At 43.7% G+C, this 72,089-nt stretch overlaps 2 long non-coding RNA genes across 2 annotated transcripts; both read left to right on the forward strand.

Moving 5' to 3' along the window:
• Window positions 1-16,756: 16,756 nt before the first annotated feature.
• Window positions 16,757-54,227, forward strand: LOC127622304 (uncharacterized). The gene is made up of 4 exons (XR_007967961.1): window positions 16,757-16,980; window positions 29,049-29,179; window positions 30,118-30,293; window positions 53,935-54,227. It is a non-coding gene; the product is annotated as an uncharacterized LOC127622304 (long non-coding RNA).
• A 10,199-nt stretch (window positions 54,228-64,426) lies between these two features.
• Window positions 64,427-67,112, forward strand: LOC127622517 (uncharacterized). Its single transcript, XR_007967977.1, has 9 exons — window positions 64,427-64,624; window positions 64,720-64,875; window positions 65,194-65,286; window positions 65,500-65,613; window positions 65,702-65,799; window positions 65,946-66,038; window positions 66,274-66,332; window positions 66,537-66,645; window positions 66,833-67,112. It is a non-coding gene; the product is annotated as an uncharacterized LOC127622517 (long non-coding RNA).
• Window positions 67,113-72,089: the final 4,977 nt, after the last annotated feature.

Raw genomic sequence — 72,089 nt, forward strand, 5'->3', positions numbered from 1 at the left:
ATTAAATATACCACAACGCAAAGTTCTATTGAAACAATAAAATTGCCATATCACTAGGTGGCGACAGTGTGGAGAAACGTGATGAAAATGAAGAGTAGAAGAAGATGCTAAGTTAAAAGGCTGATCAGTTAGCTTGTGAGCTATCTGATGAAAACATAACTGAGAAATGTTCAATTTCACCATTTATATATTTGGTTTAATAATATGATGTGTGACATTTAATTTAAAAGCTATTCTTCATCATATTTCATAGTTATAGGAATAGTTCACCCAAAAATAAAAATTCTCTCATCATTTACCCACCCTCATGCCATCCCAGATATGTAACTTTCTTTCTTCTGCAGAACACAAACAACAATTTTTAGAAGAACATTTCAGCTCTGTAGGTCCACACAATGCAAGTGAATGGGGTCCAAAACTTTGAAGCTCCCAAAAGTACATCAATTCAGCACCATAAAACTCCATTGGTTTAATCCATGTCTTCTGAAGTAATCTAATCGGTTTTGAGTGAGAACAGACCAAAATGTAAATCAATATTTACTATAAATCTTGACATTTTCAGCCTCCTTGGTGATCATGATTTTAAGCTTGATTAATCTTCAAAGCGCCATCTAGCCCTCTGTGCATGCATCAAGCACTAGGAAGTGTAATCGAGCTTGAAATCATGATTGTGCCTAGAGTTTTACATTTTGGTCTGTTCTCACCCAAAATTGATTGGATCGCTATAAAAGTACGTAAATATATAAGTATAATAAACTTGCATAATTCCATTGGTAAAATGGATGCTACGGTAAATCAAAGCAGACAGCGCATGCAAATAAACTACAACACTTAAGCAAACACGATTACTCCCTTGTTTCTCATGGAACCAAAACCTGTCTCAGGTTTGCTTATCAATAATTCGGCAGTACGAAGTTGATTTCAGGCTATTTTCTGAAGCAAACTGTCATTTTCCTGTGTAATCATGTTTGTTTCAGTATCTATTTTGTTGGTCAAACTTTGCCAGAACAGTAGAAGCAGGGAATTACAATTTAGAATCATGTATGAAAGCTAACATGATCGGAATTAAATTGTTACAATAAAGCAAAAACAAATAATATAAACTAATAATTATAGGAGTGTTGGTGGGTGAGAGCAGATTTGATTGAGCCGTCTGATTTTAAAGCCTGCAGCACGTTGGCACGGTAGAGTACAGGGTCTCCCAGGGAGAGGGGCGGAATCAGAGTAAATACTTGGCATACTGCATGTATTTTGTGTGTGTTGAAAAACATTCGACACTCGATTGACTCAATGAATGGGTGAATGAAGATGTTTTTGTTTTTTACATTTGTGGTCACCACATTTCATTGTTCTCATCTCAGATACTCTTGACTTTGTGTTGCAACAATAAGCAAATCATGTTCGCAATATTATTATTTCAATCTTTTATTATTAAAGGAATAGTTCACCTAAAAATGAACATTCTGTCATCATTTATTCACCCTTATGTGATTCCAAACCCACGAGACTTTCTTGACTCTTTCAGAGAGACAAGCTAATTTTGCCTTACAGATTGTCTTCTCCAGCCAGTATCAATCCAATGGGAAGAGATGAGGGAATCGTTATGCAATCAATATAGAATTTCTTGGATATCATGTGATCCCAGCTACCTGTGGGCTCACATAGAGAGTGACACTGAGGGATTTGGGTTTAAGATGAGGCCTCCTATTCCTGATGGATAACTCGATTTGTTCTACCTCAGACATGGCACACCGTCATTAAATACAGCACTACTAACCTGAACCAGATGCATGCTTTTGTCTTAAGTCTTAAACCTCTAAATCTGAGCCTCGACCTGGGGTAAGTTCACTTGCCCTGTAGTCTTGAAACAGCCTGTTTTTAATTGGGTTCATATCTCACCAATCACTTATGTCTAGGGGGAGTGGCGTTTGTAGCCACGCACATGTTTCTTGTTGTGTTCTCCAACAATAAATGTGATGTGTAAGAGCAGTGAACACATGAAGCTTGACCTGGGGAGGGGGTTCAAACTGCATATGCACTGCAGGACACAGATTAAGGAGGTTGCCACTGTGACATTATAATAGAGAGGCTCACCCCGAAGAACCGACTAAGGCTACCTTTGTTATGAGAACTGAAATATAAGGGACATATTTCTGGACTGTTTTTCAATGATGTGGGCGGCCCTATCCTTAAAAAAAAGCCCTTAGAGCTGTATCAGAGCTGGCTGAAAACCCTAAGCAGGCCCCATGCAGAGTGAAATTTAAAACAGGAAAACATTTTCTGCTTGTACTGAAGACAAAATTTCAAGAAGGAAATAGTATTATCAGATGGATCTCGAGACATAGTCTTCCTGTGCTGTTTTGACTTACTGTTTTGGAATATTTCTTTACAATATCTTAAATACATTTGTTGAGCTTAAGTGACCACAAAAATCAAATAAATAAATGTAAAAATATTACATTACAACTTTACCCACTGCATAAGAAACATGGTAGAAAATGACCCTTCTAGAGTTTTTTTACCTTTAACCCTTAAACGCATACCTCAGGTCTTTAGTGATCCGTGACCTCACCCCCAGTACTTCATCCATTTTTTGGAGTTGTGCCCACAACTCTTTAGTATTCCTCAGTCTCTTTCTCTGATAAATAGTGTAGCACAAAAAACTAATAAAAATAAAAAATACAAATAATTAAGGTTAAATTAGAGACCAAACTGTATGTAAGAGTGTAGTTTTTTCACTTCCATAAATTATATATTTAAGATAATTTATTGTAATATAAGTTTACTATCACAGGAAATCAATTTATTTATTTAATACAATAATTTTTTTGTAACTTTATTTATACAAATAAATAATATATCACTTTGATTTTCTGTGCAACATTGAATTATCTATAGTGAATTACCAGTACTCCATATGTGTGTACACATACATAATATACATACTATTTCTTACTTAAGGTGATACATTTGTTTCAGTGATTGACTTGATTAACATTTGACATCAATATTTAATAAAGAAACAACATGGAAATAAACTATAACAAGTGTAACACATGAACAGTATGTGACTATTACCATTTGGGTTTACTAAGATATTTACTAATATCTATTTAGACTCAAAAAGTGCCTGAGTAAATATGTATGTGTATCTTATGTGTAGCTCAATATGTGTTTGACAGCCAGTTGCGTATCATGAAATGTAAGTGTTTAAGTAATGAATCCTCTTTGATATGTGAAAAATATAAAAATATATATATAAAAACAGCAAAAATCCTGTTGTTTTTACAAAAACAAACAAAAAACTAAAACCACTGGCAGCTGTGTTTGCCAGAAATTATGTGGAAACATACAGTAAAAATGTAAACAACTTTACAGGACAGATTTTACAATTTACAGTTTAAAACTGTTGTAATTTACATGACAACAATAGAACTGTAAAAAAATTAAAATAATTACATTTACAGTACAAAAATGTAACAAACTTGATATTGACCTCCCAATACTGTAAAAATCTGTTAATCACTGTAAAATGACAGAAGAGTACATGATGACATGAAGTTCATCAATTGTGGCTTTTCAGGAGCAATAACCAATAAACATGTGTTCAATGTCTCTCACAATAACACTAAACACCATCAGGGTAAAAAAACTGAAATTTAAATAATGCACTAAACATTATCTAAACTACATCATATGATGGGTAATGCAGGGAATAGTGGGAACACCCGATTATTGTTCCCCTTCTGTCGGAATTTGCATGTCCCGCCCCCGGACATACGTGTATATAGGGAAGCGGGCGTGCATCTGTCAGTCAGATTTTTTCTTAAGAGCCGAGCGGTTGTGCAACAGCAAGCTGAGTTCACCACTGGCAAGGAGCACTGCTTTTGGATCTTACGCCACATTTCCAGCTGGTGTTCTCTCTCTCTGCACACTGTGCAGTCCATGCCCCTGGGTGCTTCGACAGTGCTTTCACTGCCTAAAAGAGTGTTCTCCCCTCCTAAAAGAGTTTGAGTTTTCTCTCATAAAAGAGCAATACACAGCAGGCGTTGAACGTCCTTTTCAGGACGCGTCTTTTTAAAGATGTCATTCCGCCTCTGTGTAGTTCCTGGATGCGGTCGAATTCTCTCCACTTCTGACGGTCATAAAAGCTGCCTCGCGTGCCTGGGCCGCGATCACACGCAGGCAGCATTTTATGAATGGTTCATGTTCTCAGTGCGAGAACATAGCCATGACAACATTGCTTAAGACAGAAACCCCGGGCATCAGAGGTCATCACAGCGACGTCTGACGCTGATGACTCGTCTGGGCTGCCAACTTTGGGTCTGCTCGCCCAGTCTGAGGCTGGCGAGCGGATGTCCGCTATGCTTTCCCGGCTGCCGTGTCCCCCCCCCCTCACGGCTACTCGATTGGTTCCTCGGGTCACAGTTCCAGTTCCTTTCTCTCCGGAAGTGCATGATGAGCTGACGCGGTCGTGGAGGGCACCTTTTACTGCCCGGAACAAGCCTTCTGGCCTGTGAATTCAGCGGAGCAATTTGCGTCCAGACCCACTACAAGCCACAGGTGCTCTGTACTGGGGTAGGGCTCCGCTGGCTTAGTTCCCTCTTCAGGCAACTCACCTTGATGTATTTTCCACGGTACGGGCCCCCTGTCGGCGGACCCGCATCTCCCTTGGGCAGTCCCACTGCCCCCGGTCGCCGTGCTTATAGAGCTCCTCCCTCATTATGTAGGACTTACCACCCCGCCGCTCCAACGTACGGCTTCACAATCCTCCTGGTGTATTTGCCAGATGTTACCTCCCCCTAGTCTGGGCAGGATGTGGCCTCCGCAGGGTCTTTTCCCCCTGAAAGAATAGGACCGGGAAAGACCGCCTAGTCCGTCGCATTTCATAGTACTAAGATTCACACTCTATACGTGAGACATAGAGAGAGAAAAGGCCGCGGCTGCTGGGCCCCCGTTTGGGGACTCTGTTTGCACAGAAAGTATACACTTTAAAACTTGTTTGCAAATATTCACTTTATATCACAGGTGTAGAGTCTGTTTTTCCAATTACTGTAAACATACAAATATACAGATTTACAATGGCATAGCACATTTTGGAAATAGCTGTTAAGGTTTAGGGAAATGTTGGACATTGCTTTCGCAACATAAGCTGTGGTATTGCTACATTGCTTTGCTTAACACCACCGACACTTGTACTACAAGACTCAAACATGCAAAAGTAAACAGTGAATTTCTAAAGTTTACATCTCATCTTCAATGCACCACAATGTTGATGTAGATTTTCAGAAAATGTAATCTTTTTAAGTTGCAATGTTCTCATCAAACTTAAAATTCTCTGAAATACTAACAAGTCCCCAGGGAAACATGTAGCAGGGTACTACATTTAAATTACATCCAATTAAATTGTAACTATCTGTGGTTTAAATGTTTGCAGAATTTGAGCAAAGGTCATGCTATATCTGGATGAATTTGGAGTCTTTCCATAACTATTTAAGCAAAAGCAATGTGCAAAACAATTTAAACACCTTAGGGAAGACATTTCAACATACCACACTTTTTTCAAACTGAGATATAAAATGAAACCCTTGGCATGGAAATCAAAGGGATGACTGTATCAAATACCAGCTTAAGGGCACATAGTGTAACTGATAGTTGATTAAGGGTGGACTGCTGACGGATGCTTACTGTGTGTTATAATGAGCTAATATTAATACATAATGCACGCACAGCAAAAACACAGTCCATAATTTCAAAATATGTCTCAATATTCTCAGAAAGGAACATGTGCTAAGGGAACATTCTTATTTTCTCTGAAACATTTAGAATTTTAGACACAATTTAAACATTTTAAACAAACGTTTTAATGCACATACAGTAGAATGGAATGTTCTCCGTGTAAACTGACACCATCATTAGTCACTCTATAAAGTAGCAACGATGAAAAACATTTGTGCATGTTCAGCTGTACTTGTTCATGTACCATTTTATGACCTGATGGCATGGAAAGGTTAAACAAGTCATAAATTATGGCCTGATTGATTTCCTATGTTATAATGGACTTCTGGAGTTATGGATTGAACATCAAACTCTGTACTGAGATCATGGTTGATAGCGTAGACCAGGGCTACTTACTGTAAATCAATCAACATGAACACAACGGCATTCAAAGCTTGTGTTATCTAACCTACACCCGTATGATCGTTTGCGTAGATGTATTTTCCAAGATATTGTTGTGTGATTTTTTTTTAATTAGTCTATAAAAGGAACCAAATCTAGTCAAATACTCTTAAGTGCCCATTCACTTTGTTGTTTGATATGCTGATTCATACAGTACATGTGCCATCTGCAGCCGAAAGCCGTTTTGACATTCACATTAGAGATACAGTATGTCTTTAAACATCATTTATTTGTTTGTATTCTGCTCATTTACACCTGTCAGGCACCCTATTATTCACCCATCTTTGCAGTAGTATCAAAGTTATCATATAATACAATTACAGAGTGTAACCGGTGCATATAATGGTAATGTAAAGCATCTTTGTTCATTAGCATAATAAATACAGAACGTAAACATGACAAATTACGAATTATCTACTGCATCATACTTTAAATCATCATCAAGTGATGTGAATTCTACTCATACAATGAGTCATGCAGTCATTGACTCATTTTAATGCCATATTAATTGATGTTTTACATGTACATCTGTCTCAACACTGTTATTGCAGGATATTCACCATGCCTATTTGCCAGACCAATGCAAAACAGTTGAATATTTATAAATGGCATTTCTCAATTCTGTCAGAAAGTTTCTTGATTAGATGAAGCAGCACTTCTCGGGGATAAAGTGAAGAAAATTAATCAGTCGTTTAACATTTGAATGGACCACTCCCATGTTATTAAATTATATTTAGCAATATCTCAGAGCCCAACGAACAGCAGTGAGGCATTGCGCTGGCACTACGTCATTGAGAACGATCTGTTTGTGTAGGTCCATGCTTTTGTTATGACTGTTCTTCCTGGTGGTTGAAGAACCTGCTCCAAACACTAAACAGACGTCATTGGCTGCTCGACTCAGGGGCTTTCTGGAGTCCATAGAGGAGAGGAGTGAGAAAACAGCTGATAATTTTGAGACATGGTATAGACCTGCTTGGGTTTAAAGCTGCACTCTACATATTTGAGCCATAGTTTAGATAAGATTACGTGAAAGAGGCTGACACACAAGTTGTGTGTAGAATATTGTATTACACAATGTTGTATCCTTTCAGAGAAAGCTGGTCAAAAAAAAATCACAGCATCTGAAACAGAGAAACGTCTAGGTTACGTATGTAACCTCCATTCCCCGATGGAGGGAACGAGACGTTGTGTCAGAGAAGCGACACTAGGGGTCTCTCTTGAGCGCTGATATTCACCTCTGGACTATGAAAAAAGGCCAATGAGAGTTGGCAACCAGTATTTGCATGTCCCGCCCCCGGACATATGGGTATTTAAGCGGCGCAAATACGGGAGTTCATTCAGGATTTTTCTGAGGAGCCGGAAATGGTCCGGCCACAACAGTGGCTAGGCTCAGTGACGTGGCAGGGGAGACACAACGCCTCGCTCCTCCATCGGGGAACGGAGGTTACATACGTAACCTAGACGTTCACCTTCTGTCGCCTCTCCACGCTGTGTCAGAGAAGCGACACTAGGGGTCCACTTATAAAAGCGCCACGCTGAGCCGCGTACGTGAACTGCTGATACAGGAGCGAGCAGGTATTCTTACGTGCAGGACGACCAACTGTATCAGGCTGCACGCACTCTTCCCCAATGCCCCATTTAAGCCATCAGGATTCCTTATCGCTACCCCGAAGGGGAACAAGGTGCTGGCTGCCAACCTGGGAACGGGCCAAGCCTGGCCAGGCCTCTTTCTCTCTATGTGTCTCGCAATAGAGCAACTTAGGCCGGGGCCCTTACACGCATTGAGGGAAGGGGGTCTTAGCCCTTATTCAGGGTGGAGAAGACCCTGCGGAGGCCATGCCTACCCGAGAGGGGAGGCAAGTTTAAGTGGCAAAACCATCAGAGGCCTGACTTAGGGCCTATGTGGAAAAGTCGGTGCGGTGGATCCAGCCTATAGAGGGGGGAACATACAGCACGGCAACCGAGGCAGCCGTGACTGCCTAAGGGAAGCACGGGAGTCCGCTCGCCAGAGGGGACAGAACCATGGCGTTACACACAGGGGGAGTCCGAAGGAGGCCTTAACTGTGGAGCACCTACACCAGTGCAGGGTAGCTTGCGGTACCGCGAGTGGCTTGGGTCAGCGAAGTTCCTCCGCTGAACTGCGACCCACGAGGGCTAGGGAGGTATCAACCAGTGTCCCAAACCTGAGATCTCCTGGGAATGAAGGCGCACTCTTTCCCTGGTTAGGGAAGGGCGCTAGGTGCAAGCGATTCACCCGGTCAGATCGCGAGCGTGCCACCGAGTTCTCACGGGCTCGGTACCTGAGAGAACACGGGACGATACTGACCCAACTCGGAGATTGTAGAATCTCGTGAAAGTGTTAGGTGTTTCCCAGCCCACTGCTCTACAAATGTCTGCTAGGGCAGTGCCCCTAGCCAGTGCCCATGAGGACGCTAACACTCCTGGTGGAGTGGGCTCGACCCGCAAAGGGGGCACGGCCTGGGTGTGATAAGCCAGGGAAATGGCGCCGACAACCCAGTGGGCTGAGTCTCTGCTTGGAGACAGCATTCCCTTTCTGCTGTCCCCAAAGCAGACGAAGAGCTGCTCAGAGCGCCTAGTGCTCTGTGTGCGGTCCAGGTAGATACGTAAGGCACGTACTGGACACAGCAGTGAAAGGGATGGATCTGCCTCCTCCCGGGGCAGCGCTTGCAGGTTCACTACCTGATCCCTGAAGGGTGTGTTAGGAACCTTGGGCACATAGCCCGGTCGCGGTCTTAGGATCACGAAAGTGTCTGCCGGACTGAACTCCAGGCAAGCGTCGCTAAAAGAGAACGCATGCAGGTCCCCGACCCTCTTGATGGAAGTGAGCATGATCAGCAGGGAGGTCTTGAGAGAGAGGGCCCTGAGTCCAACTGAGTCAAGCGGCTCGAAGGGGGGTCTCTGGAGTCCCGTAAGGACGACTCAAGAGATCCCAGGAGGGGAACAGGTTAGGCCGGGAGGAGCTATCCTCGGGCACCTTTTAGGAACCTGATGATTAAGTCGTGCTTACCAAGAGACTTTCCGCCTACCAGTAGTCATGGTGGGCCATGATAAGCGGCGACATACACCTTGAGGGTGGAGGGGACAGCCTCCTCTCCAGCCTCTCCTGAAGAAACACGAGCACTGACCTAACTGCGCACTTCTGCGGGTCTTCGGCTCGGAAGAACACCAGTCCGCGAACAGATGCCACTTTAGGGCGTAAAGATGCCTGGTAGAGGGGGCTCTGGCTTGGCTGATTGTATCTACGACGGTAGATGGTAGACCGGCTAGATTTTCCGCATCCCGTCCAGGGGCCAGACATGGAGGTTCCAGAGGTCTGGGTGCGGGTGCCAGAGCATGCCCCGTCCCTGAGAAAGAAGGTCCTTCCTCAGGGGAATTCACCAGGGAGGGGCTGTCGTGAGGAGTGTGAGGTCCGAAAACCAAGTCCAGGTAGGCCTAGTAGGGGGCTACCAGAGTGACTTGCTCCTCGTCCTCCCTGACCTTGCATAGCACCTGTGCAAGAAGTCTCACTGGGGGAAATGCGTACTTGCGCAGTCCCATGGGCCAGCTGTGTGCCAGCGCATCTGCCCCGAGGGGAGCCTCTGTCCGGGCATACCAGAGCGGGCAGTGGGAGGTTTCTTGGGAGGCAAACAGGTCTACCTGAGCCTTGTCGAACCGGTCCCAAATCAGCTGGACCGACTGGGGGTGGAGCCTCCACTCCCCGCCAGGCAAGCTTTGTCTTGACAGAGCGTCCGCTATCACATTGAGGTTGCCGGGGATGTGAGTGGCGCCCAGTGACTCCAGTCGCTGCTGACTCCAAAGGAGGAGACGACGGGCGAGCTGTGACTTGTGGGGAGCGTACTCGCCTTGGCGGTTTATGTAGGCTACGACCGTGGTGCTGTCTGTCCTGACTAGGACCTGTTTGTTCCGAAGTTAACGGGAGAAATTCTGCAGGGCCAGACAAACAGCCAGCAGCTCTAGGCAGTTGATGTGCCAGCGCAGCGGCCTCGGTTCCACCGCCTGCGGCTGCGCGCCCGCTGCACACGGCACCCCAACAATTTGGAAGCGCCGGTTGTGACCAGAACGCGTCGGACACCTGCTGCAAGGGTACACCTGCCCTTAGAAAGCAGAGGTCTGTCCAGGGTTTGAAGGTTTAGCGGCAGGCAGAAGTAACTTTACGCTAGTGCGTGCCGTGGCGCCATGCTTGTCTCGGACTCGAGTCCGAGCCAGTGCTGACGTGGTCTCATATGCATCAACCCCAGCGTGCGGCCGCCGGAGGATGCCATATGCCCCAGGAGCTGTTGGAAACGCTTTAGCGGGACCACGGCGCCTGGCTTGAAGGAAGCGAGGCATTTCAGCACTGACTGAGCACGCTTGTTGGAGAGACGTGCTGTCATTGAGACTGAGTCTAACTCCAGACCGAGAAAAGAGATGCTCTGGACCGGGAGAGCTTGCTCTTTCCCGGTTGACCTGAAGCCCCAAACGGCTGAGGTGCCTGAGCACCTGGTCTCTGTGTGCGCATAGTAACTCTCGAGAGTGAGCCAGTATGAGCCAGTCGTCGAGGTAATTGAGTATGCGTATGCCGGCTACTCGGAGCGGGCAAGAGCTGCCTCTGCGACTTTCGTGAAGACGCCGAGGGACAGAGACAGGCCGAGGGGAGGACTATTTACTGATATGCCTGGCCGTCGAACGTAAACCGTAGGGAAGGGTCGATGTCAAGGGCAAATTGAGACGCGGAAGTACGCGCCCTTCAGGTCTACCGCCGTAACCAATCTAGATGCCGGATGCCAGATAGAATTTGTTTCTGGGTGAGCATTTTGAACGGGAGTTTGGACAAGGTCCGATTGAAAACTCGCAGGTCCAAGATCGGTCGTAAGCCGCGCTTTCTTGGGTACAACAAAGTAAGGGCTGTAGACACCCTTCTTCGCTTCGGTTGGAGGGACAGGCTCTATCGCGTCCTTTAATAGAAGGGAGGCGATTTCTTCGTGCAGGGAATGGGCATGTTGGCCGTGTACTGCGGAAAAATGTACACCTACGGAGGGGGCGGAGACCTGGCAAACTGAACTGCGTGAATCGAAGTCAAATGGTCCGTGCAGCCAGCGTGACGGGTTGGTCAGTGAAAGCCACGCCTCTAAGCTCCGTGCTAGGGGCACCAAGGGACGAAGTTTTTGGACGTATCCGGCGGGCTTCGCGAGCGGTGTGGAACAGGTAACGCGGCATCGGGAGGCAACGTGGCGCCCCGAGGCTCCGTGCTGAGAATAAACTCAAAGCACTTAACTTGCTCACGCGCACCCTGCAGGGGCGGTTCGTGACTGAGGAGGAGGTTCTGATGCTGGCGTCCTCTGGACTCGCCTGAACCGCCGGCCGGGAACAGTCGTGCGCTCAACGCCGCTGTGTTTTGCTCTTTAGAGCGAAATTACTCTTTAGAATAAGTCTTTCGAAGTTGTCTGCGCTGTCGGCGCCAGGGCAAGAATGCACAGCCGCGCGCTGAAGGAGAAAGCCGCTGTTATGCGCCGCCAGATACAACAGCATGCAGGGTGTCAGAGGATTAACCAGGAACTTGGTGTGTAACTCGCAGCAGAGTTCATGCACCACCATCGGCTCGAAGAAATTTTCTGAATGTACTCCCGTATTTGCGCCGCTTAAATACCCGTATGTCCGGGGCGGACATGCAAATACTGGTTGCCAACTCTCATTGGCCTTTTTTCATAGTCCAGAGGTGAATATCGGCGCTCAAGGGAGACCCCTAGTGTCGCTTCTCTGACACAACGTGGAGAGAGCGACAGAAGGGGAACTGTTTATTTTCTTTAATGTAACACACTTAAAAGTTAATTTCTGCATCAGTACCATCAAAAAAGACCTGCAAATTGCTAACTTCTGCCATTAGTTAAAAACAGATAGTCCTGCCCCAAACTCACACCAGTGATTATGGTTATATTTGTTAGATGCTATTATACAGCTGCAAGAATGTAGACATTTCTTTAGGTTCTAAGCAGATGAATGACTTTTACAAAGTTTATTTGGTTAACCTATGCTATCATTCAAGAGAATTACAGTAAAACATACACAAACACACACATTTGTGCTTACATAAGCTCCATGCAGGGCCCATAAAGCTGCAAGGTCTGATTCCACTCAACTCTGGAGCTTTTGGAAGTTGTTAAATAGAGAGGGCATGGTCTAAGTCACCACTGATGTAATACGAGGTAGTAGCTGATGTAATTTTATAAGAAATGCATATAAATCTGAAGGCTAACTTAATAAGAATGTGTGTAAGAACTAACCACTTCATTGAAGGAAACTCATAAAAGATTTAATCTTAAAAAAATGGACCTAACATCATAATTTGGTGGGCTAAAACTGTGAAAGTTACTAATTCAATCATCAAACATATGCCATGATGTCAAATCTGTTTACACACCTGACTTTAAAAGCATAGAAGAAGATGTGTGTCTATTAATGAGTGTAGACTTTCATTTTAACAACGGTAATTTTACTAGGTTAGATCACTTTTGGTCTAAGAGAATTAAAAAGTTTGCAAGCGGAAGGTGTGTACAGAAAACATGGAGACATATTTTTGTACTTAAAGAAGAAAAAGTCCTGACAACTGATTTGATACATTCATTGCAGAAAGTAGAATAAGAGGACTTATTCATCCTAAGGTCTTCAGATGTTTTGGGTCAATTTAAATTAGTTCTGAACTGAAGAATTGAGTTCTCTAGATGTTCTTAAGCAATGGGTAAATATTTATGAATAAAAAGATATTGACAGTTTTTAAAAAATGTTCTGGTTGAATGGTACTCTAAAAGACATGATTATTGAGGATATTTTTTATTTTTGTGAAAATCACTATGTTCGAGTTAGACCTGTCATTACAAAGACAGGTCCAACCCTAAAAGTGTAGGTTGGAAACCCCCATGTGAACCCCAAACATAATTTACATTTACACATTTGGCAGACGCTTTTATCCAAAGCGACTTACAGTGCAATTATTACAGGGACAATCCCCCCGGAACAACCTGGAGTTAAGTGCCTTGCTCAAGGACACAATGGTGGCAGCCGTGGGGTTAGAACCTGTGACCTTCTGATTAACAGCCCTGTGCTTTAGCCACTACGCCACCACCACTCCTAATGATGTCAAAATTGTCTATAAATGGAGACAATTTAGTACTGTGGCTACTCTTACAAGAAGTGGAAGTCCAGCCAAGATGACTCAAAAGGCAGAATGCTCAGTGAGGTAAAAAAGAACCCTAGAATTACAGCTAAGACCTTTGAAACTGGCTAATCTCTCTGTTCATAAGTCTACTACATGGAAAACATAAAACAGGGATGGTGTCCATGGCAGGAAACCATGAAGAAACCCTCTGCTTTTGAACTCAAACATTGCTATAAGCCTGAAGTTTGCCAAAGACTACCTTGACACTCCACAACACTACTGGGAAAATATTTTGTGGACTGACGAAACTAAGGTTGAATTGATTGGGGGTGAACACACAGCAATACCCAATGGATTAGAAAGGGCACTGCATACCAACATGAACATATCATCCCAACTGTGAATTACAGTGGATGGATAATCTTGGTTTGGTGCTGCTTTGGAGCCTGTACGCTTGCCATCATCAAGGGAAAAATTAATTCTTCAATTTATCAAAATATAGGATTATGTCAGCGTGGCTGTGCGCCAGCTGATGCTCAGTAGAAGTTGGGTGATGCAGCAGGACAATGACCCTAAACATTGAAGTAAATTTACTACAGAATGGCTTCAAAAAAATTTAATCCATCGTTTGGAGTGGCAAAATCAGAGCCTATATCTTAACCCAGTAGAGATGCTGTGGCATGACCCCTAAGAGAGCTGTTCACACCAGACATTCTAAGAATATGTCTGAGCTGAAGCATTCTGTAAAGAAGAATGGTCCAAAACTCCTTCTTAATGTTGCACAGGTCTAATCCAGAGCTATACTTGGTTGAGGTTATTGCTGCCAAAGCTGGATCGAACAGTTATTAAATCCAAGAGTTCACTTAATTTTTCCACAGCACTGTGAATATTTAATGGAATGTTTTAAATAAAGTCATGAAAGATTATAATTGTTTGTATGTTGTTAGGTTGTCACATTGTCTTTGTGTATACTTGTGACTGAGATCAAGATGAGATCACATTTTATGACCAATTAATGCAGAAAATCAGCTAATTTAAAGGGTTCAGATACTTTTTCTTGCTACTGTATGTTCTAACATTAAAATGCATACAAAACATTGTACTTATTGTGTAACTATATGTTGTTCTGCAAAATTCTCACAAATTCCCATTCTCTTTAACCCAAAGGGCCCAGAGCTCTAAATCAATTATTGACTTATTTTGAGATACCTATTATAAATCCACGTAAATGTCAGCCTTATGAGAAATACCATTTGTTTGGTCGAATACATGCTGGATAACAAACTAGAGTACGTGCTCAGGGAATCTGCATCTCACCGGTGCAGCGCATTTATTTGAAGGACTACAAAGATCAGCGTCTGATTTACAAAACGCTTCCAAACACAAAGAGAAGGTGCAGTTTCCCATGGCTTTGTACAAAGCTGATGGTTTAAATTCATATAAGCGACAGAATTTGTGCAACTGTATAGAGGACTTTAAAAAGTTTAAGTCCTGCTTGCATTTAATGTTTAATGATGATATAGTGAAAGGTGCCTTAATTCCCTAACAAAGATTAATAAATGTTGTAAAAAGATATTGTTCATGGTTAGTTAATTTTACCTAATGCATTACCTATTGTTATGGAACCTCATTGTAAAGGGTTAACAAACAATTATAAGGCATTTCTCTTTTTGTTGGTTCAGACTCTTTCTTTCCAGAGGTGGCTGGCAAGATTTGAGTTGTAAAAAGGTGGAGTAGTTGTTTTTGGTCACAGGAAACATTAATCAGCATAGCAACTTCTTTCCAAGGCCTATGTGCCATACAAGTTCGATGTGTGATCGACATGTTTCTTCAAGTTCAAGACAGGAAGTCACAAGTACAAACTGAACTTTCTCCAATAAAATTTGATCAATAATAACACATCTCGACATCATGTCAGTTTTGTTGTGGAAAACAAACAATAATGAAATTATGTCATTTTAATGTAAACACTACACTACCAGATCAGGGTGTACAAAAGCAAAGAAAAGGAAAGATAGAGATCTTTGACCCCACTAGACCTGAGGTTAAGTGTAGTCAGTCATGGCAAAGCTGGTACATCCCGTCATCAAATTCTTCTGAAAAGTAAGCAACTTGAGGTCTCTCTGTCTCTCTCTTTCAAACACACAATCACGCACGCACACACACACAAGAAAGAAATGAAAATTCTGTCATCCTTTAGTCATCCTCATGTCTTTTGAAATTAAAGTGAAGTGAAGACTATGGCTGTCAAGCAAGCTTTTCAGTGAATAACGACTAATAAATAACAGAAATGTTAGTCTGTTTGTCACACAAAGGTATCAATCGGCTTCAGAAGACTTGGTATATAGCACACAAGTCATATAGACAAATTTTATGATGCTTTTTTGGTCATTTTTTGTGCTATTTAGAGATTTACAGTCCCTAGTCCCCTTCGACTTTCATTGCTTGGAAAGGATCAGCTCGGACATTTCTCCTTTAGTGAAAGGAGAATCCAACTTTATCATACAACTTATCCTTTGTTGTTCCAAGGATGAAAAAAAGACAAATGGGTTTGGAATGACATAAATGTGAGTAAATAATAACTTTTTTTAATACAAATTTTTTGTGAATTTTAACTTTTTTAATATGTCACATATTAGTGTATGCAAGTTGGTTTCTGAAACATCTCACTTTTTAAGACGGAGGCAAAGTCAAATACACAGCTGCAAGACATGTCTATATATATAGACATTAAGACCAACACATTTCATTCATAAACACACTCAGTCAGCTATGTTCCCAGGATAAGAGACTAGCACAATGTCATGAATGCACTCCGTGCCCTTGCAGACAGTTTTTCAGGGCCATGTACTGTATGTATATACAAATAGAGAGAGGACAAGAAACTGAGGGTGTGTCGTTGCCTTGAGCTGACCCTGTCTATCCCCAGTGTGACGTTCTCTGTTTTCCTGCCATTGTCTGTTGGATAAGGAGTAACGTTCTAAAATTGGCATTTGTTTGAGAGTTTACTCAACAGCGCAGCATCCTTTCATTGCCCCTGCCTTTCCATAATTATAGATTTGTCTTTAAAATTAGTAAACAAAACAGGAACCTGTGCGGATGAAAATTGGAATTCTCAGAGGGTCGACCGACATCTTCCTCTGTTTTATTTATGGAAGATCCAGTTTCATAACATCTCATATTCCAGTTGTTATCTGTGTGTGTGTGGAAATCACGGAGGTCGTATCCACCGTGTAATATAACCTTTTCACGTAATACCCTTTAAATGCTCTTGTGGGAATGGCTGAAGGTTAGAGCTCGTCATAAACGACATGATGTAATGTTTGCATAGGCTGGTTGCAATACGTAATGAACTTGCTGCAGTTTTTGATTTCTTAATAAATAACTGGTTTATAGTCTCTCTAGTCTGGCTGAGACCTGATGCCAGATGGATTTCAGTTTAGCAGCAAGGATGTTAGTGCTTTCAAAGTGAATTAGACGTTTTCAGAAAGTAAAAGCAGAACAATACAATGGCGGCAAAGTGACCCTCAGAATTTGGAACAGCTCTGACGTCCGGAGCACTACATGGATTTGTTTCTGGCTGGACCTGATCCAGACTTCCTCACCCTGAGAGCGAAGGTCTTTGAAGAAAGGGGTGGTGAAAAAATGTAAGATGCAAATAATACATTCACACATCTTTCCTTATGTCTTGTTCTGTAAAACCTTCCCATCAACAGGTGGAAAAACGAAAATTCTCTTATCATTTATTCACTCTCATGTTGGTCCAAACTCGTAGTACTGACTTTGTTCAATGGGACACAAAAAGTGACATTTTTATTAATATCCTAGTCACTCTTTTCTATGACAATAAATGAAAACTGGAGCTGTTAAGACCCAAAACAAAAAGCACTATAAAATATCATAAAAGGATTTCTATTGGGAAGACACGCATGCTTGAGTGAGGTTTAAGATGCCATTTATTTGATGAATGTAAAACAGAAAATTAATGTCTCTCTTTGGTGTAAGCCCCGTCTGTTGGTCCGAGGGAGTTGTACTCAGAACCATCATATCCTGCCGGAGATAGAAGGCAGGGGCGAGGAGCCTACCTCCATGCGGGATGGGGCTCAACTGGTGGTGGTGGGGTGGTGGAGGTTGCTAGAACTACGCTGCGCTTCCATTCCATTCAGAATGACTCATGCATTATATTCCAAGTATCTGCCCTGCATTCAATTATTTGTAAGCTTTTTAAAATTGATTTGAAGTGACAGTTTTTGCAGTTAATGCCATAATGCTTGTCATCAAACGTTTGGTTACGTATGTAACCTCCATTCCCCGAGGGAGGGAACGACACGTTGTGTCGGAGAAGCGACACTAGGGGTCTCTCTTGAGCGCCGATATCCACCTCTGATCTATGAAAAAAGGCCAATGAGAGTTGGCAGCCAGTATTTGCATGTCCCGCCCGGACATACGGGTATTTAAGCGGCGCAAATACGGGAGTTCATTCAGGATTTTTCTGAGGAGCCGAAATGGTCCGCCACAACAGTGGCTCGGTTCAGCGACATGGCGGAGGAAAGACACAACGCGTCGTTCCCTCCCTCGGGAACGGAGGTTACATACGTAACCAAACGTTCTCTTCTGTCGCTCTCTCCACGTTGTGTCGGAGAAGCGACACTAGGGGACCCATTCCAATCTTGCCATGCGCTGAACCGTGTAGCGTGAACCGCCGATACAGAGGCGGGCAGGGATTTCATCCAGTGCCGCGCGATCGCCTGTACCTGGCTGCATCGTACCCTTCCCCAATGCCCCATAAGAACATCGGGATCCTTCTAGTTACCCTGGGAGGGAACAAGGCAATGTTTGCCAACATGGGAACGGGCCAGCCTGGCTGGGCCTCTTTCCTCTCTATGTTTCTCGCGATAGAGCAATCACGGCCGGGCCCTTACACGCATATAGGGAAGGGGTCTTACCCAGACCCTCGCGGAGACCACACCTGCCCTTTTTCTTGGGGAGGAAAAGTGGTAGACACGCCACACGGCCGCCTTAGGGCTCATGTGGAAAGTATGGTGAGGTGGTAGATCCAGCCTCGAAGGGGGAGTTGCTACAGCACGGCGACCGGGCAGCTGTAACTGCCTAAGGGAGACACGGGGTCCGCTCAGTAAGGGACAGAACCGTGAAATTACACAAGGGGAGTCCGAACAGGAGGCCTTCTTATTTTACCTGTGGAGCCCCTATACCAGTACGGGGTGGCCATCAGGGTACCCGCAGTGGCTTGGGCCGGCGAGTTCCTCCGCTGAACCGCGGACCCGGAGGGCTGGGGAGGAATCGACCAGGGTCCCGACTCGGAGTGAGGCGCCCTGGGAAGAAGGCGCACTACTTTACCCTGACGTCAGGAAAAGGGCGGTGGGCGCAAGCGATCCACCCGGCCGGTCGGTCTACGTGTTACCAAGTTCTATGGGCTCGGACCTGAGAAAACACGAGACGCAACCGACACAACGTGGAGGTTGTAAAACTTCGCGAAGGTGTTGGGTGTTGCACAACCCGCAGCTCTACAGATGTCTGCTAGGGAGGTGCCCTTGGCCAGTGCCCACGAGGACGCAACACCCCTTGTTGAGTGAGCTCGGACCCGCAAGGGTAGGGGCACGGCCTGGGTGTGATAAGCCAGTGTGATGGCATCGACAACCCAGTGGGCGAGCCTCTGTTTGGAGACGGCATTCCCTTTCTGCCGTCCCCCAAAGCAGACAAAGAGCTGCTCAGAGCATCTGGTGCTCTGTGTGCGGTCCAGGTAAATGCGCAGGGCGCGCACTGGACACAGCAACGAAAGGGCTGGGTCTGCCTCCTCCCGGGGCAGTGCTTGCAGGTTCACTACCTGATCTTGGAATGGTGTGGTAGGAACCTTGGGCACATAGCCCGGTCGCGGTCTTAGGATCACAGACGTATCCGCCGGACCGAACTCCAGGCAAGTGTCGCTGACAGAGAACGCTTGCAGGTCCCCGACCCTCTTGATAGAGGTGAGCGCGATCAGCAGGGCCGTCTTAAGAGAGAGGGCCCTGAGTCCAATTGATTCAAGCGGCTCGAAGGGAGGTCTCTGGAGTCCTGCCAAGACTACCGAGAGATCCCAGGAGGGAACTAGGCCTGGCCGGGAGGGATTCAACCTCCGGACATGTATTCACAACGGTCGCCGGTAAGCCAGCTAGCTCTTCTGCATCCCGTCCAGGGACCAGACGTGGAGGTTTCAGAGGTCTGGGCGTGGGTGCCAGAGCGTGCCCCGTCCCTGAGAGAGGAGGTCCTTCCTCAGGGGAATTCGCCAGGGAGGAGCTGTCACGAGAAGCCTGAGTTCCGAGAACCAAGTCCGAGTGGGCCAGTAGGGGGCCACTAGCGTGACTTGCTCCTCGTCCTCCCTGACCTTGCACAGCACCGGTGCAAGAAGGCTCACTGGGGGAAATGCGTACTTGCGCAGCCCCGAGGGCCAGCTGTGTGCCAACGTGTATGTCCCGAGGGGAGCCTCTGTTAGGGCATACCAGAGCAGGCAGTGGGAGGTTTCCTGGGAGGCGAACAGGTCTACCTGGGCCTTGCCAAACCGTTCCCAAATCAGCTGGACCGACTGGGGGTGAAGCCTCCACTCCCCGCCGGGCAGGCGTTGTCGTGATAGCGACTTGAGTCGCTGCTGGCTCCATAGGAGGAGACGGCGGGCGAGTTGTGACATGTGGCGGGAGCGTATGCCGCCTTGGCGATTTATGTACGCCACCACCGTGGTGCTGTCCGATCTCACGAGGACGCGTTTGTCCCGAACTAACGGGAGGAACTTCCTGAGGGCAAGAAGGACGGTCAGCAACTCCAGGCAGTTGATGTGCCAACGCAGCGGGGCCCGTTTCCAACGGCCCGCTGCTGCGCGTCTCGCTGCACACGGCACCCCACCCAGACCGGAGGCGCCGGTTGTGACCAGAACGCGTCGGGACACCTGCTGCAGGGGCACTCCTGCCCGTAAAAAGCAGAGGTCTGTCCAGGGTCGGAGTGTTTTGAGGCAGGCGGGGGTGATCCTTACCCGATGCGTGCCGTGGTGCCATGCTTGTCTCGGGACTCGAGTCTGGAGCCAGTGCTGGAGTGGTCTCATATGCATCAACCCCAGTGGCGCGACCACCACGGAGGACGCCATATGCCCCAGGAGCCTCTGGAAAAGTTTTAGAGGGACCACTGTGCCTGGCTTGAGGGAAGTGAGGCAGTCCAGCACCGACTGAGCACGCTCGCTCGTGAGACGTGCTGTCATTGAGACTGAGTCTAACTCCAACCCGAGAAAAGAGATGCTCTGAACCGGAGTGAGCTTGCTCTTTTCCCAGTTGACCTGAAGCCCCAAGCGTCTGAGGTGCCGGAGCACCTGGTCTCTGTGTGTGCATAGTAACTCTCGAGAGTGTGCTAGGATGAGCCAGTCGTCGAGGTAGTTGAGAATGCGGATGCCGGCTACTCGTAGCGGGGCAAGGGCCGCCTCTGCGACCTTCGTGAAGACGCGAGGGGACAGAGACAGGCCGAAGGGGAGGACTTTGTACTGAAACGCCTGGCCGTCGAACGCGAACCGTAAGAAGGGTCGGTGTCGTGGCAGAATTGAGACGTGGAAGTATGCGTCCTTCAGGTCTACCGCTGCGAACCAATCTAGATGCTGAACGCCAGCCAGAATATTTCTCTGCGTGAGCATTTTGAATGGGAGTTTTAACAAGGCCCGATTGAAAACTCGCAGGTCCAGGATTGGTCGTAAGCCACCGCCTTTCTTGGGTACAATGAAGTAAGGGCTGTAGAAACCCTTCCTCATTTCGGTTGGAGGGACGGGCTCTACCACGCCCTTGGCTAAGAGGGTCGCGATTTCCGTGCGCAGGGAACTGGCATGCTCGCCGCTGTGAAGGGGGGCGGGAGCCGGGCAAACTGAATTGCGTAACCGAGTCGAATGGTCCGGTGCAGCCAGCGTGACGCGTTGGGAAGCAAAGCCACGCTTCCCAGCTCTGCGCTAGGGGCACCAAAGGGACAAGTATTTTGGACGTACCCGGCGGGCCTCGCGAGCGGGCGAACAGGTAATGCAGCGTCGGGCGGCTTCGTTGCGGCCTGAGGCTGAGGTGCTGAGAATAGACTCAAAGCACTTTGCTCCGTGCGTCCGGCAGGGGGCGGGTTCGTGACTGAGGAGGAGGTCCGACGTCGGCGTCCTCTGGACTCGTCTGAACCGGCCGGCCAGGGGACAGTCGTGGGCAGGCGGAAGGCGGGATCGCCACGTCCGGTGTACCGGGACTGTCGTAATCTGAAAGCACATTGCCATGAGAACGGCATTTGCAGGCCAGGTGACCCAGAGGCAAAGGAAATAGCTCTTTTATTGAGAATGTGGGTACCACAGCCCCCGTCAGGAGGTGTGGCAAATGAAAAAACAAAGGATTCTCCACCCGGCCCTCCACCGGGGGACGGAGCGGTCTTACCACCTCCGGAGCTAACGTCTTCGGCTCTGGGTCGACTGTCTCAGGAACGCTTGGGAGCCTTCCGGGTCCTAGAGGGGGTTCGTGAGACAGGGGGCGCACGCCGCCTGCGGGGTGCTCGACACTGGGGCTGAGAGCTGGGCCCAGGTTGAGGCGGAGCAGGAGCTGGTTTCCTTGCCGCAGGGGGACGGGGCAGGGCCCGTAGCGGCAGGTGTGCGGCGGGGCATGATGTGAGAGATGGCCTCCGTCTGCTTCTTCACCGCGGAGAACTGTTGGGCGAAGTCCTCGACGGTGTCGCCGAAAAGGCCAATCTGGGAGCCAGGTGCGTCCAGGAAGCGGTTCTTGTCAGCCTCACGCATCTCGACCCGATTGAGCCAGAGATGGCGTTCCTGGAAAACTAGGGTGGCCATCGCCTGTCCGAGTGCCTGCGCTGTGGCCTTCGTCGCTCTCAGGGCGAGGTTGGTCACTGAGCGCAGTTCCTGCAGCACATCAGGATCAGGTCCACCCCCATGCATGAGTGCTTTGGCCTGGTGGACTTGCAGGAGGGCCATCGCATGCAGGGCAGAGGCAGCACGTCCAGCCGCACTGTAGGCCTTCGCGTTGAGTGAGGATGTTGTCCTATAGTGCTTGGATGGGAGTATGGGCGGCCACGCCAGGAGGTAGGGCTACCGGGGCATAGATGGTACGCAACTGCCCTATCGACCTGGGGAATCGCCCCGTATCCGTGGCGCTCTCCGCCGTCGAGGGTGGTGAGAGTGGAGCGGGTGGCACCTAGACGAGCGGAGAGTGGGGCTCTCCAAGTAGACGTCAGCTCGTCATGCACCTCCGGGAAAAACGGGACAGGGTGATGTGTGGCCGCGAACGGCGCGCTGCCCCCAGGAACCAGTGATCCAACCGTGAAGGCTGTGGGGAGGAGTGAGGGTTCCAATCCAACCCCACGCTCACGGCGGCCCGGGAAAGCATGTCAGACATCTGAGCGTCGGCCTCAGCCTGGGCCTGCTGGCCCGAAGGCGGCAGTCCAGGGGAGTCCTCGGCATCAGACATCACACTCTCCGATGCGGCGGCGAGCTCATCTGCTTCGGGCTCGGGAGGATAGACAGCCAGGCCGTGAGGCGAGCCGCTATCGCCGCGAGCGTGGACGGGGACCAGCGAGCGTGTCGGGGAACGGGAGGTTCGCGAGGGAGGTTCAATTTATAAATCCCGTGGGAAGAAGGAACAATGCGGGGTGCGGCTGGGGTGGCTTGCTTTCTGTTGAAAGCAAGCCGCGACCGCAAAGTGGTCAACGCTGCCTCGGTGTGATCGTGGCCCAAACACACGAGGCAGCGCCTGTGGCAGTCTGAAGCAGAGAGGCTTCTACCGCATCCAGGAACAACACAGGGGCAGAAGGGCATCTTAAAAAAGATGCGTCCTGAAAAGGACGTTCAACGCCGCTGTGTTTTGCTCTTTTAGAGAAATTCACTCTTTTAAGGGAAATAACTCTTTTAATACACAGTATGTGTGTGTGTGTGTCTGCGCTGTCGAAGCGCTCAGGGGCAACAATGCACGCCGTGCAAAGTAGGAGAAAGCCGCTGTTGTGCGCCGTCAAATCCAACAGCATGCAGATCATCAGAGGAAACAGGAACGTAGTGGTGTGTAAACTCACAGCAAACTGCAGACAGACCATCGGCTCCGAAGAAATTTTCTGAATGAACTCCCGTATTTGCGCCGCTTAAATACCCGTATGTCCGGGGGCGGGACATGCAAATACTGCCTGCCAACTCTCATTGGCCTTTTTTCATAGATCAGAGGTGGATATCGGCGCTCAAGAGAGACCCCTAGTGTCGCTTCTCCGACACAACGTGGAGAGAGCGACAGAAGGGGAACCTGACCATGGTGTTACAAAGAGAAGATGCAGAAAAGCATTTTTCTACTATTAATTTATTTCAAATATAAAAATGTAATAACTAAATGTAAATGCATAATAATGTCAAGAAAAAGAAATTAACAAAATTCAGAAAATTCAATTAAAATATAAAAACAGAAGAATCAGAGTAAACATATTGCAATTTAAACTTTCTATAGTAAAAAAATATTTTACAAAAATGTGTATGTGTATGCGTGTTAGTGTGTCAGATTTCTGTCATCAGTAAGAAAACAACAGATGACTTGTAATGCTAACAGTGACCAAAAGATGGCTGTAGAGCTCCATTTATTGATGCCCTGGTTCTGTGTGTATGCGTGTTATGCATTGTGATTGTCTTATCATATCAACCCTTCATTTCTGAGTGTGTATGTTTAGCATTGTGGCTGATTTATTGGTTTTATTTGACATATGTAAAAAACAAACAAAAAAAAAAAAACGTTGTGTTAAAGTCTCACCAGTTCATTTGTGTGTGTGTAAGTGGGTGTTTTGCACTGAGGATGTTTTAGAGTCTCACCCTGTAATTTCTGTCTATTTTTTTGCCTGCTTTGTGGCTGATTTATTGATTATAATTGCTCTGTTTTTTGGTCTTTCCCATTCATTTTCAATGATAGGTCAATTTTGAATGTGAATACCAAAGGTGTCTTTTTTTCTCTTTTACGTTCACTTAGACTTATCGAATCAAGCCAATTTTTTCTGTATGTTCAGATTCCATAAGAGGGTTAACAGCTATCTGGAAGAGAAGTTTATCACTAAATAACGAATAAAAGTTTGAACAGTTCAATAAGCCCCTCCTCAAAATGTATAAGACAGTGCTCCCCATACTCCATATTGTGTACATAGGCTGTATTAACAATAGCCAAGCAAAGAATAAATAGGATTTATAAATCACTTCTACAGCATGGATACACTACAGCAGAACACTTCACTCTGGCCATTTATTTGAAGTTTTTTTAGGTATTGGCGTAGTGTTATATAATCAAAATTCATTACATTTGAGGTATAGGAGCACTTTACCAATGATCAAAAGCCTTCAATTCAGTCTGGCAGACTCATTTGGACTCATGTTTAGCTTATGTTTGTTTAAACCCACAGCATCAGAAAAACAAGATGACACATTGTGATTTATCATGACATATTTTCAGATTTTACACATATATATATGTTGGCACATGGAGTTTGGGAAAAACCTTTATTCATCCTGGATCTATTTGTGTAGGTATATTTTCCATTGAGGTAAAATTTGTACAAATACATGAGTCGCAACAGAAGTTTTGACTGATAATGCCGTTTGATTTGTTACATCTCTTGAAGTGTCAGCAAGAATAATCAGATTATCATTCTAACAAAACAAATTAAACCATGTCTTATGCTGAAGTTCCTCAGCCAAATGGCAAGTAACTCTAATTGATTCCCGTAACTCCAGTACGTTTTCTCTTTCACTGAACCATGTGTACAGAGGAAAATAATTAACAATTTCAGCAGCAGGAATCCTATTCCTAATTCTAGGAATATTATATTTGTATGAATAGCAGAGCTATGGCCTTTTAAGATGAAAAATATTTGCTACTATTACTAATTTTCATTTATCTTTACAATACACACTATTGTATTAATGTATGTCTTTTATTTTCAATGTATGATTTTATTATAATTTTATGAGGATGAAATATGAAATAATAACAATTTGTTATAGTACTATTAAAGACCTCACATCTGGTGAGATATAGAAGTGTCAATTTTATGTAAAAAAAAGAAAGGCCACAGACATAGTTACTACAGTACAAAGTTACTTTTTATTAGAGATGTCTCCTAGCAACCCAACTGATAAACAATTCTGCAGCACTAGCATGTATGATTATCAAAAGAGATTATAATGTTTTTTACCCCTGTTTCTACAGGTGTTTGTTAAACAAGCTTTAATATAATGTAATGTACAAACAAACTCATTTATCAATATTAATTAATAAAGTGAATGTTTATTAGTTACTTTGTATCTCCCTGAGTGTCGACATGTTTGTGTGACATCATGCCCCTGAAATCAGAGTTGAGAATTTCTGACTTCAAGATGCATTCCATTGTAAAAATCCGACTTTCCGAGTTGAATGGAACGCAGCACTTCTTTTCAAAACTTGATCTGACACTGAATGCTCAAGCAGCCTAATGTACTCTTAGATAACTCCTGATGTTGCTATAACAATGCTCTTACCAATTTACTTGAAGTGAAAATCAGTCCTCTTTTCATGATTAATAAATTAAGCAATCACATGGTCATGCAGAACATCTCGTGTTTTTAAATCCACAAGGATCTCTTTCTCAACGACGATAGCGGCAGTGATGACAGTCGACTTCTCAGCAAGATCTCGTGCTTTTCGCTTTAAAATTATGTCACTTAAAGTGTGATTGACTCAAGGCCAGCTAGAAGGCCTCCACTGGGACATATGCTAAAGATCACACCCACCAAGAACAAATAAATCATTCTGGTTGGCTGATGAATCTGACAATCTGACTTTAGTTGCTCATTCAGTTGCACTGTTGAGGGATTCTTTAGAAATTCTGAAAGCCTGACAGGGTGGATCTCAGACTCAAGCACTGGGTCGGGCATGTGATTTGTTAAACAGTTGTCACGCTTTGCTTGTAAGCATCAAGGAATAAATTCTGACTGGATAATTCTTTCATTTTTCTCTATTTGATTGTAGATTAATTAAGAGTGGAAAGTGATTAAAAATACATAGGCAAAAAGGTGATTAAGAATGAAAGGATGAAAAATATAAATGTATTTGTTAGACGAACAAGAGAAGACTTTGCTGGCCCTGAGAATTTGCCACGAGTAACTGTAATAAGTGTTCTGTTTTCCATAAGTACTTAGACATTTATGAGTAAACCCAGCAGGGAGAGGTACAGGTAGGATAACCAACCGCAGCGACTTCAAAGATGAATAGGAAAAACAGTTTGGCAAAACTGTAAAACAAATTCCATTTTTCCTGATTCCTGCTCAGGAGTGGTCCCCATATCGTCATTCCATCTGACCCCCTTGCTTCAAGAGATTTCCTGCCTACTCCTGGCCCATCCGCTCCCTGGCATGATCCAAATGTTGATCTCGCAGATCCGGACAGGGAGAAAGCGGAAAACAGCAGGAAATTCAATTTCTAGACAGCCAGAGCCCCACACCGCTCCCAAAGTAATTGGCATCAGCGTCTGTCACACGCTATTTAAAGATGACCCAAAGTGCTCAAGCGTGTGTCTGAATGTGCGTGAGAGATGCTGGTAATTTCCACTGACATTGCAGTGCTGGAAAGAGCTAGCAGTCAGTATGGCACCACAGTGGCACTCACACTTCCTTGGAAACACCTTCCTTTGAGATTAAACAGTTTTTGTGGGCAATACAAAGTCTATGAATAAAAAAAGATGTTTCAAAACCGGAAGACACTACTTTATACGTAAATATATTTATCTGAGGATATGATGACATCTTGTTTTTAGGAACTTCTTATTTTTACACTCTTCTCTATGCTAATATTTGTTGAACTCCCAAAATGTTTTAGCAATTAATACTGTTGTTGCCTACAATAAATAAATACATAAATCCCAAGTAAAACAGCAAATTATGAGTTCATAGACACTTACTTTTATCCCTGTTTTTCACACAATTATATCTTATGACATCTCAATACTTTTTCTATAGCTCATGACTTGTAAGATGATACATTTTAACATTTGCCTACATAAGAAACTACTTTTCAAAGCTTTTTGAGAGTAATCAAATTGTGCAGTAATCTTAAAGGTATAGTTCACCCAAAAATGAAAATTCTGTCAATATTTACTCACCCCGTGTTGTTATTTAACCTTATGACTTTATTTATTTTTCTTAACACAGAGGGAGAAACTTTGAAAAAATGTTGTGCCCAGTGATGTCAAACAATGGCAGTTTATGGTAACCGGCTCTTCAAGCTTCAAAAAGGGCGCAAAACTATTATTCAGAAGTCTAATATATTATTGTATGCGACTCATGCCTTATTCTGAAGGAATACAATAAGGTGTGGTGAGAAACAAACTGAAATCGAATTGATTATTTCATTGATTTTTATTGAGTACTCCAGTTTAAACAAATAAGGCAGGTCATAGAAATGCATCATTGTTACATTAGGTTTAAGGTAGGGTGGTATATTTTAAATAGTTTGACAAGGATAAATATAGAAGTTGACAGCTGAGAGATGGAGGGAGAGACAGAGACTTTGTTTTTATTACTTATCCATGTATTTTGAGTTGTTTGTAGCCTGCACAAAAAACATGAAAACATAAAATTTGTCCAAAATTTGATCTTTTTTTTTTTGTGGTTTGAAAGCCAATTACATTTACATTTACATTTATGCATTTGGCAGATGCTTTTATCCAAAGCGACTTACAGAGCCCTTATTACAGGGACAACCCCCGGAGCAACCTGGAGTTAAGTGTCTTGCTCAAGGACACAATGGTGGTGACTGTGGGGATTGAACCAGTGACCTTCTGATTACCATTTATGTGCTTTAGACCACTAAAATACCATTATTTTCAGTCTGAACTCTTCAGTGAAAATGAGTGAATTTGGACAGAGCTATTAAAGATATATCATTAATGACATGAGAAGAGGCAACATTTCCAGTTTTCCATCCTCTCTTTCCACACTGACACATACTCTGAGTTATTGTATGAGAAAATCTCTTAACAATGTGCTTCCCCTTCATTCATTACTAAGGCAACATGTAGATATACCTGATTTTGAATGGAACTAATTTTATCACTTACAAAATGTGGACAGCATGTGTAAGAATACGAGGGAACCAAAGCAGAGAGAAGGGGATACAGAGGTGGTGGGGAAGAGGGTTTTACCCTCATTATGCCCTCTCTGTGCCCTCCAACAGTACCACAGTGGCACATGATGTGACAGAGTGAAAACAATCAAACATATTCACATAGACAATCACAGAACATATCTACCCAAAGAGCTGATTCCAATCTGGCCAAGCTTGGCAACATGTCCAAAGTGTAAACACGAAAGAATCACTTCAGAGATACTTGTAGTTGTGTAACACTGAATGAGAATGTGAACAATGGGTTAAAGAGAAATAAAGAGGTGATAGAAATATAGTTTTTAATGTGTTTGAAACCATCATACAAAATCACTGCTGGAGAAAACGCATTTGTGAAATTGGACTTTTAAATCAAAACCAAATAATTACTGAGATATAGCCCAAATTTATTTAGGTAATGAGTCCAAAGCTATGTTCTATGTTGTAACATCATTCATATAATAAATTATATCCACACACACATCAAAGTAATGGAATAGTTATTAGTATATATGTGAACAATACACAGAAGATGCTTGTAAACTGTATATGTTCTTCAGATGATTTACTGAGCAGAAATCTACCTGGTTCTGGAAGAGTTGCTTGGCAATGGAAGTTTGGACCGAGATCAAGAGAAACAAACAACACCATTCTAGGACTCTAAAAGAAACAACTCAAAAAACAGCATCTGGTAAGAATATTTAGTGTAGCTTTATTCTGTCTTTTTCTCTGTCACTACTCCTACTTTCATCTCTTTCTATTTCCTCCATAAATCTGGTTTTAACACAGACTAATCCATCTCTATCTCTTACCACAAACAAACATTTCTCTGATCATTTTGGACAAAGGCAAATAAATGACAGACACATTAGACTGTTCCAATCGCTATTGTTCTGTTTCGTTCATTGATTATTTTGTCAAATATGTGAATCATTAAGTCAGTTATCCTTTTTGCCTTTTGAGATTCACCATTTGTGCCCTGAAAAAGAAAAAAAAGAAGAAAAAAAAGAGAGAAAGATCACATTGAAAACAACATGCCCCAGCAAGGCATGCTGTCACATTATATCGGGTAAGCTGCCATTATACAGCCTATTTATTATAGGCTTTTCGACAAAATGTTTATACTGAACACACTTATGGAACACAAATCAATTAACAAAACACCAAAAATGTAACTTTCAAAAAAATGAATATTGTAATTCATAAATTGTATAAAATGTATAACATGTACAACATGTGGAAACTTGGCATGACCTGATATTTATGAAACATTGTTAGTGAGATATAGCCTTTGTGGCAAATACCCCATGGGACAAATAGCATCAGTCCCCCTTAATCCCCATCTGAATAATTCACAATGGTGATCTAATGCATGTTTTTCATATCTTGTACTTCTTCCTCATCTCCCAATACCACCCATAACTGTATAACATCAGGGCAAGGCACAGGAATTTAGCCTTAACCAGTCTTATCAAAATCCCACCATGAGAAATCCTCCCTTTTAAAAGATAGATGTTATTAATACATTCAGTACTATATACAGAAGTCTTCTGTTTGGATTATAGACAATTTAAAAATATATAGGAGTGCTCAAGTGACGTCAACCTGTTGTTTTACATTGTCTGACAGGACATCCTGCAGGTGTGGTAAGCTTACCTGGACTCCCATCCTCCCCACAGGGGTCGAAGGTTCACCCACACCATCTGCTGCCTCTGCTGGGTCAGACTGCTGCCAACAGTGGGTGGCTCATCATAGACCTCAAGTGCTGTAGATCTCAATCCAGTCTGCCAATTCAAAAATAACAGGTAAATGAGGGATCAAACTACTCTTTGAAGTTTAAAGTTTGAAGTGAAAAATAATTAAATAAACCTAAATCTTATTGTTTAATGTTATATTTCTGTGTATATGTACAAGTATATGTACAAGTATTGAGAATTGTATTGCATGTTTACAGTGATCTGTGTAATAATTCAGGTTACACAGCTGACCTTTTTGAAGCTATAGCTTCACAAGTTGCTCATACACTTATAGTACAGTAGTTAAACTAGTCAAACAAGCTTTAGTAGTTAGCTAAACTACAAGTTACTAACAAAAAGTTACCTACTACATTGAAGCTATTGAATGGGAGACAAGTCTTGTTACCATATTTTTAAATATGTAATCAGATTATATTGGTGAAGTGTGTAAATTCTGCGCTCCTAGTGGCACCAAACGGAATTGCAAAACAAATGGCTGTGCAAAAAGGCTTCCTGAACACTCTCCCTGTCTTCCATGCTCGAGGGACAGATAGTCCCACCCAGAACTCATACCATTGGTTAAGAAAGAGCTGCTGGGCAGGGGAGCATTTCCCATATGACTCATCGCTCAACTACCATAGTCTGATGAATTGTTGGAGAAATTAACTAGCTAGTCACAACTGTTTTCCGAAACCGTATTAACTATGTCGCACATCCATCGGTCTAACCACGTTGGTTCAACAACAAATAGTTTTCGTTAATGATGTTACGCAGGGGGTGGAGTAATAATTTCAGCAAATATTAAATTATAAAAGTTTATTAACATATATACCAGAAAGCTGTTTATTGCGAGAAAGCTGCTGAAGACAGAAAAGCTGTGTGCACTGTGATGCCTCTACATCACACTTTGGGGTTCCCCCGACACAATTGAGCACATACGCACATGCGCACTCTTCAAAAAATATAAATGCCACTTATGCGTTAACATAAACACACAAAAGCTGTGTTTTCTGACAGAAACTGTGTGTGATAAAGCACTTTCTCTTAACAGCCTTCAATCCCTTAAATGGCTGCATTCTTGTTTATGTGACGTTTCAGAACGCCACTTTCTGCAAAACCCCGGAATAAGCAGTTTTTTAAGGGCATGTAAACGTGGTCAGTGTTGATAGAGTGAAAGAAACAGTATGTATTAAAAGATATAGAAGCCTCAGTGAATTAAAATGATGTTCACACATCAAACTAACAAGAAAATAGTAAATAGCTGTAGTTCTAACTACACACACCTTTGTGATGCAGTTTGCGAATGTTTGTTGGAACTACAGTTTCGGGAAACACCAAATCGTTGAACTATGTTGGTAACGATGGAACTTGCAACCATAGTTGGCTAACGATGCTTTTGAGAAACGCACCCCTGGTCAGAATGCTCAAAAAAACAGAGCAATTTTTTGATAGCATCACATTGTTAACACTTATCGGGGCAATCAGTCTACAAATGGCTTACTTATAATTCTCTCTGCACACTACACTGGGGTAAGAGTTTTTTAAAAACTTTATACAGCTGTGGGTTGATGTGACCTGTGTTCACAGACTGAACATTTTCTGTTTTAAATTTGCATTTCTTTAAACTCACAACCCACTAAGTAGGTGGTTGCAATCTAGCTATTAAGAAAAGAGACAGGTCTCCAGTTTATTGGCTGGATTGCCACTTGAGGCTCGAAGTATGTGCAATAATATTACAACTTACAGAAAAACTTAGCTCTACTAAATCATGCTCTTTAACTGCACCCCCCACTTAGGTTATGGTGCCATTGAGATAGACTCCTCTTAAATACTTGACCAAGATTTGAACTTATGCCATTTTAAAATGAAGCACACGACAGAATGTAAAGATTTGAAACTTAGAAGAGTGTGTTAAACTGCATGTTATAAATCTTGGACCTTAAATTAGTAACCAGCCAAGCATAAAAAAAATCTCTCTCTCTTTCTTCCTTATCTGTTTTGTTTTTGTTTCTATTTTTCCTCAAACACAGACTGAAATATTCCGCTTTAATAAATTCTTAATTATTTTAGTTTTAAAGTGAAATCTGTCATCATACACTATTGTCATGTTGTTACAAACCTGTATAACTTTATTTCTTCAATGAAACACAAAAGGAGAGATGTTAGCCTCAGTCACATTTAATTTCATAGAACAATCTGTGCAACATCTTTTGTGCTCCACAGAAGAAAGACAGTCAAACGGGTTTGGAATGACATACAGATGAGTAAATTATGACAAGTTTTTTATGTTGGATGAACTATTCCTTTAACTGTTTACTGAAGCTAATTTAATATTGATTGTTTCAGTCTCTGGATCAAATGTATTGTGTGTAGTCCTATTTAAACACATTAAAACGTTATTTATATGTTTGTGGCCTCATACAGTAAATGTAGCAGTTATGGATACTTTTGTCTCACTCAGTTAAAAATATGTTCACACACATATACTCCTCTTGATTTACATCTAACAGTGGATGGTTCTTAAGCAGAAACATTCTTCTCTGTGTGCCCTGCTAATCCAAACATAAAGCTTTTTTACAGGAACAGTCAACTCCAGTCTGATTTGCATGACTCACGCTGCATGGATCCAATAAGATCACAGAGTCTTTGGGAGGATATTGTGTGGATTGCCACATCTGTCCCACCGATGCTCAGAAAAATCAACTCACATTTATGCCAGAATGAAAGAATAACATAGTGCTCACTCTTTGGTTATATGACAGTGTTACATAATCATTAGCATCCACATTGATTTGACGATTTGAAGGCCTTATTAGAAATGAAAGATTACGCTGCCATCAGAGATGGATAATTATGGACATTTACAATTGATCACATTCAGTGTCTCTGCATTCATATGTGTATCTGTGATCCTCATTTCTGGTGAAATTAACAGAAGAGGCACAACAACTACGACAATGGTTAATTATGACTTTATAAAAACGTATTTTTCACTACTCACACACTGCTATGTTATGATTTGGTAACACTTTTACTCTACTGTATCATTTAAAAACAATACATTTTAACCAGTGGTGTTGTAGTGCCTGAAGAGGTGGGCATCCTGGGAATTTATGAAAGACAGTTGTCCAGCATTTGCGAAGAGCATCAAAAACTAGCACGGGTGCAATAACATGCAGTATTTTCACAGTTTACTTGCATGTACTTGTTTAATATTCATGTATATATAAATATATAGCAGGGAAATAAAATTACAGCGCAAGTTATGGTTACTCCAGAGATGCTTGTGCATCAGCATTAGACGTTGGAAATGTCCCGCCCTTTACTGAAAATATTGGATAGAAAATATCCAGTCACATCTGAAATGAACATTCTGATTGGTGAGTCAGCTTAGTCGGCTTTCTGTTTTGTCCATGACATCAGTTGTGCCCCCACTTCCCACAGCTCTGTGCACATTTAGAGAGAATCTCTGTACACTTAAAAAAAAAAAAAAGAAAAAAAAAGTGGTGCTGCAGCATTAGCAAATTGAAAAATTCAGAGACAAAAGCCTACTTGTTGTTCTGGCGGCTATACATATCATCAGTTATTTTAGGTGGGTACACACAAATACGACATATGCAAGCGTATACCCTAGACTACTCTACTGATTTTAACGCTTGTATTACAGACCCAAAGTGACCCAATGTGATTAGCTTGCATGCTAGCTCACCTGATAGATTGTTGAACTCTGGACATGGAAGACTTAGGCTCAAGGCCAGCCAAGCACTCAAGCTAACACGTGAGCCAAAAGTGTCATAGAAGTGACACAAAATAACATGATTGATTCAGAATATGTGCTTTCATGTTGCATTTGCTTTAAGACACTATTGGTTAGTTTAGGTTAAAGTTTTAGGTTAGGGAGGTACATATTACCTCCATCCAATATTTCACTTAAAAACCTTAAGTCTGATTAGGACACCATTTTACTCACTGGACATTTAACTGGGAAACTGCAGTGAACCATGTATTGAAGCACGTAATTTCATTTTGCAAAAATGTTGGGGATTTTTGGGGAGCGCCTATTTCAGTACAGAGATTTGATGAGAGAGCATGCCGCCTTGGCTATTTATGTACGCTATCGTGGTGGCGCTGTCTGAGCGAATCAAGACATGCTTGCCCCGAAGTAGCAGGAGAAACCTCCGCAGGAGGTGTCTGTGGTGACCAGAAAAACACCCCTCCAACACCCCCCCACCCAGAGGTGTCCCAGATATTCGTACCCACATGTTGACATGTATGTACATAATGGTTAAACAAAGTTTAATTTTTAATGCGCTTTTTAGTTTAATACAGCTCGTCAATGTCGTTTAAGATGACCAATCAAATTAAAGAAGGCATGACTCACAGTTCATAAAATCAGGCAGTTACAGGCCAAGAGCTTCAGTTAATGTTCACATCAATCATCAGAATGGGGGAAAAAAATTTATCTCAGTGAATGGTCTCTAGAATTTACTCCGAATGGTGCCAAAAACATCCAGTGAGCTGCAGTTCTGTGGAATATATATATATATATATATATATATATATATATACTATATATATATATATATATATATATATACACACAGGGGTGTAAAGTATTAAATGACAAATACTTACGTTACTGTAATGAAGTTGTTTTTCCCAGGAATTTTATATATTTTTTTTATACATTTACTTTTACTTGAGTACATTTTAAGGGCTCTAATTGTACTTTTATTGCACTATTTTCCCACCATCTGTGTTGCTAATTCCCTGTCCTGATTTTATCTGTGGACAATGCCTAAATCATATTACAACACCTGAACATCACGGCTGCACTTAAAAGGGCTTTTCGCAATGAAAAAGTCCAATTGCATGATTGTGCCATGTGTGTTTAACTTGCTTAAGCCAGATATCAGCATTAATCTTGCCTCTAATTTGAAGAAACATATCAAGGTAAATTTCATATTTCTGCTTACTAGATTCTGTGTGTCTATAATGTAGTCTGTAATTTTACTATCTAACACTGAGATTATTGGGTTTGATGTGAGAGTTTAAGGCAATGTTATAAATAGGGCTGGGTGATAAACAATCTTGATGTTTATCTGAAAAAAAAGAGAGAGATGTCCGCGATATCGATGATAACATTTGGAATAATTTTCTATACTTAGCCTATGATCTACATCTAGAACAGGGGTGTTCATTACATCGATTGCTGTAGCAAGATAACCACTTGTTGGTTGATCTAGATAAAATATACAAAATTTGATTGACAGGCGGCTAATGTTTGCGCACTAATGCAGGTTTGCACCTAAATGATCAAATACACTTTATAATTCCGCCAATGCCCGTCTTGGTGAGGCACTAATGTAAACGCTGTTGGTTTGGTCTAAAGTGAGCGAAAACAGTGGGACAAAAATCGCATTTGCATCATGATGTTGGACTTGAAGTGTACATGTAACCGAATTGAGCACTGTCTAGTAGGCTATGTCATATAAAGGCTATTAATCAAACAACAAGGAAACGAGAAAACCACACTCTGCTTTTGTCTGAATAACTTGAGTAGCTTTAAATGTATTAATGCAATAGAATAAAACAGTGTGTTAATTTGTAGAATAAATGACCAGGAAAGTAAATATTTTATAATTATGCATAGCCTTTGTTTTTTCTAATGCCTCCAAGTTTTTTCTAATGCCTGATAGAAAAGTATCAACCTTTGTAGAGCAATAATTCAGTAGAACATTCCACCTGTCACAAACTTCAGAAAATTGTTTATCATGCATCAGAATGAGTACACAACTATTGCTGGGCGTAATAGATACAATAAATAAATTAATGCAGAACATTGTATCTCAAAAAGAGGACAATATGGCCGCCCATGTGCTACTTAAAAGAAATAGTTCACTCAAAAATAAAAATTCTCTCATCATTTACTCTCCCTCATGCCATCCCAGATGTGTATGACTCTCTTTCCTCAGAACACAAATTAATATTTTTAGAAGAATATTTCAGCTCTATAGGCCCATACAATACAAGTGAATGGATGCCAACATTTTGACACTCCAAATAGCACATAAATGCAGCATAAAAGTAATCCATATGACTACAGTGGTTATATGACCCACCAAGTGACCCTGTTTTTTTAGTGGGTTTTCATAATTTAAATTTTTTTGCATTCCTTGCATTGTTTTGAACATGTTTTATCTGCAACAGTAACTCTCTCAGTCAGCATTAAGGGAAATTTAGACACTGCACGTAAACTGATTTTAATGTAATTGTTTCATACTTTATGATATTGAAAATAACTTTTTAATCTTTTTATTTCTGTAATCATGTCACCCTTTTATTTATTTTTTTAAAAACAGATTAATGTAGTGTATACAGTATCATAGATAAATGATGTATTTTAAAAGTTGTCAATTACAAACACCTATAAAGTACTTTTATTTTTTATTCTTTCTGTCAAAAAGCCATAAAAGGGAATGTAAATTACAGTATATGTGCTAAAAATTTAAATTGCAGCATAGAGTTTTTATTTTAAAGGGGCATAGCTTTCGCAACTCAGTACTCAATACTCACTACTTATGAATACTTTTATATGAGCTACTCTTTTACTCTTACTTGAGTTTATATTAGGACAGGTACTTTTATTCATACTACATTTTTAAAGATGTAAAAATACTTCTAATTTAGTATTATTTTTGGTACTCTTTCCACCCTATATATATATATACATATATATATATATATATATATATATATATATATATATATAACATTCATTAGCTTTAAACTGTGTAACAGAGTGCTTCTCAAAAAACATTAATTCCACCTTCATCAACATAATTTTTTTGTCATAATCAAATCACTCTGGATATCATTTAGCTTTCAAATTTTTAGTCAATTTCAAAGTACCTTCCCCAACACTTGTGTTGCTGCCGTGCTCATTCACATCTCTTCAGCTACTAATCCAAACATTCTCCACACAAGCCCTCAGAACCCAATGCATGACATCTGCTATAGACCTTTTGAATAATAACTCTGTGTCTTTCCCATAATACCTGAAAATCTGACTATGCTCTCTGTGTGTGAACATGCTTTAAGAATGTCTGTTTCTAGGTAAATGTTGTACTTATGTGTATGTGTTTGTGCATGCTCAAGCTAATGTGTGTTTATGTATGTGCATGACTGAATGCTCCTCTGCCAGTCCACGTTATGATCTCAGCTCCCCGGCTTGTTGATTGACGTTCTTGAGAGGAGATCTGTCCTCTCACACATGGTTTGGGTTAGTGGGGGCAGTAAGGATGAACCCTCCCCCTCATATTTACAGGTTATATACAGTATCGTGTATGTAAACAGTACAGAACTGTTATCTGACCCTGGCGTCCCTCCCTGTCCTCAGGCTGATGTTTGTATTGGTTATTAACATGAATTGGAGAAAGCATGAGGTCTATAGAGGGGTCAGTGCATGTTGAAGGCACATGCTCAACATAAGCAATGAGCTCTTATGATTGATGTCCAATCATTAGTCATCCAATTACCGATCAGGTCTTTATTAAACAGTTATGCAATAATTTGTTATTATTTTGAGGAAAAGTTAGGATTTACCATTATTTTATTGAAAAACATTGGGCAACAAAAGGGCTGCACGACTATGACAACAAAAAAAAAATCATATTTGAGGATAATGTTCCTTGATATTGTAATTGCAATCAATTTTGATTTTAATAAAATGTTTAAATAAAATACTTATTTTGTGTTGGGTATCTGCACAACATGTTCTTAATGTAGCCTATACACAGAATTACTTTAAATTCTGTGTATAGGCTGTTTCATACATTAGTAAATCAAGACAATGCCCGCCACAGCAAAAAAATCCAAGGTGCAAATAGAAAACGTTATGCAGTGGGAGCAGAATAATCACACAGGAAACCAACATATTGCTACTGACTGTTCTGTTACCCTGAAATCGATGGCATTCTGCAAAGTTTCTGACAAGCGTATCTCCCATTAGACATTTTTGCATCAATTAAAATTTTCTGTGAGGCTTCTGGCTCACAGACATGGGGTCTGGTCCCAGGTAAACCAGGAAGTAATCTCATTTACATGATCAATGATGATGGTGATACAGAGGTTGCATTTTCACTCTATGATAACACTTTCACTCCACTGATGGTTAGGTTTAGGGTTGGTGTTTTGCTTGGGGAGTTCCTGTTGACATACATTCACTTAACACTTTATTAGGAACACTATGGTCCTAATTATGTGCCAGACGTGGTCTTTTTCTGCTGTAGCCCATCTACAGGTACCTCAGGTTTGATGTTTTGTGCATTCTGAGATGCTATTCTGCTCACTACAATTGTACTGAGTGGTTATCTGAGTTACCATTGCCTTTCTGTCAGCTCAGTCTCGCCATTCTCAGTTGACCTCTCTCATCAACAAAGCCTTTCTATCCGCAAAACTAATGGGGCTTTTCCACTGCACGGTACAGCTCGACTTCACTCTGCTCGCGTTTTGGGAGTTTTCCACTGTGGATAGTACCTGGTACTTTTTTTTAGTACAACCTTGGTCGAAGTTCCAAGCAAGCCGAGCCGATACTAAATGTGACATCAAAACCTTGCAGATCACTGATTGGTCAGAGAGAATCGTCACTAACAGCATCACTGGATTTGCAACATGGGACATCAACCTGCTGGTTTTAAAGTTAGCAACAGCGATAGCAGTATCATTTGTTCATGCAACTTTCGAATTGTAAAATAAAATGGCTGTACCCAAAACCACACCATGGTCAATAAACGAGGTGCAGACATTCATCTCGTTAGCGACGAACGAAACAAAAATGTCTTTAGGGAACACGGCTACTACCAGACCTACCAACAAAGGAAAAAAAAAACGTAAAAGTGACTACAGAACCATCAAGGACCAAAAAAGAATGTGGAAGAAAGTGGAAGTTGTTTGACCAAATGGACGCTATCTATGGCAAAAGATCGGCGAGCAATGGGAGGGAGAGTGCCCTGGACTCGGCCACGGCATTGTTGGGGTCCACAATGGAGGATGGTACGTTTTGTTACATTAACTCTATATTCTGCTTGAAAGCTTCACTTTATTTAGTTGACTAGCTACTGGAAAGCTTGCTTCTAAAACAACCAGGCCAATTTAACTGTTACACTTTTGTAAAATCACCATGCAACAACTGCTTTATGCAGCACAATGATATTGTTTATGGTCAGTAATGTTTGTGTCACATTTAAGATGATGTCACGGCAGTAGAGGCAGTGGAACTATGACGATCAGCCTATAATCCCACCCACATTGAGGCGGCACTAAACTGCAGTGGAAAAGCAAGCTCAGAAAAGTAAAGCTAGCAGAGTCGAGTCAAACCATAACGTGCAGTGGAAAAGTGCCATAGGTAAACTTTAGAGACTGTTGTGCATGAAAATCCCAGGAGATCAGCAGATACAGAAATACTCAAACCAGCCCATCTGGCACTAACAATCATGTTACAGTCGAAATCACAGATATCAAAATTTTTTCTGCATTCTGATGGTTGATGTGAACATTAACCGAAGTTCCTGACCCGTATCTGAATGATTTTATGTATTGCACAGCTGACACATGATTGGCTGATTAGATAATCACATGAATAAGTAGATGTACAGGTGTTACTAATAAAGTGCTCAGTGAATCTATATTACATCTTTCACAACTATACATACAGCTTGCTTTACAACTCGCTTTTGTGTCAACAACACTTCCACCTTCAGCCACGGGGGCAGTAGTTTGCATTTTGGTAAGCACAGAGCGATTTCAGCAAAAGAACTTTCGACTTACTATAGCTAAAACAAGATCAGTCTGACGGGAGTACACCTAAATGGAATGATGTAATTGACACTTTTCCCGATAAGTTAATTGTGATCTAAATTATTTACTAAATTAATTGTGCAGCCCTAGGCAATAATAATCAGTTTTCATCACAAAATGCTTTGCCTGTTTTGATGCTGATATCAGTCATACAAACACACACAGACACAGGGAGTGATCCATGTCCACACTAACAGCCATCAATTCCCTTGAAATAACAAACAGAGGGTCTTTGGGGCCGTGCTGTGTATGATTTAGAGTGGGCAGTCAAAAAAAAGACCCTCTAGGGGAAGCAGAACTCTGCCAAGACATGCTTTAAACTGCTTTATACCCCAGAGCACAACACTGCCATAGCCTAAGGCCAAGAACAAGACACTCTGCAAATGCACATGCAGGGGAAATACATTTCATCAAGATTCACTGTACAAAGTTTTTTTAAACTGCCATGATGCCTGTTAAATGATCACGTACCCAACTGCATCAATAAATTTATGCAAACCTGTCCATTCTGAATAAAACGCACTGATGTAATATATGCACCTGTGGGTTTAAAAATTCTAGAAACAGAGAAGTTAATACCACTATATATATTTAGTGGGTAAAGACGCCACTGCAAATCCATATGGTATAAATCTAACCATAAAAAAAGCTTTTGAAATTTGGAAACAATAACTGCTCCTGCAGAGATAAAGAGAGAGCGAGAGAGAGAGAGAGAGAGAGAGAGAGAGAGAGAGAGAGAGATTTTTAACCACAACTTTATTAAAATACATCTTTATACTCCCAAATACAACAGAAACCAATTTACTTATCATATAAGTACAATCAAATTCCCACATTTGCTTTCATACTAATATCACCGTAGAAGAACAACCCTTTCTCCTCATCATTCAAATTATATTTCAACAAGTCCATGACCTTTTTAACTTGTCGCAAAGAATGTTGTTTTTTAATGGGCAGTCATAGCTTTTATATTGCTGAAATTAGCCCCACAACATCCACAACTTGTTGCAATTTGAACGTTTTTGTGGAGTGTAACACGTGCATTAATACTGGTGTATTCTGAGATTCCACATCAAGACGACCTCTGTTGATCAGAGGCTCTTCCAGTAGCCAAAAAAGAGAACTTGAGTCCAACCTCTGTTTTTAAAAAGACCCCAAACTTTAAAAAGTCCAGTATAAAAAGAGGGTAATCCATTAAGTTGGGAGGCGAAGAGGTCCACTTCCGCTCTGTAAAATCTCACCCAGATTTGTTCCACTAACTCGGGGGTGGAGTTTCCACTCCCCCGTCGGTATTTTCTGTCTGGACAGTAAATCTGCTCCTACATTCAGGCATCCAGGGATATAAACTTCTCTGATTGACAGGAGCTTGCCCTGGGCCCAAAGGAGAATCTGCCGTGCCAGTCTGTTGAGCTGGCGTGAATGTAGACCTCCTTGATGCTTTATGTAAGCAACTACTGCTGTGTTGTCCACCCGCACCAGGACATGGCAGCCTCTCAAATACTGGAGGAAGTATTTCAGAGCCATAAATACTGCCATCAACTTGAGGCAGTTCATGTGCCAATCGAGCTGATGACCCTCCCATTCCCCTTGAGCTGGACGACCACTGGCCTTTGGATGAAATTCCCTAGCTTTGAGCCACAACTGAAATGGTCTCATGTGCAGAAGGCCCAAAGGGATCACCGAGGATCATGCCATGAGACCTAGTTTGATACTAACGAACAGAGCAACCTTTGCCTAGCTTGACTTTGCTCATGGTGTTCTGAATGGACACGATTCGAGCGGGAGACAATTGTGCCCGAATCATGATTGAATTCCATACAGCGCCCAGATAGGTAATTTCCTGAGTGTGAGAGAGAACGCTCTATTTGACGTTGAGCTTCAGATCCAGAGAAACCAGAAGAGCTAAGTTGATATCCCTGTGCTGAACTGCCAGTTCTTGTGACCGTGCTAGTATCAGCCATTCATCTACGTAATTCAGAATGCGGATGCCCTGGAGTCGCAGAGGAGCCAGTGCTACATCCATGCATTTTGTGAATGTGCGGGGTGACGGGCTAGGCCGAATGGAAGAACCTGATATTGGAAAGCTTCGCGTTCCTGTGTTGTGGCAGAATTTCTATATGAAAATATGCATCCATGAGATCAATCGTGACCAACCAATCGTGATGTTGGATTTGAGACATGACCGTCTTGACAGTTAGCATCTTGAACTCGAATGCCCTGATTGAGCAATTCAAGCCTCGAAGGTTTAAAATCGGACACAATCCCCACACTTCTTGGGAACCAGGAAGTATCCTGGTAGTAACCTGACTCTTTCTCTGGAAGGGGAACATGTTCTCTGGCCCCTTTGACCAAGAGATTTTGCAATTCTTTCCACAGTAGTCATGCATGTTTCCGGTTTAATGGTAGTGGAGAGCACGCCGTTGAAACGCAGAGGATGGCGATCAAATTTAATTCTGTAGCCTTTTTCTAATGTTCTTAGAACCCACATAGAAACACCTGGCAGTAGCTTCCACGCTGCCAGGTTCTCTGAGATGGGTATCAATTTTGACACTTCCGATTGAGGGTATGTCGAGTATTCCGCATCTTGGACTAAGGCAGGAAGCAATGGAACACCCAACATTTTGCTGGAAGGCGGCGGGAATGGAGAGGTTTCGTGGGGGTATCGGGAAGGTACAGGTTCCCCGACCTGAGGGGGGCTACGCCCACAAGGCTGGGCGCAAGACCGTCAGATTTTTTTTTCTTAGAAATGACTGCCCTGAGGTCTTGCTTTGGGGGCTGCTGAGGGCGACAAGTTGGCCCCCAGTCTCTACGAGGGGGAGCACGACTCGCCATACTTTGTTTTTGAGCCTCCCTTCTAGAAGGACCAGGGCGGGGCTGGGTGGCCGACGGGAATGCGGCGAGGAAGGAATTGCTGAAGGCTTCCTCGTGACTCTTTGCCTCCTGGAACCTGGTGACTATATTCATAGCGTCACCAAATAAGCCAGAAGGCGAAACCGGGGCATCGAGAAGGAAAACTTTGACCTCGTCTCTGATGCCCGACAGGTTGAGCCATAAGGGTCTCTCTGTGCTGACTAAAGCAGACATAGACCGGCCAATGGCACGAGCCGTCTGCTTGGTCACATAGAGAGACAGATCCATGGCTCGACGATGCTCAGAGAAAGCCTCTTCGTCGAACATGGCGACCACTCAGGTCCTTCAACAGATCAGCCTGTTATGCCTGTAACTCTGCCATAGTCTGCAGGGCAGCATCAGCCTGAGCTGCTGCCTGATAAGTCTTCTCCACAAGCATGGAGGTGGTCCTGCACGGCTTTGTGGGGAGAGTGGGTCTATTTAGTGATGATGCCGAGCCAGGCGAGAGATAACCCGCAAGTATATCTTCTACCGGCGGCATCACTGAATACCCCATGCCTCGGCACCCACGATATTCTAAAATTTCTACGTCAAGGGCACGAACACATGGGAAGTATAAGGTTTCCTCCATGAACGAGAGAGCTCGTCATGGAGGTCATCAAAGAAAGGAAGGGACTGATATAGCGTTCCTTTCCTTTTTTTTTCCTGTCTTCAAAATCTGTCTTCAAGTTTGGAGCATTTGGGGGGGTCTCTTGTTCGCGTGGCCACAGCCCGAGTAACCACCTCGAGTAATTTCTCAGCTGCTTTATTATTGTGCATGGAATATTCTGAGGTTCAGCGTCCCCCTCCTGAACCGAAGAGGCACCGAAGCATGCTTCAGGCTTACTAGAAGGATCAGCTGGATCTGGGGAGATAGTGAGCGATAAGGACGGACCCGTCTCTCGCTCCTCAGCCAGATCTATGCAAGAGCCCCATGATGTAAGAAAGGGCGCTGGCTCTTGGAAGTAAGCAAGACGAGTGCAAAGCATTTTGACTGTTAACAGATTGCAATGCTTGCACCAGCCCTGCCCCAATGCAAGAGCAGCATGCTCTTCCCCCAAACACACAAAACAAAACTGGTGTGTGTCCATTTCAGCCATAGAGCGTAAACATGGGAACACACACCGCTTGCTTTGTTTATCAGTCATTGTTTTTCTTCTTTTTATTTTAAAGAAAAGTGAAAGAGAAAGGTTTCTGCGCACTGCCTAACCATTCTAACTCCTAATAGTGGAAAGTAGAAAATTCTGAGAGTCAATAAGCACAACACACACAGAATCATCTGAAGACAAAAGATCTGACGATGCACCTGTGGCACATCTATTAATAGCCCTGCTACAGGTGAATCCAATGATGTCACCAGCAGAGGCTATAAATCCTAGTCAATTTCATTGACGTGTTGCACACATATTCACAGCTGGTCACTCCTAAAGATGTTCCCAAAGTGCTAAATCAGTGCAGCATCAAAGCATATTTTTTTGATAGGGAACTAAAACAATGTTGCTTTAACTTCATTTTACCCCAGAAAAAAAACTAAAACTAAATATTTGCTTAAAATTCTTATCTTGAAGAAATGAGCTATTAAATTGCCTTATACTACAGGGCTGTTGAATGCTTGATTCTGATTGGTTGAGAACGTTCTAAGGTGTGCAATTATTTTCAGGGAAACCCACGGCTAAAGTAGTTCCAGGCAGGTCTTGACCGCATTACAGTTCCATATCACTTCGCGTAGTCAACTGTAATAACGGAAAATAGGATACAATTCATAACAAGAAGTGACAGCGACAAATCAACTTCAACTTCAAGAGTAAAAAAAATGACAGACTATTTTGATTTTCCGGAAGTAAATTTTAATATTTATGGTGAACATAAACATTTTAACAACTGGGCGACCGCAGTATTGGATAGCTCAGATGAAAAAACAAATAAACGGAAGAGGACATCAAAGGCAGCCGGCAACAACAAAAGACATAAAACAATCAGCGAAGAACAGCTAGACCCGCCCCAAGGGCGAAAAACATGAAGAAAACACCAAAAAAACAACCTCGTTTTTAGTGATGTCTATGCCTATGTTTGTCAGGACTTTCATGTACAGTCATGTTTTTAGTGGTGTCTGGGTTCTGATCTAGTTTGGTTTCTGTTCTGGTTTGGAATCCAGACACTCATGCTCAATGTCTTGTCTTTTGTGAGCACATAACTTTGGGTTCGATCCTCTTGCCATGCGCTCTTCTATCAGTCTTGTGTGTTGTGTAAGTGCACATGGCTGTGTTTGGTCCTTCATCACCATAAGCACTCATGTCCTTTTTTGTCTTGTGTGTTAGCACATGGCTTTGTGTTTGTCTACCTCCTCGATACCCTCATAACTCTCCCTTGTTTAGTCCTTGTTATGTTAATTGTCTTCACCTGTTCCTCATGTGCCCTACCTGTATTTATTGTGCTCCTTTTTCCTCTTATGTTTGTCTGATCGTTTTGTTCTCATTTTCAGTAGGTGTTTTGGTATCGCATAATTCACCTCAATGTTATGTGTTGTATTTGAATTCATCTGACTATCTTCCAACTCCTCATCACCATACTCTGACTTTCATTATGTTTTCTATCTGACTTTCCTTTTCTGTATCTGTGTTCGCTACAACTTGCAAATGCCCTGTGCCCACATTTTCATTCTATGGTACTGTATTCAAACTATTCGTATTCTGCCCAACAACTCCCTGCTCCCTTCTTCAAGGACAAGACCGAATTAAATGGGCTTCTTGTCCAAAACCAAAGCATTCCATCAATCCTTATGTGGCGAAACCACATAATCAAAATGATAAATTCTAAACTTGAAATAAGTTTTAGATCAGGGGTGTCAAACTCGGTTTCTGGAGGGCCAAAGCCCTGCAGAATTTAGTTCCAGCCCTGCTACAAAATGGCTCCTTGTAATCTTCAAGCACTCCAGACGACCTTGATTAGCTGCTTCAGGTGTGCTAAATTAGAGTTGGAGCTATATTCTTCTGGACTGTGGCCCTAAAAGAAACTACATGTTTTAACATTGGCATTTTACAACCCAGCTGCACTTTCTTTATTTGAGATTAATGGTGGAACATTTGACTGCATTATTTTTTATCGCAGGTTGCATGAGGCAAAACTGGCATAAACGATTCTTGAATCAAAACACCATTCGCGACCACTGTATTTGCTTTATCAGTGCTGTCCTGAAAGATCACAAATGCACTGTTCATTCTTGAAGCAGACAGTAAACTCTCATGAACTACCATATTAGCCACAGCAAGACTACATTCCTCCACTGAACATTTACTAGCGGGAATGCTCTTAATTCCATGCTGCCTTGATAAATTGTTACCCTATTGCTCCGGGTCCTGCCATGCCACCCAGCACATGCTGGCTGACGGCACTCCTCATGAGAGATCAAGGCAGAGAATGTAAAGAAATTTAGGGAGAGGCAGAGAGACCCTCTAGTGCTTTCATAACTCATGGTATGTGTTATGAACCCAAATATCTGATGCTGTGATGTACTCCGGTACAAGGGTTTACTTCCATGTGTGAAGAATGGACATCAATTTCCATTATATGACGGTCAAAAGAAAATAAGACATAACTCTCAGTGCTGACACATTAATGATGATGATGAAGATGAAGGGTAAGAGTTGTCAAGAGAGGGTGATAGCAGTTAGAATACTCCCTTCCTGGAAAGTAGGATGTTACATCACAGCATTCCAATGAAGTTACCCTACAGATTCTCGAAGCAGGTCTATTTAACAGGGTTTATATTTTAAATGGTTTCTAATATCTATTTCATGTCCTTTTAAATAATTTTGGTGATTTAATGCACTTTGCAGTCAATAATCACCATAGAAATCATATTGTGGTCAATATGCACCATGTTTCCTTTCAAGACATATTTAAAGTTTTTATTTTACCTTTTTGTTTGTGGTTTTCGAGGATGAGTGTATGTCACACAACTGGTCCATGTGGCATCTGTTTAATCAGGCTAGCATCTACAACTGTTTGTCCACCTAATGTCTGACCAAAAGTGCAGAATTCTGGACAAGCACAACTGTGCAGCAAATGTTTTTGCCCCGGAAATCTCCTTTACTGTGCCTTTGACGTCATATCCATTTTGATCCTCGGCAAATATGCTACATTTGCATAGATGTAAGTGAAATAATGCCATTTGGTCTCAGTACTATTAAAGTTAGAAGTATATTTTTACTACTCAAATGTTTCCCGAAGTTTTACTCGATGTTCCTTTCACGTCACATGCATTCATAGAAGTAAGTGAAAGAACTATTGCACATGCACACAACTATAGTTATTTTAACCTTAGAATGCATATGCAACTTTACCTCCATTAAATGCATATGTGGATCAAATCTAGATGATTATTTCATTATAAAACGACTTCTTTTTCAAGGAGAATTAATTGTAATGACAATATTATTCATATTTTACATTTTTAATTGGTTGATATCTTCTTTATTAAATTCTCTGTGAGTTTCACACATCCAAAATTAAGTAAGACTTTTGGATGGTGGTGTAAAAAAAGGCTGTATTACAGAAATATGGACAATTTCCATGATTGGTAGTGAAATATGAAATGTCTAAACAACTACCAACACAATCATAGTTATATAAGTACAATGGACTAGTTTCAAATATATATATATATTTATAAATAAAACATGTATTATAAGTGCAATTCCAGTGTTAAGTGCATTGAATACCAAAGTAAACACATATGAGTCATATACAGTAGGAACCACAAATGCATTTTAGGGGTAGTGATGCAAACTCTATTAAAATGTTTAAAAAAGAAATTGCAACTCAATATCAAGTGCTTCTGCAATGCCATAGACCTTAAATACTACTGCACAATATGGAAATTTAATAATCCCACTATGGTGAGGACTTGGCTGAATGAATATTAATTAGTTTACGTTCTGGGCATCCACATAAGCATGGTCTACTAAATATTCATGAAATAAGCCAACAGTTTATCTCAGCATTCGAGATGAGAAGCATGATGTTATTAGTATCACATAAGGTCAAAGGTTGTCTTTGTACAACAAATAACATATCCAGAAATTCAGATTCTGTTAATTGAATCCATGTGATTGCATTAGTGTGGCCTGTGATGATGACATAATCATGGAATTCAAAATGCATTGTGGTTATCTAATGTGAAGGCAGGCGACAGTGGTGATCTGTCAGTCATGGGGAGCATGAAGGAATATATCATTTAAATCAATCAGAGATCAACAAACTCTGACTCACTCATCTCCTGTCCTGCGAAAGAGGCCTCCAAAATATTAGCTCATAAACAAGCCTTCAAAAGTCACATAAAACATGCCTGGAGTTTCCTCAAAGCCTCAGATTAGTATTTATTAGTTAGATATCTATTTTCCTGTCTGTTGCTAAGCCTTTAAGTGCATTTAAAAAGCTGTTTGAGTGTGTCACCACAGAGAATTGTTCTCTGGGCCCAGTTTCCTTAAAGAGCAACTAATCTGGCCTGAGATTGGACATTCAGTGAAAACTTGCCTGGATGGAGGTTTAAGGTCTTTAGGTCAGTAGAACAAAAATCGTGTGAAACTTGGACACCATAGTCATATCTAGAGGAGAAGATAGTCGAAGCTCAACACCAACAGATCAGAGAGGAGCAAGTTTGCATGCTGCGATAACCAACACAGTCTGCTGTTCATGTTAGAATGTTCATTCCGGAAATTATAGCTTTAAATTACTTTTTTATTTTTAAGTATATAATTTGTTGTAGTAGAGCAAATTATGCTTTGTTGAATGTTCAAAAGTTTGAAAGCAAGAAGTAGAACAATTGCATAATCTGATGAAGTGCAGATCATTTGTTTTGGTGAGGTCATTCCCTAAGCATTAATCTCTTCAGAATTCTTCACATGTAACAAAAACCAGCTGCATTCATTAGGAAATTGAGCAGTGGAGAACAAGAGAGAAATAAAGAGAATTATGACCGAAAAGATGTTGGCTACAGCTGCATTCAGTGTTAGAAGGTTAGAACAAGGACAGAAGACACTGTGTTGGAGGATTTATGACTGCAGCGAAGCCCTTTATTATAAACAGGAGAGATATAAAACAAAATGATTCATGTTTTGAAGAAGAACTACATACAAGTGCATTTTTTTATTATGAATATTCAGCACTATATCTAATTCACTAATCAAATGTATAAGCAAATTTGTGATATGGACCATGCTAATGCTTTAGTTGAAAAAGTCAGATTTCCTTGTTTCCATTGAAGCACACAAGATTTTCTTTGAAAAATTCTCAAATAATGCTGGTATAACATAGATAATCATGTTTTGCTCTAACTTTGAGGTAGGGCTGGGTGATAAAACAATATTAATATTTATTTATTGTTGATAAATTTCAGTGTAATCGAATCAGGTCCGTCTTGCTAAAAACGCAAGTAGTTCAGAAAAGTTCAGCCAGTTTGGAATTATTACCAGGCTAGCGGCTACATAGCCCTGCTGTGATGGAAGCTGGCAATGAGGCTTGGTAGCCGCTAGCTAGCTATTCGAATATATATATATAAGAACGAGACTGTCTAGTAAGTGTGCATGGCAAAGCATATGCCTAGACCCATGTGATTTTTTACTTTGTTTAGAAAACGCATATACTTCAGAATACGGGAAATATGTCCTTAATACACCCAATGCATCCTCCAAAATATGTCATTCGAAGGCTGAGAAACGAGGCTGCCTTCCAAGTGCCCTCACAATTGAGATGGCCTTCGATGGTGCTTGATGATGTGGCAGCAGAGATATCCAGCCTAACCAGGCTGCAGCCTTCCGATTGAGAAGCATCCTAAGTGTTTCTTCTTGTGAAGTTTATTGGCGGTTGGCAATCCAGCTTGAAATTGGCAAAATTTTTATGAAAATAGGTCACACATACCTGTAGGATTAAATCCTAAACTGAGTATACTTTAAAGGTTGAATATCCTCTGGAGTTTACTTGTCAACAAACAAGTTATGTTTACATTCATTCTTTTGGTCAAACAAACATGTGGAAGGCCTTTTGTCCACCATTAATTGTATGAAATGTATATCGTGATATATATCAGTATTAAACTATATGAAAAACAAATTGTGATAAACTTTTGGCCATATCGCCCACTCCTACTTTGAAGTCCATGCTAACTTGAGTGCATGCTATCATTATAGAAAAACTGGAAACACCAAATATACTAAGAAATTCTGAGATTCATGTACATTTTCATTTGAACCTTTCATTCCACAAATATGATTAGTTAGTTCAAGAAAGAAAAAAGGCAAAATAGAAGCATTCTCACTAGTGGTAAGATTTTTGGATCCCACAGTATGTTTACATTGCCTGCTTCACCATTCTATGGGCATACATTGTCAATACAGCTAGAAAGTCTATTCAGATCTTGCACTATGACAAAAACTTTTAGTATCATATCCTGATCCATTAACCCTTAGAAACTGACAATGTTGATGTTTTATGTTATTAAAAAAGGCAACATTCTATGTGTGACCTCTGTTTCCTGAGCTCCAGGGTCTTTAAACGGCCAGAGAATGGCATGACCACTGGATTTTCCTGGGGACATCTTGGAATGATTATGTGACAGTGCTGACTAAGCTGCTTCCTGAGTCTGTGCAACAGCCGTTTCATCTCATAGCTTCAGGACAACTCCATGCAATACATTTTATTTCCAGCCACTGTCAAATTTAAAATATCATGAGGTATAAATTTGGCCTCCTTGCCATGTTTAAGTAAAATATGTTATAGTCAATCTTAGTGCTGTTATAGCTACAGGTTCAAAAGACAGCATCCTTTTTAAAATATGTATTTGTAATTACAATCCAATGGGACTGCATTTAAAGTACAAAAAATTGTCTAATGGTCATCAACAGATGTAGTCACAACTGTAACCCTAAACCTCACTATGCCATGTCTGCTCTAAAGCTGGTTGTTGGGAAATTCCAAACTAATTAGAAACCTAACTTTCAAGAGCACACACAAACTCACACAGTTTATTACAATAAGAAATTCTTCCCCTTATTAAACATCAGCTGACTCCACCCTGCAGTTTATTGGTTTTAGACCGAGCAAATTAGACATGGTTTATTGGGAAGGCTTGTGTTTAAAGGATGACCTGACTGAGATTCTCTTGGGCCTGTTGCTCTCTATGGTGCTGCTGGACCACCACTTATGCCATGGGAGTTATTTTAACTCCCCCAACCTGCAGTTGTGAAACACAAGAGACTCATGTTTTCGAAAGGGCTTGCTAGAGTGAGTGTTTATGTATGTGTGTTTGCATGTCTGCTGGCATGTAGGAATGTAGGCCCACATTCTCATTTCAGCTCATTGGTCTTCAGTATGGATTTATGACACTTCCTCAAAACGTGGCAATCTCTGTAAAAAGTCAATAAATTGCAAGAGGACCAGAAGGAGCAGGATGTGGAAGTTAATTGGAGTTGAGAAGATTAAGGTAGGATAGAGTATAGAGAGTCATTGTAGAGTATGGTACAGCAGAGTAGATGAGGGGGAAGTAGAGTAGGGTGGAGTAGATTAGAGTAGAATGAGGAAACTTAAAGTAGGGGTAGTAGAGTAGAATAGATTACAGTTTAGAAGAGTAGGGGAAAAGTAGAGTATGGCAGAGCAGAGAAGATTTGAATTTGAGAAAAGTAGAGTAGAATAGAGTACAGTAGAATAAAGTAGGGTAAACGTTGAGTGTGTCAGAGTAGAGTTTAGTGAAGCAAGGTACAGTAGAGTCCAGTAGAATAGAGTTGGGGAAATGTATAGTAGAATAGAGTAGAGGAAAAGCAGAGTAGGGCAAAATAGAATAGAGAAGAGTGGAGTGAATTTGAGTATGGGAAAAGTAGTGTAGGCTAGAATAGAGTACAGTTGAATAGAGTAGGGTATATTATAGCAGAACACAGTTGAGTAGAGTACAGAGCAGAGTAAAGAATAGATGAAAAGTAGAGTAGGCTGGAGTTGAGTAGAATAAAGTATGGGAAAATTAGAGTAGGGTGGAGTAGACTGGAGTAAAATGGGGAAAAGTAAAGTAGGATGAAGTATAGAGTAAAGTACTGGAAGAACAGAGTAAATTACAGTCCAGTAGAGTAGGGAAATTAATAGGGGAAAAGTAGAGTAGGGTGAATTAAAGTATAGAGTCGAATAGAGTACAGTAGAATAGATTAATGGGTTAAAGTACTGTATTACAGAATACTGTTGAGTAGTGTAGTGTAGTGCACTAGTGCAGAGTAGAATAGAGAAAGGGAAAAGTAAAGTAGGGCAGAGTAGAGTAAATTAGAATAAAGTAAGGAAAAGGTAAAGTAGGACAGATTACTTAAAGGTAGTATTTTTTTGTGTTTGTTCTGTGTTTTTAGTTTTAGACCCTCGGTCCACATGCGTGGACACTGTATTTTGGCTTTGCTATATACAACGCATAATTTAAATGAATAAAAACCAACTGAATACTGTTCACAAGAATCTAGACTGTCATTAAAAGGGTTTACTTCTGCCGCACAGAGTCACATAACACAACAGCATGCTGTCAGTTTCAATTGAAACAGGCAGCATGCTGATAAACATAATGTCTACATATGTGGACACTGGCACTGCATTTCCTCAAATTTGAATAACTTTCAACTCATTTAGCTTAATTTTAATATAAATTTTGTTATGTTTAATTCAGTTATTTCCATGCAATACAATTCTATTCATTAACATAAAGAAATGCATTCCTATATATTTACTGTGTATTTTTACACTGAGAATCAGTGCGTTCATCCAAAAGCTGAAAAATTTAGCTTTCTGTATATGGAGTTAGCATGAAAACAAGTTGCATTTTGAACTGTTCTAAGACCAGTGCAGACAGACAGCACACTGGAGGTTAAATAATTCACTAAATAGTGAGCAAGGGAGCATCCTATAGCTTTCTATGCAGCTAAGTGCATTCAATCTTAAAATCAGGCTACAGATGATGTTTGGACCACTCATCATGTTTGGCAGACATGGGAAAAAGGTATCAGTATATAGATTCAGAATTTTATAGTGCTACATTTTATTTTAACATGCTTGCAGTGATTGGATGATGCTGGACATTACTTTGAATAAGAATTATTTATTTAGCTTTACAGAAAATCAGCTGTATAGTCTGTATCTCAAAAACAGGAATTAACCAACACTTCTGGAAACGTACTGTTATAAACAATTAGATGAAAAAAATCTGACTTTCTATAGCTATGTAGTCTTGCTGTCCACATATGTTGACATTCATTTTTAGGAAAATTATTTGCTCTAGAAAAAAAAAATATTAGTATTATTATTTTGCTTGTTTTTTAGGTGATACTTGTTAAAAAAGGTAAATAGAAAATGCACACTGCAGTTATGCTCGTGTCACAGGAGGTCAAAGATTACCTCAACTATCCTTGCCCTGAGATCAAGTTCTTTCCTGTTTTTTTTTTTTTTTAAATCTGACAAAAGTAGAGTAAAACAGTGTTTTGTGTTTGCACTTTAAGGGGATAGATCACTAATTAAATTAAAATTCTGTCATAATTTACTCAATACTCATGTTGTTTTAAACCAATTTGACTGACTTTCTTTCTTCAGTGGAGCACAAAGGGAGATGTTAGGTATTATGTTCCTCTTAGTCCCCATTCACTTTCAAAGCATCTTTTTTTCTTCTTCCATACAATGAAAATGAATGGTGACTGAGTCTATCATTCATAAAGTCTAGTCTACGGCTAGGTCTATGGCTTTATATAACATAATGTTGAATAAATTATTGTAGAATTTTAGAGTGAACTAATCTAAAACTTGTTACACACTGTTTATGCAGCAAGTTATATTTCCTAAAGTGGTTGTATTTACTATGTAATTAGTTTTATGTGAGGGCAGAGGGCAGTTTTGCTTTTGCTTTAAACGTTCACAATTTAAACACATGTTTGTCTTTACCTAAACCTTTCAGTCCTTCTGTGGGCTCATCATCCACTCATCATAGATGTTTCGCCCCACTAATCCTGGAACATCTCCTGATTGTGAGGCAGAGTCAGGGATGTCTCCCTGCCACCACCCCCGCAGCAGGACACCAGATCATTTCCATTGCCTCTCATTCTTGCCTTCCCATCAAAACATATCTCCTTTACAAGTCCTAACATGACGACAAAGTTCAAGACTCCCCCACAGAGAAATCCTCTTCTTGAAGAAAACAAACATCAAATAAATGTCCCTTCTTTTGCTAAATAAAAAAATTACCAAATTAATGCGGATTGGCTTATTGGCTTTCATAATTTTTTTTACATGCTTCATTTTGAGGTGGTTTGAGGATTGCTTGTATAACAAGTGATTATAAAGTCATGCGACATAGTTTGCTGATTAAATTTTTCTGCTCTTTGCAGGCTTTTGTGTACCCACACCACAGACGTTGCACCTTTAATAACAAGCTCCTCTTCATTTTCTTGACCTGTTTGGGAGTCATCCCATTCTGTGTTGATTTCTTTCTCCACTTGGGGTTTTCCTGGGTAAAAAATAATTGAGTTGAGTGAGTGATCATGCTCTAAGCTCTCCTGTCTATGGAGCGCAAATATTGGAAATCCTGCAGAATTCGCGCACACTTCGGAGCTCCAGAGATAGCCCATGCCACAGTCACATGAAACATTTGCATGTCAGATGAGAAGAATATTTTGCATTTTTGAAGCGGCAAACGTTTGGTTACGTATGTTACGAACGTTGTGTCGGAGAAGCGACACTAGGGGTCTCTCTAGAGCGCCGATATCCACCTCTGATCTATGAAAAAAGGCCAATGAGAGTTGGCAGCCGGTATTTGCATGTCCCGCCCCCAGACATACGGGTATTTAAGCGGCGCAAATACGGGAGTTCATTCAGGATTTTTCTGAGGAGCCGAAATGGTCCGCCACAACAGTGGCTCGGTTCAGCGACATGGCGGAGGAAAGACACAACGTGTCGCTCCTCCCTCAGGGAACGGAGGTTACATACGTAACCAAACGTTCCCTTCTGTCGCCTTTCCACGCTGTGTCGGAGAAGCGACACTAGGGGACCCATTCCAATCTTGCCATGCGCTGAACCGTGTAACGTGAACCGCCGATACAGAGGCGGGCAGGGATTTCATCCAGTGCCGCGCATCGCCTGTACCTGGCTGCACGCACTCTTCCCCAGTGCCCCATAAGAACATCGGAATCCTTCTAGTTACCCTGGGAGGGGAACAAGGCGATGTTTGCCAACATGGGAACGGGCCAGCCTGGCTGGGCCTCTTTCTCTCTATGTTTCTCGCGATAGAGCAATCACGGCCGGGGCCCTTACACGCATATAGGGAAGGGGTCTTACCCAGACCCCGCGGAGACCACACCTGCCCTTTTTCTTGGGGAGGAAAAGTGGTAGACACGCCACACGGCCGTCTTAGGGCTCGTGTGGAAAGTATGGTGCGGTGGTAGATCCAGCCTTGAAAGGGGGAGTTGCTACAGCACGGCGACCGGGCAGCTGTAACTGCCTAAGGGAGACACGGGGTCCGCTCGTAAGGGGACAGAACCGTGGAATTACACACAGGGGAGTCCGAGCAGGAGGCCTTACCTGTGGAGCACCTATACCAGTACAGGGTAGCCATCAGGGTACCCGCAGTGGCTTGGGTCGGCGAAGTTCCTCCGCTGAACCGCGGACCCGGAGGGCTGGGGAGGAATCGACCAGGGTCCCGACTCGGAGTGGGGCGCTCTGGGAAGAAGGCGCACTACTTTACCTTGACGCCAGGAAAAGGCCGCTGGGTGCAAGCGATCCACCCGGCCGGTCGGTCTCACGTGTTACCGAAGTTCTACGGGCTCGGACCTGAGAAAACACGAGACGCAACCGACTCAACGCAGAGGTTGTAAAACCTCGCCAAGGTGTTGGGTGTTGCCCAACCCACGGCTCTACAGATGTCTGCTAGGGAGGTGCCCTTGGCCAGTGCCCACGAGGACGCAACACCCCTTGTTGAGTGAGCTCGGACCCGCAACGGTAGGGGCACGGCCTGGGTGTGATAAGCCAGTGTGATGGCATCGACAACCCAGTGGGCGAGCCTCTGTTTGGAGACGGCATTCCCTTTCTTCCGTCCCCCAAAGCAGACAAAGAGCTGCTCAGAGCGTCTGGTGCTCTGTGTGCGGTCCAGGTAAATGCGCGCACTGGACATAGCAACGAAAGGGCTGGGTCTGCCTTCTCCTGGGGCAGCGCTTGCAGGTTCACTACCTGATCTCGGAAGGGTGTGGTAGAAATCTTGGGCACATAGCCCGGTCGCGGTCTTAGGATCACAGACGTATCTGCCGGACCGAACTCCAGGCAAGTGTCGCTGACAGAGAACGCTTGCAGGTCCCCGACCCTCTTGATAGAGGCGAGCGCGATCAGCAGGGCCGTCTTAAGAGAGAGGGCCCTGAGTCCAATTGATTCAAGCGGCTCGAAGGGATGTCTCTGGAGTCCTGCCAAGACTACCGAGAGATCCCAGGAGGGAACTAGGCCTGGCCGGGAGGGATTCAACCTCCGGGCGCCTCTCAGGAACCTGAGGATCAGGTCGTGCTTACCCAAAGACTTGCCGTCTACAGGATCATGGTGGGCGGCAATGGCGGCAACATACACCTTGAGGGTGGACGGGACAGCCTCCTGTCCAGCCTCTCCTGTAGGAACAGGAGCACTGACTTGATCGCGCATCTCTGCGTGGTCTTCAGTTCGGGAAGAACACCAATCTGCTAACAAGCACCACTTTAGGGCGTAAAGGTGCCTGGTAGAGGGGGCTCTGGCTTGGTTGATTGTATTCACAACGGTCACCGGTAAGCCGGCTAGCTCTTCCGCGATCCCGGCCCAGGGACCAGACGTGGAGGTTCCAGAGGTCTGGGCGTGGTGCCAGAGCGTGCCCCGGCCCCTGAGAGAGGAGGTCCTTTCTCAGGGAATTTGCCAGGGAGGAGCTGTCACGAGAAGTCTGAGTTCCGAGAACCAAGTCCGAGTGGGCCAGTAGGGGGCCAACAACGTGACTTGCTCCTCATCCTCCCTGACTTTGCACAGCACCGGTGCAAGAAGGCTCACTGGGGGAAATGCGTACTTGCGCAGCCCCAAGGGCCAGCTGTGTTCCAGCGCGTCTGTCCCGAGGGGAGCTTCTGTTAGGGCGTACCAGAGCAGGCAGTGGGAGGTTTCCTGGGAGACAAACAGGTCTACCTGGGCCTTGCCAAACCGTTCCCAAATCAGCTGGACCGACTGGGGGTGAAGCCTCCACTTCCCGCCGGGCAGGCGTTGTCGTGATAGCGCGTCCGCTACGACGTTGAGCTTGCCGGGGATGTGAGTGGCACGCAGCAACTTGAGTCGGTCAGCAACTCCAGGCAATTGATGTGCCAACGCAGCGGGGCCCTTTTCCAACGGCCCGCTGCTGCGTGCCCGCAGCACACAGCACCCCACCCAGACCGGGAGGCGTTGGTTGTGACCAGAACGCGTCGGGACACCTGCTGCAGGGGCACTCCTGCCCGAAAAAAGCAGAGGTCTGTCCAGGGTCGGAGTGTTTTGAGGCAGGCGGGGGTGATCCTTACCCGATGTGTGCTGTGGTGCCATGCTTGTCTCGGGACTCGAGTCTGGAGCCAGTGCTGGAGTGGTCTCATATGCATCATCCCCAGCGGCACGACCGCCGCGGAGGACGCCATATGCCCCAGGAGCCTCTGGAAAAGTTTTAGAAGGACCACTGTGCCTGGCTTGAAGGAAGCGGGGCAGTCCAGCACCGACTGAGCACGTTCGCTCGTGAGACGTGCTGTCATTGAGACTGAGTCTAACTCCAACCCGAGAAAAGAGATGCTCTGAACCGGAGTGAGCTTGCTCTTTTTCCAGTTGACCTGAAGCCCCAAGCGGCTGAGGTGCCGGAGCACCTGGTCTCTGTGTGCGCATAGTAACTCTCGAGAGTGTGCTAGGATGAGCCAGTCGTCGAGGTAGTTGAGAATGTGGATGCCGGCTACCGTAGCGGGCAAGGGTCGCCTCTGCGACCTTCGTGAAGATGCGAGGGACAGAGACAGGCCGAAGGGTAGGACTTTGTACTGAAACGCCTGGCCGTCGAACGCGAACCGCCAGACGGGTCGGTGTCGCGGCAAAATTGAGACGTGGAAGTATGCGCCCTTCAGGTCTACCGCTGCGAACCAATCTAGATGCTGAACACCAGCCAGAATATTCGTGGAGCATCTTGAACGGGAGTTTTAACAAGGCCCGATTGAAAACTCGCGAGGTCCAGGATTGGTCGTAAGTCGCGCTTTCTTGGGTACAATGAAGTAAGGGCTGTAGAAACCCTTCCTCATTTCGGTTGGAGGGACAGGCTCTACCGCGCTCTTGGCTAAGACGGTCGCGATTTCGCGTGCGCAGGGAACTGGCATGCTCGCCGTGTACTGCGGAAAGCGGACGCTCCTGAAGGGGGCGGAGCCGGGCAAACTGAATTGCGTAACCGAAGTCGAATGGTCCGGTGCAGCCAGCGTGATGCGTTGGGAAGCTGAAAGCCACGCTTCCCAGCTCTGCGCTTAGGGGCACCAAAGGGACAAGTATTTTGGACATACCCGGCGGGGCCTCGCAGCGGGGCGGAACAGGTAATGCATCGTCGGGCGGCTTCGTTGCGGCCTGAGGCTGAGGTGCTGAGAATAGACTCAAAGCACTTACCTTGCTCTGCGTGCCCGGCAGGGGGCGGGTTCATGACTGAGGAGGAGGTCTGATGTTGGCGTCCTCTGGACTCGTCTGAACCAGCCAGCCGGGGGACAGTCGTGGGCAGGCGGAAGGCGGGATGACCGCGTCCGGTGTACCAGGACTGTCATAATCTGAAAGCACATTGCCGTGAGAACGGCATTTGCGGGCCAGGTGACCCAGAGGCAAAGGAAATAGCTCTTTTATTGAGAATGTGGGTACCACAGCCCCCGCCAGGGGTGTGGCAAATGAAAAACAAAGGATTCTCCACCCGCCCTCCACCGGGGATGGAGCGGTCTTACCACCTCCGAGCTAACGCCTTCGGCTCTGGGTCGACTGTCTCAGGAACGCTTGGGAGCCTTCCGGTCCTAGAGGGGGTTCATGAGACAGGGGGCGACGCCCGCGCGGGTGCTCGACGCTGGGGCTGAGAGCTGGGCCCGGTTGGGGCGGAGCAGGAGCTGGTTTCTTCGCCGCAGGGGACGCCTCGGCGAGCAGATGGGGCAGGGCCCGTGAGCGGCAGGTGTGCGGCGGGCATGATGTGAGAGATGGCCTCCTCTGCTTCTTCACCGCGGAGAACTGTTGGGCTGAAGTCCTCGACGGTGTCGCCGAAAAGGCCAATCTGGGAGACAGGTGCGCCCAGGAAGTGGTTCTTGTCAGCCTCACGCATCTCGACCAGATTGAGCCAGAGATGGCGCTCCTGGACCACTAGGGTGGCCATCGCCTGTCCGAAAGTGTCTGCGCTGTGGCCTTTGTCGCCTCAGGGCGCAGGTCGGTCGCTGAGCGCAGTTCCTGCAGCACATCAGGATCAGGTCCACCCCGTGCATGCTTCTGAGTGCTTTGGCCTGGTGGACTTGCAGGAGGGCCATCGCATGCAGGGCAGAGGCAGCGGCCCAGCCGCGACTGTAGGCCTTCGCTGAGCAAGGATGTTGTCCTACAGGGCTTGGATGGGAGTACGGGCGCCACGCCAGGAGGTAGGGCTACCGGGCATAGATGGTACGCAACTGCCCTATCGACCTGGGAATTCGCCCAGTATCCGTGGGCGCTCCGCCGCCGAGGGTGGTGAGAGTGGAGCGGTTGGCACCTAGACGAGCAGAGAGCGGGCTCTCCACGTAGACGCCAGCTCGCCATGCACCTCCGGGAAAACGGGACCGGGGATGCGAGGTCGCGAACGCGCGCTGCCCCCAGGAACCAGTCATCCAACCGTGAAGGCTGTGGGGAGGATGGAGGGTTCCAATCCAACCCCACGCCACGGTGGCCCGGAAAGCATGTCAGACATCTGAGCTGCCGGCCTCAGCCTGGGCCTGCTGGCCCAAAGGCGGCAGTCCAGGGGAGTCCTCGGCATCAGACATCACACTCTCCGATGCAGCGGCGAAGCTCATCTGCTTCGGGCTCGGAGGATAGACAGCCGGGCCGTGAGGCGAAGCCGCTATCGCCAGCGAGCGTAGACGGGACCAGCGAAGCGTTCGGGAACGGGAGGTTCGCGGGGGCTACCCGGCGAAACTGCACCCGCTGCCGCCTCAAATCGCCTCCAGTGCCAACCGCGATCGCCCTCAATCCCGTGGGAAGAAGGAGCAACGCGGGTGCAGCTGGGGTAGCTTGCTCTCTGTTGAAAGCAAGCCGCAACCGCGAACGTGGTCATGGTCATGTTCTCGCAGTGAGAACATGAGCCATCCACAAACGCCGCCGGTGTGATCGTGGCCCAAACACACGAGACAGCTCTGTGGCCGCCTGAAGCGGAGAGCACTCTACCGCGATCCAGGAACAACACAGGGGCGGAAGGGCATCTTGAAAAGACGCCGCCCTGAAAAGGACGCTCAACGCCGCTGTGTTTTGCTCTTTTAGAGAAATTACTCTTTTAATAGGAATTTGCTCTTTAAATACACAATGCGTAGTGTGTGTCTGCGCTGTCGAAGCGCTCAGGGGCAACAATGCACGCCGTGCAATGTGAAGGCAAAAGCCGCTGTTGTGCGCCGTCAAATCCAACAGCATGCAGATCGTCAGAGGAAACAGGAACGTTAGTGGTGTGTAACTCGCAGCAAACTGCAGACAGACCATCGGCTCTGAAGAAATTTTCTGAATGAAGTCCGTATTTGCGCCCTTAAATACCCGGGGTACTTAAATACATACGCTATCACGTATGTCCGGAGGCGGGACATGCAATACCGGCTGCCAACTCTCATTGGCCTTTTTTCATAGATCAGAGGTGGATATCGGCGCTCAAGAGAGACCTCTAGTGTCGCTTCTCCGACACAACGTGGAGAGAGCGACAGAAGGGGAATGAGAGATAAAGGTCAATAAATGTTCAATGCTGGAAAAACCCTGTCTATGTTTCTTCAATTCTCTAAGTCTCATGTGAAGACCTGCCCACTGATAGATAAGCCCATGATGTGCACATGGATATTTACATATCACGATATACACGATATATCATAATTTCTATCATATTCATATGTGTAAGTGTATTTTTTTTATTTTTGAGTTTAAGCTTAAAAAATAACAAAATATTGAGCCCATTCATATTAGCAATGTTGATTTATAATTTTATATGTTAAGTGTTCTTGATGAAAACTTTTAAGATTATTAGCTATGGTAGTTTCCTCAATTTTGTTTAGTTATCTGAACTCATTGGATATTACAGTATAGGGGTAAGTAGAGTAGGGCAGATTAGATCAGAGTTGAATGAAGTAGAAGAAAAGTAGAGTATGGCAGAGAGAAGAGTTGTGTAAAGAAGAGTAGATCAGAGTGAACTAGAGTAGAGTTGGATTAAATTAGCTGTAGTGTACAGTGCAGTGGAGTATTCATAATGTAGTTAAGAGAAAAATGGTAGAGAGAGGCTGAGGAAAGAGACCAATGACCTTTCATGCTTTGCAGATCAGATTATCATTAGAAACCACAGGTGCATGTGTTACTCAAAATGTTTCCAAACACACATCTATTGATCATGTAAAGAGTAACAGCCATTTCTGAACATGACTCACTGGGATGCTAACTCAAACATCTTTTTTTATTTGGCTTTATTTATTTTTTGTTAGGCAGAGGGACCCGTGAAATAGCCTTGTTATGTCTTAATAGGTATAAATATCTTTAATTCTCTTTGTGTTTTAATGAGGCGGGCATTACATCATCCTGTGACCAATAAGATGGTTTGGTCCTATGAGAGTCACTGAACTGAAAGTCACTCATAATTGACAATAGCAACAAAGGACCCTATAAACTGTTATAATGTATATTTCACATATTATCACACACATGCTATATTTACATAGCCTTACTTATATTTATTTAAAGAAATTGCAAATGCCTATTGTAGCCAGTGTGTAATCTCATTAGCAGTACAAACTATCCTACATATTTAAAGTACAAAACATTAAAAAAACTTTGGCAGTTTAACATTTTAATTAAAATATTTAGTGTCTTAATGAACCTGCCATTGTGGAGATGTCAGTGTATTTTTTTACATATTTTTTTTTATTTCTGGTAAGTTTCATCTCCACAAGGATACCAAAAACCTGAAACACACACACACACACACACACACACACACACACACACACACACACACACACACACACACACACACACACTTTGAATTCAAGCTCTTATCTGAAAGGTAAAAATAAACACATATTTGCCAAGTTAAATATAAGTTGTCAGCACCTTTATCTGGCCATCAATCCTTACAAATTTTAAAGGGTTTTTGGAAAAAATGGGTGATAGAAGAGAAAAAAAAAAGACAGAGGGAGAGAGAGAGAGAGAGAGAGCAAAAGTACACAAGTTCTTGATTTTGGCAACAACGAATGCAAGCGCTTTACCCAGATATAATTTCAGAATCAGCAATTGTGCATTCTCTTGGAACATTCCAGGGAACTGGACACTTCTTGCAAAAATGCACATTATAATAAAAACACTGTTACAACATTGTAATAACATCATAATTACAATAACATGAAATGAGAAGTGGCTATTTACTCAGGGCCAGCATGTTTGAAGTTAAGAATGATGTAACTTACATTTATCCATTGATACTATCCATCCTGACACTGCAAAAGCTCATTGGTAATTAGTAATTTACTCTGGTGTTGGTCAATGAGATCTTTGAGAACCCTGAATTTGAGGCCCTCTCTACACAAGCTACCAAAGATCCATCCAAATTATTTTATCCCAAGACATACTGTACCTTGCTGTTCTCAATTTGTGCATGCCCAACTCTTTAAAATATACTGTAGGTCCATTGGCTATCTTAACCCCAAAACTACATTATATGAGCATAACTCACAGAAATGAATCATTGCATAGTTTATTATTAAGTATTTGCATCTATTTGATTTTATTTAAATAACAGTATTTTCAAAATGTATTTATTAAAATTCCTTAGAATCACATTCACACACCAATGACAGCAGAGCTGCCATGCAAGGCGCTAGCCTGCCGTTTGGAGCAACTTGGGTTTCAGTGTCTTACCCAAGGACACTACGGCATGTGGAGTCATGTGGGCCGGGAATAGAACCACCAACTCTGTGATTAGTGGCCGACCTGCTCTACCTCCTAAGCCACAGCCGCCCGCCCCTAGCATAAAACTATTAATTCTGTAATCTATTAAATGTAATCAATTAAAATGTATGAACTTGGTTTAAATATGGGTAGCTGTGAAGCAAGCAAGATTTAATTAGTTAAAATGCATGAGATTGGTTTACATACAAATTTCGGGAAGTGAAATCGTTTCGAGGTGGAAATTACGTAAGAGTTCTCTCTACCTGTCCTGGTCTTTTCACTTTTTCATCCCAGTGCACCCTGGATCGTGACCTTCATGAAGGTAAGTTACATCTATGTACATCTATATACCTGTTTGACCTGCCAGTTATCAGTGTGTGTACGTATGTTTTATGCAGTGCAGATGATATCGTATCACACTAATATACTGTCAATCAAATCCAATAAGTTTCCCAACGGGTGGCTAAATGGCGGCTGGTGCCAGTGAAATATGAACATATATATTGCCAACAGCAAAAAGATTACTAGTGAATACTATTCATATATGTTCAAATATCGTCGTTGTCAGATGAAAACCTTGTGTCTCCAAAAAGGTGATTTTACAGGAAGAGGAAAAAACTTTCCGATTTTAGCATGAATGAATTAAACACATCAAAAGTTACCAATCTGACTATATTTCCAGTCATAATTTGACCATTGTCCTTATAAAATTGCTAATTAGTATGAAAATGCACTAAACTGGCATTTTTCTTGTGGAGATGCGTTGTTTTGTTGTCATGGATTACAATGAGCGAGCTGATCCTGAAGTTGAATTTTACCATTCTGCTTCGCTTCTGTGGATTACCAAGGATTAAGTATTTGATATCGATTAAGTCAATATGGATTTATGTGGCAATGAGAATGAGAATACAATTTCCTAATCTTACTCTGGCACAACACCTCTGAATTGCGCACTTCTGCAGGCTCCGCACTCAACGCGCAGCAACCATAATCAAACTAGCAGTTGCTTCATTTTACAGTTTCATATAACTTTTATCTTACCTTATCAGCTATAATAACAGGATATACACATTGCCTTCTTTATCAAATGTATTATCGTGAGCTCATCATGAACGAGATTCTTCATAAATTAATGCAGCATTACACAACTTATTGATCATTCATTACAGTAAACATCACAACATTAAACAATCTCAAAATGGAGATACAAGGTTTTCTTCGGACAGCGACAATATATAAAAAATTATACTGGCTTTGTGATTTCAAAAGCAAAAGAATGTCACCAGATTATATAGAATTGGATGTTAAATGCATTTTGTTTCGAACTAGTACCATTTGTCTTTTCCAGATAACTAAATCAAGTATTTCTCATCAATATCAATTTGTATACGGGGCAACCTCTTATACTCTTCTTCTCGTACAGAAGACAAGATGTTCTCCAGGAGCCAACAATTACAGAGTTCCAAAACAGATGGCCAGCACTGTTTGATGTTGGTGAATTTGTTTGAAATGTAGATACAAATTGCATTTGGTGTTATACATCTTGTTTAAAGTCAAGCACATCCTGGCTTTGTTCCTCCTTCAGGACCGCATGGAGTATATGCTTTTAACAACCGTTCCTCTGACTTCAAAATTCACTGGACAACTGGACAGATACACTGATGACCTGATCAAGGTTTTCCATGCCAGAGGAAGATCTGCAGGAAAGAAAATCAGCACCATAATGGCACCGACAGCTAATGTAAGTGTCAAGCAACAAGCTGCTTGAATTCTTAGGATTTTTATGTTTCTTCTCCACCTCCTCATTCCTTCTCATCTCCTCCCTTTTCTAAAAGTTAAACAGATTTGTAGGCTGACAGTGATATCATGTAGCAAATATGGGTTTGTGAATTCATGTTACCAAACATTCACCACCTCCAGGGAGGGGGTCCAGCAGCCCTTTCTGTTCTAGTCTATATATATTCATATATTCAACTTAAAATTCAGCATTACTTAAACTGTGAAAAAATGCATTGACTAATATATTCTCTTTGATATCTTCTTGGTATGCTTGTCTCAGAATGAAGACCTATTCATCAAGCACGATTGTGTCCTGAGGAATCTAAGTGTCTATCTCAATGAAGACATGGAGACACTCGTCAAAGAATATGTGGTAAGTGTACGTCAGCCTACTCTACTTTGTGCGAGATGTAATAACATACCCTCCAGGCGTTCCTGGGATCGCATTCATGAGAATGGAACATGTGAGGTCACAGTGAACTTGACCTTTGACCACCAAAATCAGTTCATCCTTGAGTGCAAGTGGAAGTTTATGCCAAATAAGAAATGTCATAAATGCAAACAATGGAAGTGCTGTCATTTGTAGGAAGTAAACAACCCAGGACCTGAGGAGGCTGGGACAGAGAGGGCAGCCTGCCATGTTGTGGCACCTAAATGCCTCAACTACACCAATTAAGACAATTCTTCCAGGAACAGGAAGGTGAGGAGGCCAGAGACACTTCACATAGTTCACATTAAAGCAGTTGGTATTGCCCAATTAACATTGCTGTTTTGGATATTTTGTTTAGTTACTAGGACACCAGAAGGAGGACTCTGATGATGAAAACAGTGATGTGGAGCTTTACAACCCTGCATAATTTGTCATGGTCATTTAAGAAATAATAAGGTAGTAAAAAAAAATCCTGTAGAAACCTGTCTTTGTCAAAGCATACTAGACCATTGAAAAAGAAGTGTATGTGTCAAATAAGGCTGTTAGTTTTCTCAACTTTAAAAGTTATGAATCTTTCTAAAATTATTTTTTTTTTTTACTAGAATGGATATGGAGGACTGTCTGCATATGAACTGAAGTGCCTGGAGAACATAAGACAGAAACAAGCCTTCCTGTCTTCCATCAAGTTATTGCAGGTAGGTAGACATGGGGCATGGGATGACTTTCACAAATCCAGGGCACTTTTTGGTTTGTGCAAGTCAGGGTAAATGGTTTAATCTTCAAATGTCATCAACAATGTAGTTAATAAGGACAATGCCATCCACCTCTTCATCCTCCTTAAAAGCACCCCTTAGTGACCCTAGTGTCTTAAACATTGCTGTCCATGAATAGACACGATGGGGAGTTATTATTTCTTTCCTCTGTCAAAAGGCAGCTGAGGATCTGAAGCAGACAGTAAGGCTGAAGCCATCTCAGTGAGGTCTTATGAGGTAAAGTGGATGAACTACTGGCTGCCCTCACTCACTTACATAACAATTTACATGATTTTATTGGAAAGAATATTTATAGTATTATACATATTCAAGTTCATGTATTTACATTCATGGGAACCTACAATGTTCTCTTCCACGTTAGTAAAAAAATAAAAATACTTTAAATGTATACTGAAAAGACTGTCGTTTTTGTTGTGGCAGGTCAAAGGCTGCTGTGACAGATGTGGCGCCTCCTCGCAAGTCCTTGCATCTCCAGTTGGACACCCTCCCACTTCCCCCTGAATTCCAAGGAGTATTGACCTATGAACCTGTAAGTAACTGACTGGTAACTGGCTGGGTTAAATTTGATATTTACCAAAATAAAACATTTGCGCTAAACTTAAAGGTACTGGCTGCCTGAGCTCTGCTCTGAGCTAGGATTTAGCCTTCTACTTTCAGTTGTCATTCTTCTACTTTCAGTTGCAGAAGTGGTAACTTTTCATCCATTTTATTTTTAGGCTTTTTGGAGGTGGTCCAAGGGTACAGTTCAAGGTTACTATGACCCTTATGTCCCATAATAATCGCATTCTCATGAATGCGATTTCTCCGGAACGCCTCAAGGATGTGATGATTCGACATTGGTGGTCAAAGGTCAAGGTCCCTGTGACACAGCAAATTTTTCCGTTTGTCCTCCAGGACATCGAATCCAGTGAGGCTGAGTTGGGGCAGACAACGATGGGTATCTACGCCATTCGGGTAGAGGGTGCAGGTTCAGGAGACAGACATTTTACTTGGTACTTGAAGGTGTGGAAGTTCTGCTAAACCTACCAAGTGTCACCCTTGGATGCTTGATGTTTTGATTGATCTTGATGATTATTCTTAAGCTAACCAAAGAACCTCAAGTCCACATTTGAAGTTTTCCAGAAAATACTGATGGCCTTGATAGGACTTGTTGTATTTTCAAGATTCTGTGTTTAACAATAAATTGTTAAATGCAACAAAATGGTCTGATATATTTTGATGTACTTATTATTCTATGTATTGTAGTTATTGTTGTAGGTGTGTGTTGAATGGAAAAATGAAAAAAAAGAGATAATTATTTGCTTATAAATTTAATATTCATTGTGTATGAGTAAGTACATAAACGTGATGCATTTAGAGTAAATTGTGTTTATTCCCTAAACCTGGTTATTATGCATTTCAAACTAATAGGTTTTATTAATATTGAGTACATAAACTTGGCTCCCCTTCTGTCACTCACTCGACGTTGTGTCGAATTAAGTGACACAAGGGGTCTTCCTGGGATGCCAAACGCACCTCTGAACCTGAGAAAAGCCCAATGTCAAGTTGGCAGACAGAATTTGCATTTGCAAAATTTGTCCCCGCCCCGGACATACGGGTATAAAGGGAAGCGGGGCAGGGAGTGCCAGAATTTTTCTTTGGAGCCGAACAGTTATGCAACAGCAAGCTGAGTTCACCACTGTTTCACTCACCTATACTGGTGATAAGCACTGCTGTTGGATCTACGGCACGTTTCCAGCTGGCGTTCTCTCTCTCTGCACGCTGTGCAGTTTACGCCCCTGTGCGCTTCGACAGTGCTTTCATAACCTGAAAGAGTGTTTCTCCTCCTAAAAAGAGTTTATTTCCTCTAAAAGAGTTTGAGTTCCCACTCATAAAAGAGCAATACACAGCAGGCGTTGAACGTCCATTTCAGGACACGTCTTTTTAAGGATGTCTTTCCGCCTCTGTGAAGTTCCTGGATGTGGTTGATTTCTCTCCACTTCTGACGGTCATAAAAGCTGCCTCGCGTGCCTGGGCTGCAATCAAACGCAGGCAGCGTTTTATGAATGGTTCATGATCTCAGTGCGAGAACATAGCCATGGAAACATTGCGGATGCGGCTTTCTTTTCTCACGAGAGAAAGCCACTTCAGCCGCCCCCCCGCGTCTTTCCTTTTTCCCACGGGATTGAGGACGACCCGGCTGGCGATGAAGGCGATTTGGGGATGACGACAGGCTCAGTTTTGCCGGGTAAATCCCCACAAACCACCTGCCCCTGGCATGCTTACTTTCTTGCTTCCGTCCGAGCCGGCATTCTTCCTTGAGCCGCCGGAACCTCTCATAGCCCCCCCCCGGTTCTTCTGACACCTTTACTGCCCAGAACCGACCCCTCCGTACGTCAGCTCTCACTACCCTGGATGGCGGGGCGGCCCACGGGTACATGGAGGTCCCCCAGGTGGACAGAGTGGTTGCGATCCACTTGTGTCCCAAGAATGGCGCCACCTGGCGGGACCGCCCGGTACTCCCCTCCAGAGCCTGTAGAATGACGTCATCACTGACCTCGAAAGTCTACAGTGCCACTGGACGGGCCGCCTCCACCCTGCATGCCGTGGCTCTTCTGCAAGTTCACCAAGCCAAGGCACTTAAACTCACATGGGCAGTTCCAACCCCGACGAGCTGCAGGAACTGCGCTCTGCCACCGACCTCGCTCTCAGAGCCCCAATGTCACATCGTAGGCACTCGGGCAGGTGATGGCCAGGAGTGTCACCTCTGGCTGAACATGGTCGAGATGCGCGACGTTGACAAGGCGCGCTTTCTCAACGCCCCTGTCTTCCAGCTTGGCCTCTTCGGCGACACCGTTGACAACTTCGCCCAGCAGTTTTCAGCGGTGAAGAAGCAGATGGCACATCTTGCCTTGGCGCCGCCAAACCAGTGCGCCCTGCCTGCTCGCCGAGGGCGTCCCCCTGCGGTTAAACAACAGGTAGCTCTGCCTCAATCCGGGCCCAGCTCTAAGCTCCAGCAATGAGCACCTCACGTGTACACCATGTGCGCGGCGTACGCAGGACCAGGAATGCTCCGAAGCGCTCATGAGATGGGCGACCCAGGCTGTCAGATATTCGCTCTGCAGCTGGTATCAAGACCACTCCGTCCCCCAGTGGAGGGCCGGGAGGAGAATCCTTGTTTCATTTGCCACACTGCCTCCGGTACCCACATTCTCAATAAAGAGCGATTTCCTTACTCCCTGGGTCATCCAGATGGTGCGTGCCACTCTCATGGCACCCTGGCCCCAAAACTCTACAGTCCTGGCTCCCCGGACCAGTTCCCTTGCCTCCGGCCCCATGACTGCTCAGCCCTGGCAGGCCAGCGCTGACGAGTTCCGAAGACGCCTCTCTAGGACCTCTTCCTCAGTCTCTAACCCGCCCCCTGCTGGGTGCTCGGAGCAAGGTAAGTGCTTTGAGCCTTTTCTCAGCACCCAAGCCTCGGAATGCTCTTCTGCCTCCCTACATGCTATTTTCTGTCCCCCCCCTGCCGCGAAGCCACGGCACATACCGTGTGACAATCACCCCTTCTTGCCATCACACTTTCAACCATTGGACAGACCTCTGCTTTCTGCAGACCGGAGTCCCCTTGCAGCAGGTGCCAGACATGTCGTGGTGACCAGAGACACCCCTTGACAGGGTTGGGGCGCCGTGTGCAACGTTGGCACATCAACTGCCTAGAGTTATTGGCTGTATCTCTTGCCCTACGGAGGTTTCTCCCACTAATCCGGAGCAAGCATGTCTTGATCCGTTCAGACAGCACCGCGACGGTAGCGTACATAAATCGCCAAAGCAGTATGCGCTCTCGTTATATGTCACAACTCGCCTGCCATCTCCTCCTTTGGAGTCAGCCGCGACTCAGGTCGCTGCGCGCCACTCACATCCCTGGCAACCGCAACATGCCGGCGGACGTGCTGTCGTGGCAGGTTTCGCCAAGCGGAGAGTGGAGGCTCCACCCCCAGATTGTCCAGCTGATATGGGACCAATTCGGCATGGCACAGATAGATCTCTTTGCCTCCCAAGACAACTCCCACTGCCCACTCTGGTAATCCCTGACAGGAGCTCCTCTCGGGACAGACGCGCTGGCACACATCTGGCCCCGTGGACTGCACAAGTATGCATTTCCCCCAGTGAGCCTTCTTGTACCGGTGCTGTGCAAGATCAGGGAGGATGAGTATCAGGTTATCCTGGTGGCCTCTTACTTACCTCCCTGGAAAATTCCCCTGAGGAAGGACCTTCTTGCTCAGGGACGGGGCTGGAACCTCCACGTCTGGCCCCTGGACAGGATGCGGAAGATCTAGTGGATCTACCACCTGCAGTCATAGACACAATCAACCAAGCCAGAGCTCCCTCCACCAGGCAACTTTACACCCTAAAGTGGCTCTTGTTCGCAAATTGGTGTTCTTCTTGAACCGAAGACCCACAGAGGTGTGCAGTTTGGCCAGTGCTTTCATTCCTGCAGGAGAGGCTGGAGGGGAGGAAGTCCCCCTCCACCTTGAAGGTGTAGATGGCAAGTCCCTAGGTAAGCACGACTTGATTATCAGGTTCCTGACAGGCGCCTGGAGACTGAACCCTCCCCGGCTTAGCCTGTTCCCCTCCTGGGATCTCTCTGTGGTCCTCTTCGGCCTTTAGAGACCCCCCATCGAGCCGCTTGATTCAGTTGAGCTCAAGGCCCTCTCCTGAAGACGCCCCTCCTGATTGTGTTATCCTCCATCAAGAGGGTTGGGGACATGCATGCATTCTCTGTCAGCGACACCTGCCTGGAGATCGGTCCGGCACATTCTCAAGTTATCCTAAAGCTGCGACCGGGCTACTTGCCCAAGGTTCCTACGACCCCCTTCAGGGACCAGGTCGTGAGCCTGCAAACAAGCTGCCCCGGGAGGAGGCAGACCCAGCCTTCTCGTTGCTGTGTCCAGTACATGCTTTACGTATCTATTTTGACCGCACGCAGAGCTCTAGATGTTCTAAGCAGCTCTTTATCTGCTTCGGCGGAAAGGGAACACCGTCTCCAAACAGAGGTTAGCTCACTGGGTCATTGATGCTATTTCCTTAGGTTATCACACCCAGGCCATGTCCGCCCCCTTGCGGGTTCAAGCACACTCTACGAGAAGGGTGGCATCCTCATGGGCACTGGCCCATGGCACCTTCTTAGCTGATATCTGCAGAGAAGCGGGCTGGGCAACACCCAAAACTTGGTAACCGCTTGCACACAGCACCCTTTACCAAGTTGATCCAGTGTGCCTTCTATCCCAGGTTAGCCACTAAGCGTTGCTCCCTGTATGTTCTCCTCCCTAGCCTTCTGGCCGGCGAATTTAGTGGAGCAATTCGCTGCCAGACCCACTACTAGTCACAGGTGCTCTGTACTGGGGTCGGGCCCCACGGGCTTAGTTCCATATTCAGGCAAACTCCCCGCAATATATTTCCCGTGGTACGGTCCCCCTGTTGGCAGACCCGCGTTTCCCTTGGGCAGCCTCGCTGCCCCGGTCGCCATGCTTGTAGAGTCCCCCCTCATTAGGCTGGACCTACCACCGCGCCATTTCCTACGTACGGCTTCACAACCCTCGTGGTGTATTTGCCACATGTTACCTCCCCCTAGACTGGGCAGGATGTGGCCTCAGCAGGGTCTTTTCCCACTAAATGAATATGACCAGGAAAAACCGCCTTCCCCGACGCATTAAAAAGTGTTAAGATAGCCCCAGTCGCTTCACGTCCTATGTGAGAGACATAGTGAGAGAAAAGGCACGGCTTCCGGGCTTGCTTCCATGCTAGTCAGGGGTGCGGGGAACCTATAGTCTGTATGTGACACCTCTTTGGGGGCATTGGGGAGGGCTACGTGCAGCCGACACAGTTGCCTCTAGCACGCAGTAGCCTGCTTGCACCTGTCTCGGCAGTTCCCGTAACACGGTCATTGCGTGGCATTTTTATATGGGACCCCTTGTGTCACTTCATTTGACACAA

Source organism: Xyrauchen texanus, chromosome 28 (genome assembly GCF_025860055.1).
Source record: "Xyrauchen texanus isolate HMW12.3.18 chromosome 28, RBS_HiC_50CHRs, whole genome shotgun sequence".
Lineage (NCBI taxonomy): Eukaryota > Metazoa > Chordata > Actinopteri > Cypriniformes > Catostomidae > Xyrauchen > Xyrauchen texanus.